This window comes from Trematomus bernacchii, unplaced genomic scaffold (genome assembly GCF_902827165.1).
Source record: "Trematomus bernacchii unplaced genomic scaffold, fTreBer1.1, whole genome shotgun sequence".
In the NCBI taxonomy this organism is placed as follows: Eukaryota; Metazoa; Chordata; class Actinopteri; order Perciformes; family Nototheniidae; genus Trematomus; species Trematomus bernacchii.
The window spans coordinates 17950485-18014453 of record NW_022988043.1 but is presented as its reverse complement, the minus strand read 5'-3'; the positions used below and the strand labels follow the sequence as shown (position 1 = coordinate 18014453).

The 63969-nt window shown below is 39.5% G+C and overlaps 3 protein-coding genes and 1 long non-coding RNA gene across 6 annotated transcripts in view; 2 read left to right on the top strand and 2 right to left on the bottom strand.

Annotated features, from left to right (window-relative positions):
• Positions 1 to 413: 413 nt before the first annotated feature.
• LOC117473197 lies at positions 414 to 892 on the bottom strand. Its single transcript, XR_004554994.1, has 3 exons — positions 832 to 892; positions 554 to 727; positions 414 to 461 (listed from the first exon to the last, which is right to left on the bottom strand). It is a non-coding gene; the product is annotated as an uncharacterized LOC117473197 (long non-coding RNA).
• An 8227-nt stretch (positions 893 to 9119) lies between these two features.
• On the bottom strand, positions 9120 to 43925 carry LOC117472428 (protein FAM102A-like). Its single transcript, XM_034117595.1, has 12 exons — positions 43824 to 43925; positions 43427 to 43729; positions 20774 to 20894; positions 19972 to 20001; positions 17254 to 17370; positions 15240 to 15286; positions 14374 to 14525; positions 13745 to 13849; positions 11245 to 11440; positions 10954 to 11075; positions 10414 to 10483; positions 9120 to 9472 (listed from the first exon to the last, which is right to left on the bottom strand). Exons 2-12 carry the CDS (start codon positions 43567 to 43569, stop codon positions 9427 to 9429), a joined length of 1149 nt encoding a protein of 382 aa, XP_033973486.1. The 5' UTR covers positions 43570 to 43729; positions 43824 to 43925; the 3' UTR covers positions 9120 to 9426.
• Positions 43926 to 55522: 11597 nt separating this feature from the next.
• On the top strand, positions 55523 to 62644 carry slc25a25a (solute carrier family 25 member 25a). Of its 2 annotated transcripts, none has more exons than XM_034118069.1 (10): positions 55523 to 55816; positions 57349 to 57475; positions 57600 to 57687; positions 57768 to 57879; positions 59159 to 59317; positions 60041 to 60193; positions 60289 to 60396; positions 60509 to 60676; positions 60840 to 60990; positions 61289 to 62644. In XM_034118069.1, the coding sequence occupies exons 1-10, from the start codon at positions 55655 to 55657 to the stop codon at positions 61468 to 61470; spliced, it is 1410 nt and encodes a 469-aa protein (XP_033973960.1). In that variant the 5' UTR covers positions 55523 to 55654; the 3' UTR covers positions 61471 to 62644. The 2 variants fall into 2 exon arrangements, with proteins under 2 accessions (XP_033973960.1, XP_033973959.1); XM_034118068.1 differs by having other exon boundaries at positions 61286 to 62644.
• A 393-nt stretch (positions 62645 to 63037) lies between these two features.
• The window catches only part of LOC117472713 (probable palmitoyltransferase ZDHHC12), a 5488-nt gene continuing 4556 nt past the window's right edge, over positions 63038 to 63969 (top strand). For both annotated transcript variants that reach the window (XM_034118066.1, XM_034118065.1), the window contains exon 1: positions 63038 to 63373. In XM_034118066.1, the coding sequence (XP_033973957.1) occupies positions 63277 to 63373 (97 nt within the window). In that variant the 5' untranslated portion in view covers positions 63038 to 63276. The remainder of the gene's footprint in view (positions 63374 to 63969) is intronic.

Below are 63969 nucleotides of genomic sequence, written 5' to 3'. Positions count from 1 at the left end.
TAATAATAATAATAATATGTTATAATATAATAATAATAATAATAATATAATTGCTAATAAAATAATAAAAGTACATGCATGCATACTTACCTGTCTGTAACTTCTGCCAGCTTTCCGTGAACTCTGAAGTTGTACAGACAGGTGTAGTCGGGGTGACCCCAGTTGCTCTCAACTTGTAGTTTCACGTATTTGAAGACACCTTTTCCATGATCCTAGGAGATGTGAGAAAAGAGCAGAAACAGCTTGTTGAGTAAAAACTGACAGTATGGGAAACAAATTATTTAATGACAAAACTGTTACTCCTTTAATATTTCAGCTTGTGTGTGAAAAAGAAGAATGTACATGTGTTTATTGCATAGTGTAATACTCACAGGTAGCTCAAAAGTTTGTGTTGCGTCCCCGTCCTGATCATACAGAGAGGTTCCTAGATAGGTTCCTTTGTCATCTAAAGTATTCATGCCCTGCAAGAGAGGAATATAGAGACACAGTTGAACACCTTGTTGTTCCCACTTAAACTGAACATCTGTAATGTAACAATGATACTGTGACTTACATAGACAGAAAACGTCTTTGGGGCGCTAGGAATGATGCCAGTTGGGGACAAGTTCTTTGAAATGTGACCTAGTGTCACATGGCTGATGTAGACTGGGTGTGACAGGGTGATGAATAAATGCCCCCGCCCACCTTCAAAGGGCCAGCACCGTCCTACAGCCGGGGGTGAGCCTCCCTGAGTGAAGAAAGAGTATAAAAATAGAGTTGAGATGGTAGGTTGCTTAAAAATCCCAAACCTTTCTATAATTTGCCATTTGTTTTGGTGTTTGTAGATCCTACCTGAAGGACTGTCCTTGGGTGTACAGGTCGTTTACAAAACATTCCAAAAAGATAGGCGCAGCTTCTCGTTTGGAGTACGTTTGTGAAGACTGATCAAGTAAAACTCTTGCCTCTGCACAGAAAAAACACACGCACAAAGTGAGTGAGATACAATCGTTCTCAAAGTTAAAAATATTTTGGATATTACAATCTAACAGATGAAAATGATACATATGATTTAAATGTCTTACGTTGACTCTCCAGAGCGAAGTTGGGCATAGTGTCCGCCACCGGTTGCAGGGAGTTCAGGACTTTGTTTAATCTGAGAATCTCTTCACTTAATGTGTTTACTAAAGGATGGAGGGAAACAAAGCATAAAAGAAACCGTTTTTTTCACGATTTTCAAAAGATAGACAATATGAAAGTGTTTAAGAAGCTGTCAATGTTTCTGTTGCTAATTGTGTTGCTGTCACTGTCACTAGTTTGTTTGCTAATGAAAATGATACATATGATTTTAATGTCTTACCTTGACTCTCCAGAGCGAAGTTGGGCATAGTGTCCGCCACCGGTTGCAGGGAGTTCAGGACTTTGTTTAATGTGAGAATCTCTTCACTCAATGTGTTTACTAAAGGATGGAGGGAAACAAAGCATAAAAGAAACCGTTTTTTTCACGATTTTCAAAAGATAGACAATATGAAAGTGTTTAAGAAGCTGTCAACGTTTCTGTTGCTAATTGTGTTGCTGTCACTGTCACTAGTTTGTTTGCTGATGAAAATGATAAATATGATTTTAATGTCTTACCTTGACCCTTGAAGTTGGTCATTGTGTCTTTGTTTAATCTGAGAAACTCTTCTCTGCATGCAAATCCTGGTAGATGGAGAGACACAAAGAATAGAAGAAACAGGTCAGAGACATTTGTTCTTCAAAAGACAGAAAATATAAAAGTAAAAAGCTGAGGAACTAAAGTTGATAGAGTTGTTTGTTACACTTACCAAAACACAGGACGAGTATGAAGAAGAGAAAGCCAAACATATTTTGGTTGAATATAGTGGAGAACCTGTTGTTTCTGTGTCTGTTACTACTTGTGTTGTTGACATCGTTTCTGTAGGAGTCGCTCATTTCGTTGCTGTCATAGTCACTAATTTGCTTGCTGTCTTTGTAACTCTTTCTGTTCTTGTCCATGTTTGTTATTATGTTATTATTTATGTTTCTGGTGCTGGTTTTGTGTCTTTCTAGGTAGCTTGTGGACTCTGCTCTACTACTGCATGAAGAGGTCCTCAAACATCTGCTGTTAAACCCTGAATGTAATTTAAATAAAATAAAAAGTTAAAGGTCTGAAGATCTATAATGAAAATTGTAGACACACACACACGCGCGCGACACACACACACACACACACACACACACACACACACACACACACACACACACACACACACACACACACACACACAACACCTTAGCTTACCTGTTCAGGTGTTCCTTGTAGCAAATGATTGGTAGTCCATCATTGTTGTAGTATCCTTGGGAGTCTAATCGTGAGCTTCTCCGTGACATGACTGTAAACCAAACAAAAGAGCTTTTACTACTGTAAACAACTTCTCCAAATATTGTAGTTGCCCTTGGTTTAAGTTAACACCACTGTTAAACTACTATTAGCTGTAAATGTGCTTTTTCAAAGGTTCCAATGATAGAAAATAACACAATATCTAAACAGGATGAAAAGCTGCTTCTACGGAAAAGCTATCATATATTAATTTACTTATTTTGACCCTTTAAACTATTTAGTATAGTAAAATGTTGACCACTCAGGGGAAGCCACATAAATATGGTCTGGCCTTTGTGCTAATAAGCAATGATAATAATGATAATAAGTAATACTGTTTGATGAAGAAGTCTGGCTGTAAATGTAGTCGGAGATAAATGAATATCTATCTATATATCTAGGATTAATATAACTTTCTGTCCTGTCTGCTGCCTGTTGAGGGTTCAGAAGATGAAATGGAACTTCACTTTCCTTCCAGAACCCTAGAATTACCTTTGGTGTTTTCGAATTCTAAATACGTCACAATTAACTAGAACTATACGTCATTCGCACACGTGACTGCATGTGCTTGCCAGTGTAATTTACGCACACACATTCCATTATGAATCACGTGATTTGTTAAGGCAAATTCAAAGAGCTTTAAATAAAGGCATATGAAAACATTGAAACACCCACTATCTACACCATGAATGACTAAATAAAATCAAGTAGATTCTTTAAAACTATGGAAACAATAAATGAATATGAATTTAATAACGAAATTACACGTGTAGTAGCTCACTCCTGTCAGTGGAGCGCTGCTGCCCCCATGTGTTTAATGGGAGGTGTTGCACCCAGAAGGCTGTCTGAAGGCATTGGTACAAAAATACTCATGATCACATAACAGTGTGTGAAGAAAGACCATTACTTTTTATTTGCACATCTTAATAATGTGATAAACTAACTTTCGTGTGAGGTTATTTGTGATCATGTGTTTTTAGTGACATCACCATGAACAATTGTCTTGAAAAAAGTATTCTGATCTTTTTGGCTGATAAGCACATACAGCTTGCACTACCCCTCTTAACAAGAAGTGAGAGTTTATTTTTGTTGTGAGAAATCACTTTGCAATTGTGTAAGTGCTATATAAATAGTTATACTAATATTATTGTTGTTACCATCATTACTATTATTAATAATGTTTTCTTTGTTTTCTTTATTTATCGCTGCAGAAAGGATCATGCCAGCCCACATCAAACACCTAATCAAGAACTTGTGAATCTTCAGGCAGAACAGATGAAAACACCTGTTCAAAGTTCCAGTTTCCTGTACATCGAACCATGCATGTACTCTGTTCCACATGTCTTCAGTCAGTCCTGGACCCCATGACTCGGACACTTGTTCTACCAAGGCTCATTAGAGGTAAGCAGTGGTAGTTTTGTATTTAGGCTGCAAGTCGACAAGAATAGATTACAAATCACTTAAAAAATGATTCAGACAAGAGGCGCCATGTGTTACGCAGGTGTGGCGCTGATATAGTCTATATAATATGCGGTTGAACTTTAAAATTAAATTATTTCCGGTACATACTCAGAGACAAACACTCGAGGTGGATGTATAAAGTACATACTGGTGTTAATAAAATATAGCGTATATCCCTCAATTTATCGACAATAAGAATGACAATACATACTTCCGGGTGTAAAGTAATATATCTATCATACTGTAGATCCTACACATCCACTGGAGGTAGATTCTGAAAGTAAAATATACACTATCCTACAATTTAGGATTTTCCACAAAAAAAGTGTTGGATTCAAGATTCAAAGGTTTTATTCTCATATGCTCAGCAGCTACAGTGTAGAAATGTCAATGAAATTCTTCTGACCTGAGCTCCTCCAACAATGCAACATATATAACAAAATAAAAAATACAAAATAAAAAGTAGTGCAAAAAGTTTATATACAATATAATAGAATATGATATTTACAAGAACAGAATATGAAATTAAATAATGTAAATTAAGAAAAAATTAAATACGGTGTATTGCGTGGACAATAGACCCAATCACAGTGAATGTTCAAAACTAAATTTGATACATTTTTCTTTTTCATCTCACAGTGCACATATTTAAGTAATCATAACACAAAGCTAAAAGTTAATCTGTTTTTCCTTCTCTTTTCAAGAGTGCTTCAGAGGATGGCTGAATTCACAAAACGTGGAAGAAGACCGAGAGGGAGAAGTTGGCCGGTTACTACATTTCACAAAAAATACAGGACCCTTGTGAAAAGCGGAAAGAAACAGTTGAAGGAAACTGCTTAAAAATATGAAGTAATGGGTGTTTTCAAATTTGTGTTATGTTCATTGTGTGTTATAAATTATTTTCCTGCTTCTAATCATTTGATGTATGAGTATTTATTATTACAGACAATACATTCTGGTACCTTTCTGGTAAGGTAGGTGCTCTGATCTGAAATGATAGATGTTCATTGAGCTACTGCAATTGGGTGAGAGTGTTTCGTCATCATATATGACCAGCTTAACCATCAAGTAATCCCAGCTAAAGTTCTACTCAAGATCATACAAGTCTGACCAGCTAATGGTGACCAGCTAGAACACTGTGACCACCAGCTTTTACCAGCTATCCTGACCAGCTAATTAGGTGACCAGCTACTAGACCACTGTGACCACCAGCTTTTACCAGCTAAACCAGCTATCCCGACCAGCTAATGGTGACCAGCTAGACCACTGTGACCAAACCAGCTATCCTGACCAGCTAAAGTGTCCAAAACCCCTCTAAACCAGAAAACTAATCCAGCCTAATATTGACTGGTTGTTGGCGATGTTGGTCTAAGCTGTTTTTTTCAGCAGGGTGGTGGTCCCGCCGATACCTGTTCCAGCGGGGGTCCTGTTTGGCCTTCGTGCCCGTCCTCCGGAGCTGTCCCATCACCGCCTTCGTGCCCGCCCTCCGGAGCTGTCCCGTCGCCGCCTTCTTGCCCAACCTTGTGCCCGGCCTCCTGAGTTCCCCAGCGGCTTTCGCCCTCGAGCCCGGCCGCCTGACTTTTGCCGCTGCGGCTTTCGCCCTCATGCCCGGCCCCCTGAGTTTGCCCGCTGTGGCCTTCGCCCCTACTCGAACTCTGCCTTGCCCCCGGGCCGTCCGCCCGAGACCCCCTCCATGAGCTCTGCCTTGCCCCCGGGCCGTCCGCCCGAGACCCCTTCCTGGTCCTCTGCCGTGCCCCCGGGCTGTCAGCCCAAACCCGTCCTCCAGACCCCCTCCACCCACCCTTTTGGCCCTAGTTATCCCATTTTTGGATCTTGGCTCGCTCCTATTTTGACTGTCCTTTGTCATAAGTGTCTCTCAAGTCCACTGCTGGAAATGTTATCACACAGGGAGCATCATTTTATGCCTCTGATAAATATTTGTGAGATTAAGTCTTCAAGAAACTAAAGCTCAAAAGGTTCTACCTACATTTCCTCTAGTTTTCAGTATATTTAAATGATTTCATTTCAAGGGTTTCCTGCACTGAATTAATAATGTTGAGCAGAGCGCCCTCTTCTGGGGAAACAAAAATGATTTAATAATGTGTGGGAATTCTATCAATATTATCAGAATTTGGCCTCACAGATTTGTTATTGTCATCTAAATTATAATGTAAAAGAAAAGTAGTTTAGGTTCTTAGTGTTTGACAACAATATAATAAAGTTACTTAAATAACTTTCATTGCCCAAGGAAGCAAAGAAAGAAAACACTTTATCCAAGAAATTAAAGCTTTGTTTTCTCTTCTTTTAATAATACTATGACCTCACAGATTTATCTTTTGACCTTTGGAGGGGCCCGAACCCTTAATTGACCCCTTAAACCTGGACTAAACTAACTGTTCATAAAGAAGTTTAAACTAATATTTATAGGTATCAGTTGTGTTTGAAAAAATGGCTTTCAATACAATGCTTATAGTACATTTAGCTGCTCTAATTATAAAACATAAATGAAGAAGTATTTCCCATAGCAGGATATTGAACTTGTAATTGGAGTATTTTTGTAATGCTTTATTGTTACTTAATATATGGAAACAAATTCCTGAGGAACATTGTGTATTTTTGTAGAAAGCTCATCTTCATGTCATTGTGGAAACGCATGATGCCGTCAGTTACTGTGATACAGGAGCTAGAACAACACTGATGATTAAAAACACAACACAGAAACAAACTCTAATTAGCTTTTTATTGTTTAAAAGTCATTTCAGCAGAAATAACAAAAAGATTCTCTATAAAATAAGGTTATACTAGCTTTGTAGGAATAGAATAATTTGTTAGAATTACTAATTGTAAAAATCAAAGACTCAGGGAGGTGAGTTGTGTGCATAGCTTGTTAACAACCTCCAGACAATGAGAAATAAAAAGATTAAAAAGGGGAAAGAATATATAAATAAATGCTTTAAAAAGAATACTAAAGGCTGTGGTGATGTAAACCCAATTTCAGACTACAGTCAGTGACTCATCCCGAAAATGGTGAGAAATCACGTGATTAATAACCAACAGATGCAAAAATACAAACAGGTAGTGTAAGAAAAGTGATTCAACTTTTATATAATGAGCTGGATTCAACCAGTTGTAGTGTGAAGAAGATGTGGAAGGTGGAAAACTAAAAGCTTCACCGTAAAATATATTGTCCTTAAGTATGTTTTCAGATGAAGAACAGAGTCTTAAAAGCCGATTTTCTTTGTAAACAAGGCCAAAATTATTATTTTATTTGTTTCGGATGCAATTAAGCAATGTTTCGATTTGTTGTTTGAAAGGAAACAAGTTGACAATAAAAGTTTTTGTTTTTTTTAAAGCTTAATAGACAATCATTTGCTGGTTTGAAAATGTGCTGATTATCCCTCTTTATGATTGTAGAATATCCTTAGTTGGGAGCCAAATCTTGGCAAATAACATCTGTGTCATTCAACTAAACTCAAGTGGACTTAACCTGCATTTGAAAATAAAGACTTATTCCTTTTTTATCTTTTTACAAAAGAAAACATTTGACTTTAAGACTCTTGACAAAAATAAATGTTGTTCTTACTTTATGTGGAAAAGTATCTGGAGTAAAAACCCAAATGGAAAAACTGATAAAAATAACCCATCAACCAGCCAGCTGGGTGTGTGTGTGTGTGTGTGTGTGTGTGTGTGTGTGTGTGTTGTGTGTGTGTGTGTGTGTGTGTGTGTGTGTGTGTGTGTGTGTGTGTGTGTTCTCCACAACTTTAGTGTTTGTTCATCCGAAGACAGCTGTAAACAAACTAACTAAACATCCATGTGAACACCAAATGAGCACAGACTCGTTGCTCCACCAGGGGGCAACAAAGACTTTTAGAGTCTGCAGAAATCCCTCTTCATGGATTAAACTCTGTCTTTCAAAATAAAACCAGAAACAGTTTGTACCACAGAACTGTGTTTCTCAGATCGACCTCACATTCAGTTTGAACTTCGGATGGAGAGGAGAACTAAATGATAAACAAGTCATCCTTCATGGAGATGGAGCAGCAACATGCAGTGAGTATAGGATGGGATTCCCCTGCACGTTACACAACATAGAACAAGAAAACAATATTTCTCCTCCTCTCCATCACTAGCACTCACAGATTTCCTGGTGCTTCCGGATCATTCAAGAGAAACTTTACAGGCACAAAGTGGTTCCACTGCTTTTTCCCCGATCAACAGGGAACAGCAACAACTAAAAAAAGACAAAAAAACTAAAGCGGTTCAGAGTTTTTGCATCTTTGTAGTGGTTTTCTAAACTTTTACTTTAAGCTTTAACAAAAATGACTTCTGATGAACATATCATCCTGCAAGTGTTGAGGGAAGAACACAGTTTATGACAGAAGAATAAATCAAGTAGTCAATTGGCCAGGTTTCTACCGTTGGTGAACATGAAACATAATCATCCATATGTCGCCAGCAAATCAGGAAGTCACTCAGGGCTAGCCGGCAATGACTTCCTGTCTCTTTCAGCTCTAATGTAATGTCATTACTGTCACTTCTCACACACATGTTCTCCACAGATGGTCCTCTGGCAGTCAGTCTTAAAATATCCTTTTGATATTAAATGTACCATGACCACCTAGACGTGGAAAGGTTAAAGTGGATCGAGCTAAGTACGATGTAGAACGTGTCAAAAGAAATCTGTTAAAAAAAATGGAATTGAGTAATGAATTTATAATGAAAGTGGCTTGAATTTGACTGAAGTTGGACACCATGTGGATTTAACTCTAGTCTGTCCTATTCAATCATTTGTTTTTGAGCAGTGACATAATATTCTTGACAGTAACTGAAAAGGAAACGACTTTATAAACTTTTTACCTAAATTAACGCAGGCCCTAACAAGACACCAATATTTTTTTATCTAACAATATCAGCTTGAAAGCATGCTCCATTTTAAACAGATAAGATACTAAAACTGAGCAGATTTTTGGTCTGTAGTGACTTTACATTGTTTAATTGACTAAATGATTCATACTCAAAGAATGAAATGCAATAGAGGAGCGGCTCAAAGTAAGCACAAATATTTCAGAGTCTTACATTTTTAGAAATAAAAAAAAAGTGTTTTTCGTTTTGTTAATTTGTATACTAACTGCAAAAAAAGTATACGACAAGTAAGTATACTGTACTTCAAGCGGTTGGTATTAAAAAGGGGACTTAAACACAGAAAATATCAGTCATCTCAGACGTAATGTTTAACCGTTTCCCTCCTTTTATGCTACAGTTAGCATAGAGCAATCAGTCAGAAAAATAAACCAGAGACAAATGTATGATGTTACTGTCTGTATCTGTTATCATCTTACAGGTAAAACATATTTACCATCAAGTGTTATCTCTTTAAATCTCCAGACTTCTTTGGATCTAAATCCCATCCAAAATCTAGTTAGGTAAACACACCACAAGGCAGTACGAGAGAAACATTTGTGCAGAGAAACAGCTGAACGGAGTGCAGACAAACTTCACATAAAGTGCAAACTGACGAGGTTTCTCCCCCTCGCGGCATCAGACCGGCTGAAGCTCCGGGGAAACCAGTGAGACAGAAGACGACACGATCCACTGCTCCTGCTCCAGGTCTAATGGCTCTCTATCACCACAGGCTCGTACCCGCCGGCAGACACCCTGCAGACACCGAACACACAGGAACCAGAGTCAGAGTGTGTGTGTGGAACAAGTTCATTAGTGTGTTTGATGTGCTGGAGGGTTATCGCAGTTACATCACTTTAATCCTTACTTTAATTGGTACCATGGACATTTATTAACAGTTTATTGTGTAGTGGCAAACAGATGACAGTCATAAGAAAAGGGGGTAGGCTTTCAAATTAAGTCTTTTTTAAAGCTTTGAAACATTTCGTTTATTGCAAGTTTTATTTATTTTTCCAAACTAATGCTTGAAAGTGAATATAGTTTGTTAAAGTCTGTTGATGTGGTCAATTTGTTTCCGTAAACCAGGAAGTTTATGTACTGCATTTCTTTGCAATTTGTTTGGATTGTACCCACCAAGGATAAGAGTGCCGGCTAAATAAATGTTATGTAAAAGTCAAGTCAAGTAAAATCTATAAATCATGAATTTGCCTCCAAAGGACTTCCGAATCGTCCCTAACCATCTATGACAGCCAATCATTAAATGTATCACACTGTATTTGAGTCTAAAGCAAAGAGCTGCGCCAAGAACTGCAAACATTTAATCCAATCTTAGATCAACAAAAAGTATTTAATCAGGAACAACCCAATTAAATTGAAAAGGATTATTATGCTCATTTTCAGGTTCAGATCAATTACATGCACAAACAGCTATAAAAACACACAACAGGGAAGGGAAAAGCACAATAGGGCCCCTTTAAACTAAATCCGACCAGATATGTGTTTCTAAACTTCAACACTTTTTAAAAACGTTATGGGGTTTTGCTCAAATTCTTGACAAGGAAACTGTATAGCGCCACAAACAGACAACGATAGAAAATGTCTCTATAGCTACAACTCCAATCTGGAAGGAAGAAACAAAGAGCGGAGGAAGTGTTTAAAAAAACCTCAATAATAGAAAGTCATAACCGAGCTCTCACCTGTTCCCGAGCCTGATGCCGCTGAGCGCAGTGGTTCCGTCTCTGCTGACAAACAGTCGCAGGTTGCTGTCTGAAAGCCAGAGACACAGAAACACAGTGAGCTGCTGCTGAAGGAACCAGGAGGCATCGACACGCAGACAAAACACAGAGCTGAGTGTGTGGGGAACGAAACTCCATCCCACTCAGGGATTTTAAGCCTTTGCAGACCATTTACATGCACAAAAACCTACTTTATATAAACACACTACAGGGAAGGGAAAACCCCAAAAAGCATAATAAGGCCCCTTTAAATCTAGTTCTCTTTAGTGTGCACGGGCTGTAATTAACCCCTTTTAGCAGTATACAGTATAGCGACTGCTTTTATTTACTTTTAACCTGTAAAAGCAATCACTACTGAGATACAAATGTGCAGCTGTTGTTTTAAGTACTGTTTTTTGTCCTTTTGAAACTCACAATAAAGGGAAAACATACAGAAAAGGATGACACAGAGCTGCACTATTGATGTTGGATTACTCTGAATCTTATCGTGCTCCACTGTACCTTCAGTGTTGTTGACATCTGCAAAGTTTTGGCTTTGAACAATTTTCTCCACAATATCATCTGCGTCCATGCGGGTGTCGTTTACCCAAGAGGGGTGACTCTCCACCGAGTCCTGCTTCCTCCTGAATCAATACAGTAAATGAAAAATACATGTGTAGTTAGATTGTAAGTCGCTCACTTATTGCAAGTCGCTTTGGATAAAAGCGTCAGCTAAATGCAATGTAATGTAAGAGGCCAAACCACAGTGCTCTCCTGAGCAGAGGACTTATGCACTGTACTTTGTGTTCGTACCTGGAGGGCCTGTTGGGGAGTAAGATGGGCCGCGGAGGTCGAGGGGGTCTCTCTGGACGTCCGGCGTCCTTGTCGCCCTCTGCAGGGGTGTCAGCAGGGGAGGCCACGCACCCAGAGGCGCTGCTTCCTGTCGAGGTGTTCCTGCGGTGTGTGAGGTCCGACAGGCTGGAGGAGCAGGAGTGCTCAGTGCTGTAACCTGCAGGGACACAGGCTTTTAACACAACACTTGTCTCCTCTTTACAGTGGCTTCGAGTCAGTTTAGAATTGATTTCATGGTTCTTTTGATTATTAACAGATAAATACCAACTATGTGCAATATTTGCAATATGTGCAATATATGCCGTTAAAAACTGTGCAAGATATACCTGGCTGCTAAATCCGCAGAACTGTTACAGGGTGTGTATTATGTAAAATGTGTAACTTTAAAAATATATATAATTTCTTTTTTTAATCTTTACTTTTGTTATGCATGCTTTAGGTAACATTAAGCTGTATTTGGCTCTTGTCTGCTGTAACAATGTAAATGTATCCCCTGGGGAACTAATAAAGGTATTCTGATTCTGATTCTGATCGCAAAAACCAAGCCAATACTATGCTGCGTTCATGGAGCTACGTGGAGGTGGGGAAGGACAACGCTTGATTGCGGATACGTAATTTCACATTCTAGCACAGTTTATTGCGCTTATACCTTGATTGTTGCCAACTACGATGCTCAACAGCTCGCTTAACGGAACTTTGACGCTGGTATCAGTTTTGTTTATCACCAATCACGGGAGTATTGTGTATAGAAAGTGTTGAGTTATATTTCTCGCGCTATAGTTGGTGTAGTTGGTGTAGCTCCGATCTTGTATCTCAGTATTTCCCTGCTGGCACTTTGATATGGTCAGGCAGAGGCCTTCAGTCTATTCCAGTCAGGACAGCTCTCGAGATAACAGGCTCTGGAACACCATGCCCAGGCTTATACTAGATTAGATATCCTTTATTATTCCAAAATGGAGAAACTGTTTTGCTACAGCAGCATGTTAACAAGGAAAAGCAATACAAAAATATTTTAATATAATATATTTCTTTTTTAGGTAGAATACAAAATAGCAGGCCAACCTACCACTAACAAATATAAACATAGAATATTGTATTGCATACGTTATTGCAAAGGGAAAACTGAGCGTAGTCCAATTAAGAAATAAAATAAAAACATAAGAAACTACAAAGCTTTGAGCGATTTATTTATTTTAAAGAGGACATATAATGCTCATCTTCAGGTTCATAAATGTATTCTGTGCCTCTACTGCGACATGTTTATATGATTTAATACAAGCTACATGTGACTACTACATAGAAAACCTAGGGACATGAGTACTCAAAACAATTGATATAGTTTGTAGTAACTACTCCTTTAAATGACACTTATTACACCATGGACACTATTAGTTACATTTATTCTCTTTTCATAAAAAAAGAACATGATTGAGTATACATTTTGATTGTAATTCTGGCCACTTTCTATTTTATATACAGTATCTTATCTTGACTCTTTTCGTTATGCACCAAGACAAATTCCCATATAGGATATATATATAGTGCACTTAACACTGTAATGTATGCTTTCAGTAGCCTTAAGGGTTCCCCACGTGACAGAAATATAATCATCTGTCAACAGGTTCGCCAAATAGACATGTGTGGACCATGTGACCATACATTAACACCCAGTGGGATAAGCGCAAATGAAGGGTTCCAGAAATTGTGTGTAGGACACAAAGTAACAGTGACAGCTAGAGGACCTTAGGCGATTGTCATCACTCTTCCTCTACCAATGTACCTGTATCTCTACATTTAAAAGTGCCACAACAGAAAATGCCATGACAATGTTAGATTTTGTAAAGATTTAAAGAGGACATATTTTGCCCTTTTTCAGGTTCATATATGAATTGTGTGCCTCTACTGAGAATGTTTACATGCTTTAGTGTCCCACCCTTAAGCCTGTAATGTAAACGTGTTGGAGCGCTAGCCAATAGAAGTGAAGTCAAATAGAAGGGATGTCACTGTGTTATGGAAGTAAACAAAGAGTCCAACGGAGGCATTTCAGGCAGGGGGGAGTGTGTGTGAGAGAAACTCCCTCTGGAGGGAACTTTGGGATTTTAGCCTTTGCAGACCATTTACATGCACACAAACCTATATAACACACTACAGGAAAGGGAAAACCCCCAAAAGCATAACAAGGCCTCTTTAAATCTAAGCTCAAAAATGCTTTTATTGCATTGCCTGCCTACCCTAGTTTGACTTGATTATGGGTTATGTGCTATTAAAAGTATAATTAAGTATAATATTATTATTAAAAAGAAATCAGATGAGACCTTAAAAATATTACAGATTATCAACGCGATACTTTGGCGAGGTTACTTCCTACAGGAGTATTGGAAAACTACAGGTCTTGTATAATAAAGAGTTTAATGACCCACAAAAAAGGGCTACATGAGACATTTGTTAGTGAGTCTTGTACCTGAGATTTTGCTGTGCTGGCTGGCATAGCTGGAGTTACGAGAGTGACCAGAGAGAAAACCTTCTGCAGGGCCGGAGTGGCTGGCTTCTGATTCATCAAGGAGACCTGAAGGCACCAAAACAAGAAACAACTAAATGGTTACCACCTCACATATATTTATTTCATGTCAAAATGTTTATTTAGTTGCTTCCTCTGCAGGATCAGACATCAAGCAGTCTTTGTTTACTTCTGTTTCTGTAAATGCAAACTGTTTTTTAGCAACTGCCTTTGTAAACTACCTTTTTGTTGAAATAAAACCTGTTGTTTTTTTAAGTATTTTGTTTCAAAATGAAGAATTCCTAAACATTGCCAGCAAGGACAATGATTCTTTTTTTGTTTTACTTCTTCCAGGAAGTTATGTCTCTGATTGAAAAACTCTTATCGCTGAGGGGCTTAGCCAATATCTAAGACTCAAGACTGTATCAGATGTTTTCGTACTACTTCTTAACCTCATGTCTTTTTGACACCGTTTAAGATAAATGTGTAGTCTTCCAGATTTGGACCAGATTCAAAATGTAACCTAGTCTCGGAGTACAATACAGACTAAAAAGAATCCTCTTTAAATGCTTCAGCTGAGACCTGAGCTGTACCTGAGCTGATGATGGAGGGTCGAGGCTTGGAAGCTCGGCCCAGAGAGACCCCCCCAGCAGGCCCGGGCTCGGCCGTTCCCTCCCCCTTACAGTCCAGCTGCAGGGTGTGCTCTTGTCCCGGGATGGAGATGGATTTGGCTGCGCAGGGAGGCCTGCAGGAAAAAAGTAAACACAAGTTATCAGTCTGGAAAATATGAAATGAGCACAGAGCTGCTTAGCTTGGCAGCCTCTTCACATTCATTGGATTGCCTGCGGGGGAACTGAGTCATTGCAGCAATAAAGGACGGACGAGTGGAAATATGATGTTCAACAATCTGGTTAAAAGGTTACAAATGTCCTTAAAACACAAGGAAACCAATTATAATGTATGCAGAACTCCATCAACAGAAAAACAATGTAACTTTACAGATTCACTATTAAAAATATCTGCAGTTAATCAAGTGGAGAATGTATGGCTTGGTTTATATTGATCAGCTTTAAATCCAGAAATTCAGTGTTACTAACTTTTCCATTGTTAATGTTTCCAACAACAACAGAGGAAAAAGAACCCACACAACTTTGGCGTATAAAGTTTAACAAAGTTACAATAAAGTACCCTGAAATTAGTGGGTATAGAAAGAACTGTAATTAAGATACAACTGCATATTAATGTATATAAACACACAATACTTCTACACACTTCTACTACTGCAGTTCCAGTCTGATCTCCATCAGATAACAATGTTAAAATGGTAAGCAAACTAATATTGAGAGCAACAGGCTGATGTGATAGACGCTCTGTGATGAACTTTGTGTACTATACATTGAGAACTGACTGAGACATGAATAAAGCACATCGTATATCTCACACTCTTTCAAATACTCACGTCTTAAAACACGGATCTCCAGACAGGAGGGTCATCCCAATTATCACCTTTAAAAAGACATACAAATACATTTTACCACACAATTTAACAAACATGTTTTTTTCAGTTCCTATTGATTAACCTATATTTGTGCTATTAAGAAGAGTCAAAGTGCATGTTTTGACCCAAATGTCTGTTAAGGAACTGGAAAAGCGTGGAGTGCTTTCCCAGTAAGCTCACTGACGTACGAGTTAACAGTATGTCTTCCAGAGGAATGAGATGACAGAGTTACTCGTGACTGTCTTGGCTCTTTGTTTTTACAGCGCAGTGTATCCTGACGGCCTCTGGGTGGCGCTGCAGAGAGAATGATCCAGAAGCTCCTTTACCCACAGAGACATTAAACTGTTCAGCTGTGTGTGAAGATGACTGCTTTTCGTTTGGTGTTGATGTTGACTTTTGGGTTTAGATGTCTTCAAAGTGCTTTTATTTTGTTTAGCCAAGAGTCTAAAACCACTAAATCATTTAGGAAACATGGGGCCCTATTTTCCCATTTGTAAGGAGGATTACCCAACAACCCGAGATTAAGGTTTTGCCTCCTTTAGATCGGTAAGGACATTGGGCTTATTGTGGTGAGGAGAAAGTGCAGTAGCTTTATTATTCCTTATTTATTTATTTAATCTTTTCTGTGTTTGTTTTTTTTTCTTACCCAGGTGTTGAGCAATACTTAGAATATTGTCTTGGGCGTTAAATATTTGACTCCCTACTTGTAAATGCTCTGATGTGCCTACCGTATGTTATAGCAAAGCTATTTAAAGTTTAAAAAAAGATAAATAAGTTAATAATCATTTTATTCCAAGGTTATCTTTACGAAAAATACATCCCAATAGTTGCATCCCAAGTGGATCTTCCCAATATTCTAAAATGTTAACTTTAGAATATATATAAAATCCTAAATTTATATCTTTTAAATAGTATATTGGTCTATTAAAGAACCTTTTTACTTATAGAGTGGTGCAGGGATGACGTATTTACCCGGAAGTAAGCTGCGCTCGGGTTCCCTCGACAAAAAAGCAATGAGATTTCTCCATAGGATTTTGGAAAATAGCTGGAAATAAGGTCTGTGGAAAAAAACGAACCTGTTAGATAAATGCACGTTTTGTTCAGCCGGATAATCTCCACATGTTTACCCTACTTTTATAATTTTCTAATCATAAATCTAATCGCCAGAAGCAAAATGCTAACGTTATGCTATAAACTAACTTCAGCAGCTGCTTCAACGTCACGCCAACTTAAGATCCATATTCAAAAATACAGATTCAAAATGTTACAAGTTGAAGCGTTTGTTTTTAACAGTTTGCAAGAGCGCAGATACTTGCTTTCAAGCAGAACAGGGCAAACAAACTTAGCAGGAGTGTTTACGTGTTCGGTGTAATGATGTACAACGTCCTCAACTTCTGTAGTCCTATTCAGCCACTTGTTAACAACCATCGTTTTTCAGACACGTAAACTCTTCAGAAATCACCAGTGGGGGTCACTGCTGATGTATTTAATGTCATAGAACAAAACGTGATCCGTCTCTTAAATTTGTCTCAACCACAGACCTTATTTCCAGCTCTTTTCCAAAATCCTAGGGAGAAATCCCATTGGCTCTGAGACGAGGGAACCGGTAGTGGTAAAATGCTAACTCACTTCCGGGTTTTAGGACTCGTCACTGCACCACTCTATTCTGTGCATTTTAGAGTGTGCATCATTTAGACACCCACTGTTTGTTTGTCCTTTGGACAGAAACACCAAAGCACTTAAACAGAAGTCACCAGGTTGACATGACAAAGAGCCTATTGATCCTCTACCTTTCCAATCAGGTCTCTTCTGATTAAACTCGTGGAGTGGAAGCAATCAATGAAAAGGTCAAAGTGTCAGAGTTAATGATTTAGCTTGCGTCAGGCATCACATTTACGACACAATAAAATTCCTGTTTCTACAGTGAGGGAACAGACTTTTTGTCTTTTTTTGTCCCGAACACCCTTCTCCTTGCCTTCAGTATAGAGTTGTCCTGCCGTGTGTTCTTGGTGTCGTATCCTTCCAGCAGACAGCAGCGCACAGTGGAGCCAGAACCCGCAAACTCCGCCATGTTGAGGTCTGTGAAGCCCAGCTGAGTGAAAAAGAAGAAAACAAGTTAATTCTAGATTCACTAATGGACGGGTTCATTGGCATTTTATTTTTGGCATGAGAGATCTCTGTGACACCCATCATTTACTAAATTACCGTCGTTAAAAAAAGTCACAAGCTTCTGAAGTCTTTATATATGACAGGGTTTAGAAACCACATGTCACTCTTAACAGACATCAAACCTATATTTTTGTTGAATTGATGAAGAGAATTACATGTTACATTTTTTTAAAAGGTAGATGGTTATATTCTCTGGATATACAGCCAGTGAGAAAATCATGAAAGGAAGGCCAGAGCAACACTGATTATAGTATCACATTTGGGAACAAATCCTTGGAATCTATGGCACACCTACACAGTGTGCACTCTGGAAAGGTATTAGGACGGCCTGTCCCTGCATGATGCAGTCTGTTTGTAATCTTTTTCTCCCTTTACCCTCCCAAAAATCAAAAGATTCAGAACCTTGTTTGAAAAATAAATGGGAAAATAGTCACAGAGAAAGGGGGAGTTAGGACGAGCTGTAACGGCACAAAAAGCTGAACAAAAACAACTTTACATGGTCTATAATTGTGGTTTCTTACTACATAAATAAAACAATTCAGTAAAGAGGCTCTATTATTCTAATTTCCTGGATGTGTGTAAATTGTAAATTGTGTTAACCAGTTAAGCCCCAAGCCTGTTTTTAAGGTCTCAGGCTCGAAAATGACATTCCCAGAACAAATGACTATAACTTCACTTCTAAAAGGGGAAAATTAATAATCTTTTCTCTCAAAGTAATGATAAACCTGTGAGTTGGATGTAGAAAAGTCAGAATCAATATAGATGTTTTTTATTTTAAAGTAAATTCAGATTGAACATAGTAAAAACAAAAAACAAATTTAAATTATAGTGTCCGTCCAAAAAATAAACCATTACTTATAGTAAAAAGTAAACTACCCTTGAATGATGGGATAGTAGACTAAAAGCTTTAGGAATCCAAAGTACAACATATAATAAGTACCCTGTATCAAGATTGATGCAAAACAAGTGACATTTGACCTTTTTAGAGAGATTTGGAGAAAAAAAACCACTTCTGGGGTCATTTGGGTGGATTTTCCATATCTCTGGCCCCCCTTGGTCGATTTTGATGATTGACACCTCTTTTTAACCGTTAGAGCCAATAGAATCGAAGGGAAGTTCCTCAAATCCATCTACACATTACCCATTGGTGAATGAGTGCTGCACAGCCAGAATGCCCAAAACCGGAAGCTGTCATACACTCTCGTAGCTATCATAGCAGCTATATATGAAAACTCAGTTTTTTGCCATAAATATTTTTGATGGATTATCAGTAATCATTTAAAAGTGACACAGACACATTGGATTAACCTTCAGCAGCGTTTTATGCGTTTTAATGCCATTGAACACAACTTTTGATCAGAAAACAACTTATTTTCCGTTTTGGTCCCGTTAAGCTGTGTTGTCTGGGTTTGCTTCCCCTGCCGCAAGTTTTGGTCTCTCAGTGATGATACTAATACCTATATAATCTGTGGAATTCAGCTTGCTAGCTGATATCTTGTTTGTGCAGATCCGATAAGTAATAAAGTATTTCTACCGTGAGTTCTGTATTTCTACAGTTTCGCTCAGGGCTAATTCAGAGGCTTGTTATTACCCTTCTGTTTTGTTTAGCTAAAAATGGTTAATATTGTCTGATAGCTGAGTTTCTTCCCGTTAAGTGGGTATGAGACATTCATAGTTTGTTAAATGTTAAGAAGCCCTTAGACACTGTTTCTTGCTAGATGTTGCATGGGGCTTAACTGGTAAATTCTACTTTTATTTTGAATATGCTTCTTAATAATATTAAGCTATCTTTGGCTCTTTACTTGGTGTAACAATGAAACTTTCCCCTGTGGGACGAATAAAGGTATTCTGATCCTGATTCTGAAACCAGCATTAGAGATCCAGATTTAGAAGGTAACACTGAAATGGACCCTACATGCCTACATGACTTTACCTTTAAAAATAACCTCACAGCTTCTTGCCGTGTGGAAACTGCCTTTGTCTGAAGCTCATTTGGGATGTTATTTTAAATGAACTACAATTTACAGCTCCTCTCAATCTAAATGTTCCCATGCTTCATTCTCCAGGTTTCCCTTTTCTTGAGGAGCTTCTGTTTTCACAGGTGTGTATTTAAAAAGGAAGCCAACTTCTAAAGAGGGAAGCTGGGTATATATTTAGCAAAAGGAAACCTAAATGGAGAATAGGGAAAACAGAGGAAACGGTTCCTGTCCGGCAACAACGTCCACGGATCAACAAAAGTTTATCGACTTGAGGGGTTTGACCTTGTAATTTCATTGCACGAGACGTGACTCATTGGTAGGAGCTCTTACAGTTACGGTTAGAGAAGTGTTGGCAGGATGTTCTGCAGATTCCGGGCAAAAGTGAACGTAGGGAGGACGCATTTTTGATTTATTGTCAAGCCCTGCTAGTGCAGAGCTTGACAAAGTGCAGCGAGAAATGCTAATATTTACACAATGTGGCATTAAGGTTTACACGGAGCTCATCGGCAACTTCATGAACATGATAGGGAGACACAAGCTCTTACCTTCGTATATGCTTTTCCTCCTTTGAGTTCCTGCAGGGAAAACAGGAAGACAGTAATGAACCTGGTGATCCAACTGATCCAACTTCATATTACAGTGGCCTCCAATTACAGGGCTCCCAAAGAGAGAGTTAAAATTACAGGCTGAGACCACACTCAGGGTGCCTCAGAGCATGGCATCGAGGCGCCGTTCACATGGGAGATTTCAGCATCACTGAAATATCCTGGATCCTGGATATACCTCTGACTCAAAAAGTCTGTACATTTATTTTGGTTGTATCTGGTTTGTTGGTGGATGCAGTTCTTCAGGGCTGGGTATTGGTACAAGAGTTGGTTCTATACTGGTCAAGGGTCATTTATGCCTTTACAGTATTCCCACGTGCCACGCAACAAGTTTGAATAATTTGATTCTTCTTTTGGGGCAAAAGCCATTTCAATAGGGAAGAACAGCTGATTCAAAATGTTTGAACAGTAGTGTGAATCAGTACGGCTCCAGCATAGCTCCAGACAACCTTTTAACTACTTCTAGATCAGTGATCAATTATATTTGCAGTTAAGAGCATGGCAGTACTGGGGATTCCTGCAACTGTACCTGATGTCAAATGACTCAAACTCAACATAAACATGGTGGTTCATAAAAATAGCTTATTTGTTGCTTAATCTCTTTTGTAGTTCAGTACTGCTCCATGTCAAATCTTGTTAATGAATGGCTCAGATGATTATCACCTGACTACCTTTAAGTCAAAACTAATTAAAATCATAGTTTTTTATAGACACTGATTGACCTGTTGTATAAAAGTCGTACCTTCCTGACTGACAACCTGCAGACAGAGGGATCCAGGACTCCGGTGTGGGGGTTTGCGCTCATTTTGGACACAAAGGTGAACCTCTTCCTCCAGCGAACACAGTTCTCTCGAACCTCCTGTCTGTGAAGAAAGAACACACAGCAGGGGCACATAAATCTCTGCGATTTACAATTTATGACCTGTACATTTCCATGAATGACTTATTTCGAAAAGCCTTTCCATTTCTGCTTACTCCTCGCTTCTAGAGTTACAGACTTCATTCAATAAAAGTATGATTCATTGTTTTATTTGCTGAGGCAATAAAACTGAAAATGACACTGATGTCAAAGCAACCATAAAGTGTGTATTTATGCATAGACCAGGACTTACTTCCTGACATGAAACCCATAATTCTGATTTGTTATACTCTGACTTCAGAACAGCACATTCTTCACAGTTATGTTATCCCAGTCTCATAGCCTCATGACCAGTGTGTCCAACGAGGATCAGATTTATCAGAGCAACACTGAGAAAACATGTTGTGAGCAAGTTTTTCCAAAACGACTGAATAACAGAGCGGATTCCCATGGCTAATGACACTGGGTACATTTTCTCATTTCAGGAACTTAACTGATTATTTCATTGATTCTGTGGATAGCGTTTCGCAGTGAACTGGTGACATTGTCAACAAGACTGTCCTGATGGAACGACATTACACACATTTTAAAGTGGTAGAGTTTTCAGGATTTTCTCTCCTCCTTTACTGATAAGAAAGCTGTCAAGGAAACCATGTACGATGGTCAAAAGATTTCTGTGAAAACACAGAAAATGCCAGTGGAAAACCTTCCAAAAGTATCCATACATCCTGGTTAAAGGCTGGGAACACAGCCGTAGGAGTAAAAACAGACCTGGTCACCGATCTTTTTGTTTCTGAAAACAAAGGCTGAAGAAAAGTCATAGAAACACCAAAACATGCAGCAAGAGGGCAATGAATGTTGACTTGTTTATTATATCACTTGTGACATGTGTTGTGTTGCCAGAACAAGATTTCTGTGAAAATGCCAAGATTCTGCAGCCCCACATTGTAATCTGTAAATTAGGCTTGGAGTTGAAAACAAATGTACAATAAATAGAGGACGGGATCAACAAAAAACATATCCTTTAACTATTTTTGATAACTCCAGATTTTCTTAGTCTAACATTTATGAATTAAAATGAAAACAAAGTGCAGCTGAGGCTAAAGGGAATGTCAACGCAATTGCTTGATCATAAATCAAGCACTAAATGAGAAGCTTAGTTTTATTAGAACCGTTCAATATTTGTTGGTATGGTTGATATTTCACTCAAAATCATAAAAACTTCAAAGTCAGCAAAGACGTGTTTAAAAGCGTTTTCGCTGTAAGCTAAAGTTATTCTACTGTGTAATTTGTAGTTAATTATGAGCATCGCTGCTTCTAAAACTGGAAGACGTCTGAAAAAAGACTGGACTTTTGAAGTTGTACTCTAAAATACTATATACTAATTATGGGGTGGAAAAGAATTCATGTACATGTAGGTCTTTATTATTTCTAAGTTACGAGAATCGACACTGTTCTGTGATCGACCATCATTTTGTCAACCTAACATTTCAGTTGAAGACCATCCTGTTTCTGAGCATAGTCATTTGTGTGAATGTTCGGACGATCACCAGTAAGAGGAAAAGTTGACAACAATGTTGTTGTTGAAAAAGGAAAACGTCTAATTTTGGAACAAACATTGGATAATGTCAACATGCTGAGAAGAAGCGGATCAACTTAACAGCCCACTGTTTACCGAGTCATTTCAACTGCATGACGCCTTTTCATTCCCACACATGTAAATCAGTCCATTGATGTGGGGTGTGGCTGTATTTTGAGCTAAAGTCAGCCTCTTATGGCGCGTTTCCACTACACGGCCTCGCTCGGCCTCGCTCGGCCCCGCTCGGTATGGCTGGGCCTCGTTAGGACTGGCTCACTTTATGGCGCATTTCCATTACAGTTTAGGAACTGGGGTAGTATCTATAGTAATGCAGTGTAGGCGGAGCCGTGACGTCATCTTCAATGAGAACCCCAGAAAAACAACACAGCCGTTAGCTGTTAGCACTCAGAGCTCACAGCTCCTCATATATGTTCAGAAACTAGACAAAAGTTAAACAAGTACAAACCACAGACTGCCTGTGTCATGGCGAATACAGTCGCTGCTTTATTTATGTCTGTATAGGCCGTTGTTGTGAGTGTGGACGGTCGGAGCATATACTGCGTTAGCTTAGCCAATCTCCATTTAGAACACACGCATTTTAAAAGGTTTTTCGCCTGCCGTCTGTCTGCAGACTTGTCAAAGCATTAATTCATGGTTTTTACTAACCAGTATCAGTATGTTGTTACTTCGGCATCATTTTGAAACGTGTATTACAATTAAATCACGGTCAAATATGTCCATCTTGTTGTAGTTGTAGCCCCCTTGCCAGCGATGCTCTCTCTAGTTTAGCATACTCAGCCCGACTCAGCCTCGTTGTCTCTGGCCCTAGACCCGCAATTTTATGAGGCCAGAAAAACTGTGAATTAGGACCCGCCGGCCGGTACTAGGCCAAGTGGAAACGTAACCAAAGACGGGCCGCTGACGTCACAGCCCTCTTAAACCGTGCTCCGCGCTGTAGTGGAAACGCGCCATTAGAGATGTCCCACCCCTTAGCCTATCACATACAATGTGTTGGGGCGCTAGCCAATAGAAGCGCGAGTGTTTCAGTGATGTCATTGTGTTACGGAAGTAAACAAAAGATTCCAATGGAGGTGTTTCAGGCTTATGCAGACCATTTACAGACACAAAAAACAATATAACACTCTACAGGAAAGGGAAAAACACAAAAAGCATAATAGGGCCCCCAAATGATACTAAGTACTGAATATAAAGTTGCATAAGAGTGTTCTTCTGTTGGAACTCTTAAAACCTAACTATATGTACATGCTACAATCTATATATGATTTACTCGATGGTAAGAAGTACGCAGAGGGAGAAAGAGATCTCTTGGCTGTATAGCTAATGTCACATTTTTAAACCCCGAAATATTAACAGTGTGCCGTGGATCAAAGTGAAATACCATCCATAAACCTTGGACCAGATCAGGGAACAAAAACATGCATTTTTTAAAGTTTAATTAATGAGTACATTTGCTCGTTCATTACTGGTTCATCGTCTGGATTTCCTGACACTCTACCCATTAGATTGAAGTATTTCCTGTTTACTCATTTCAGCCTGATGATAGTGCTTGAAGCAAAGTAATCAGAAAAATAATTAGGATGTATCCTCTGGGGAAACATTAATGTACACGCAGCAAATGTAATGGCAATCTGGCCAAAGGTTACGGAGAGGTCTTCTGAAACAAAGTGTTAAAGAGATTGACTCGGGAAAAACGGATCTTTAAAGTCCTATTGCCAAGAGAACAGAAACAATTGCGTTGACACAACTAATGGGTTCATAGACAAATTGATTTCCACTCATTTTGATTGATTTAAAAAAAAGCAGTTATCATGTGGCAGAAGGTGCTAATGTACAACTGACACGCATAACAAACAGCAGCTGCTCCTCACACTCCCCTCCCCCCATCACCGTATTCACCATTATCCACCATCTCTCCACAATGTGCGTGGGGTTTCTAACATGCATCTGCTCTCTCTTACTTTAACCACTTTTAATTATTTTCACAGTTTTCTGAGCAACATTTTGCTTGAGCTATGCATACACTTTTGCTTTGCTTGTACAATAAACTGCTGGCATCAATAGTAAAATTACCAATAAAATCCTCTATATGGATCATTTCAAAATGTTCCATGAGGACATCTTTTGTTATTGCCATTGCAGAATCAGTGACATGTTATCAGTGACATGTTATCAGTGACATGTTATCAGTGACATGTTATCAATGCTAGCACTGCTAAAATGTCCTCCATTTTATTTGTTTGGGTTGATTTGATTTGTCTGTGTACAGACCCTGTATGGCATGCAGGGTCTTTTCAATTTACATTTTTTTATTTGATTTATAATTCATCAACTTATGGCTCACTTAAAAGCAGGTATATTTGCTGATTGAAACATCTCATATGAAGTTTTGTTTTAATGCATGTCTCGATTTAATATCATGATAATAGATATAGATAGCAATAGCATATGAATATAGCATAGGTTTGTTATGATGTGTTGTGTAAATCAGATATTAACCATAAAGCCCTAGATTACTTTAACAGGACACTATCTTGCTATTCCACAAATGGTGACGGTAAAATGTCAAAGATTGAAAAACGCCAGAAAAGCTAACAAAGAAGACTGTGAGCTATTTAACATAGATGAAAACCATGCTGGATTAAAAACACTTCAAGCTTTTCAAATGTTTAGTAAAGAGGGAAATGAACTATTCAAGGATACACATGATGCGTGTTGTTGAAGAACACTGAATGTTAACATAACTTTTGTTTGTTTACAAGACAACTCCGCAAGGCCTCTTTAGGCTTTGTCTGCTAATGTTCATCCATCCAAACAACATGAATTCAAGGCCTATGAAGGCATAACCCAAAATATAGCCCATGTAAGGGTGGATTCACAACTAAGAGATTTAAAAACAGACACACACAAAATACAAAACGTGTATTAAATCCTGTTTAAGTTCTAATCCTACATTAACTATTAGTGTAGAGAGGTGGAAATGAGGCTTGGAAACAAGAGAGGTGGTCAGAAGAGTAAGAACACAAAAGCACACGCACACTCTTTCTCTCAGCTCTTATCAGGACCCTCACACCATTGGTTGTCCAGTGTGTAACGGGGAGCGTTCCTAAACCACATTCCTCAGTCCAGATGGCTTTGTTCTGACTCCATGGAAACCTCACACTTCAAATCCAGCGACACTCTGCCAGCAGCCCAGAGGAGGAGACGCTCACATCGACACTCTTGTCTTTGAGCCTCTGGACGTTTTTATAAGCCCTCCGCCGTTTGTTTGTGATCTCACCTACAACCTTTGTGTCTTTTCTGTGACACTTTTTATTCGCATATGTGAAAGGGAGACTGTGGTGTAACATTTAACAGAAATGCGTCAGCGGAGGCCTTAACAGAGAGCTTTCTGGCTGAGTATCAAAACTCTGACTTTTGCCTTTCACATGAGACTAAGATGTTTTGTAATCAACAACAGAACCTTCCATAGAGTCATACTGTTTTCTTTCTGTTTAATACAAGATTAATATCCACCCTAACTTGCCCTACATATGACTTTAAATGTAGCTAACCATTTGTCTGGTAACACCTAACATCATACAAAAACTTTCATCTGAAGTGTAACTGACCACATGTGATCGGATCTCGCTTTAGCAGAGCCCCTGCAGAACAAATAAGGGAAACAGTGTATCATCGTCTTACAAGCTGGTCACACACACACACACACACACACACACACACACACACACACACACACACACACACACACACACAACACACACACACACACACACACAACACACCACACAACACACACACACACACACACACACACACACACACACACACACACACACACACACACACACACACACACACACACACACACACACACACACACACACACACACACACACACACACACACACACACACACACACACACACACACACACACACACACACACACACACACACACACACACACACACACACACACACACACACACACACACACACACACACACACACACACACACACACACTGATTTCTGTCCAGCACTCATTAGTGTACACACTAGTGAAAGAACATGGCCATATGCGTCCCAGAGCCCGTCCAAATGTGGTCTGAGAGATCAGATCTTAATGCTTTCTCTATGTTTCTGCTGTGCTTTTACCGTCTGCACGAAGAGCTGTCCACCTGTGATTGGATCACAGAAAACGCATGTTTACACTAGGCCTGAACAGGGCCTGGGTTAAAGCAGGCCACAGTAACAGCAGACAGACACTGGAGCTGCTCTCACTCCAGCTGAACAGAGCTCACATAAACAGAGGACTGAGGGCGGCATCATTACGCCTGCAAAGAAAAACTAATACAAAGGCCGTCCTTGTGCGTGTACTCTTCCATGCATTTGTCCTGCGGGCACTACTTTGATCATGTTGAACCAAATCAGTGTTTCTGAGAAAAACTGCCTCAACCAAACATAATTTCCAACAGCTGAAAATAGAGTAAAACCTGATGTTTCCCACACACGTCATCCTGAAGATTGAGCAGAGACTACTAGATGTTTACAGAAAAAAAAGAGACGCCGTCCTGTGTTGAAAAGACACAGCATCTCAAAAATGACCATGCGTTTATAACTTTTAACCAAAAACAGAGATTAAAACAATAGCAAAGTCAGATGGCAGAATGATTCCCCCTCTCTTTGACAAGTAATGTATTGTAATGTAGAACAGGCTCCTTCATTATCAACAATTAAACACAGATTAAAGTAAGGAGGCCAAGAGTCAAAGACAAGAGATAGAACATAATATTCCTGTGATTATATAACATCCAGACTAGATTAGGAAGTAGTCGGGAAGCAAATAAGAGCCAGGGAGCGGATTTTTCATCTCTAAAAAACCTCAAAGGAGCGATAGATGAGGGTTTAATTGGGACCTGATAAAAGCTCAAATTATGTATTCGTATTTGTTAGTGTCTTAATGTATAAAAAAAATGTAAACTTCAGTCACTTGATAAATCAATTAAATGTGAAACAAAGAAAATTGTTTGGAGGATTGCAAGTGAACTCCTACTTCTATTAATCTATTAATCAGCTGTTTCTGCTAATGGAAGTCAGATGACAGGTTATTTAAAAGTTGTCCCATAATAGAACTGTTTCTGAGTCAATGTAACTTAGGTTTAAAAGTCTTGTTTGGCTTGTTATGTAGCAAAGACTGCAGCTAAATAAAGCAAGGAAAGAAAAAGAAGACTTCTCCAGGATGAATCAGACTGAAGAAGATGAACTAAAGTTCTGATTGTGAAGTCATCAGAAAGCCTGAAATGTAAACATGAAGTCCCTGATTTGAGTTGCCCCCCACAGGACCCCAGCTTGTGATGAGTCATCATGTCAGCAACGCAGCAGTATGGGATCCTTATCTCCCCATCCTGGCTGCGTGGCTCCTGGGGGCCCCACAGCTCGCTTGCAAAAACACAAACAGCAGCCGGGTCGGGTCAGGCTCAGATAAACAGCGCAGAGAGACAGAGAGTGCTGAGGAAGCAGACAGATCCTGCAGGGGACGCTGACGTAAGGACGCACCAGCAGGGGGGGCGAGGTGTCACAGAGGGGGTTACCCACAAGGTCCCAGGATCCATCAGAGCTGACGACCTTCAAACAACCATGTGTCCAGATAAAGAGAACCCAGGATAGAACAACCATACCAAAGCCCTAATGACTAGGGCTGCACAAATAATTGAAATGTTATCAGAATAGCAATAGAGTGGTGCAGGAATGAGTCCTCAAACCCTGAAATGAGTTAGCATTTAACCACTTCTGGTTCCCCCGTCTCAAAGTCAAGGGTTTTTATTCATAGGCCTTAAATAAGATTTGTGACCAACACAATCTTAAGAGATTTTAACGTTTTGTTCTATGACATGAAATACTTCAGTTAGGACCCCACTCGTGAATATACAAAGCCTCTATGTGTCATAAAACAACAGTTGCTAAAAGGTGACTGAATGAGACAACTAAACGTCATCACCCTGAACATTAGCCACCTTTAGAGACCGTGGTGTAGTTCCTTTAGTCAAAGTCAACTTTATTGTCAATCTCAAAATATGTTTTTACACACAGAAAGATCTAAATACTGTTTCCCACAGTCCCGAGGTATACAAAAACACATTAAACACTAAAATACAAGAACACTCAATAATTACAAAAAACCACAAAATAACCGTTTACTTCAAGTAAGCAGGATATATATATATAAAAAAGATGATGTACATAGTGCAAATGAGTGCAAAAATGTCCATAGCAGCGCAAAAGTGACTGGTGCTGGATTTTTTGTGTCTGTGTGTGTGGGGGGGGGTGTTAAAGTCCCGGTCCAGTGGGGGCAGGGTGGAGAGGTGAGATAGAGGGGAGAGAAGGGAGAGAGGTGAGATAGAAGGGAGAGAGGGGAGAGAGGGGAGAGGTGGGAGGGGGGGGAGAGAGTTCAGCCTCCTGACAGCCTGGTGGACGAAGCTGTTTTTCAGTCTGGTTGTGCTCGACCTCAGGCTGCAGAACCTTCTCCCTGAGGGCAGGAGGGTGAAGAGGCAGTTGGAGGGATGGAAGGGGTCACCCACAATGCTGAGTGCTCTGCGGGTGAGGCGGGTGTTATAAATGTCCAGGAGTGATGGGAGTGAGGCACCGATGATCCTCTCAGCAGTGTTTACGATGCGCTGCAGTGTCTTGCGGTTAGCATAACATTAGCTTTTTACTTCTGTCAACGCATTTAGGCTTTATAAATCACAAAGTTGTGTTAATATGTGGAGATTTTCCTGCTGAGCAAAACGTGTAAGCATAAATGTGTGTTTGCCACAGATCTTATTCTCTGCAATACTCCAAAAGCCAATGGAAAAATCCCATTGCATAGTTATCATCACATTCACACTTCACATTTTTTATTGTCTAAGGAACATATTCAGAAGAAATCCATCCAATATAAAAACGGGAATATCATATTGTGATTCCTATACTGACGTTACAACTTCAAAAAGACATGTTTATAATATATTACCTTTATAAGATTATTGCTGAGATGCATTGTGGGCCCTCCGAAGTACTGGAACCGTTACAGCACAAATTATAATGATTGGTTATGAGTTGTTTTTTACACTGTGAGAAAATGGACATGTTGCGTTAGAGCGTGTGAAAAGTGTCACTTAAATTCTCACAGTCAATGTGCAAGAGTTAGCAGTCCTATCACAACATTTTTTAGGTGAAACCGTGCATGTAGAGCTGAGAATAACATGCACAGCTCAAATCTTGCAAGGACAAGAGGCCATGGAATATCTGGTTATGTTTACTTAATAACTGACAAGCAATTCATCAATTAATGAAAAACTTAATAAAAACGATAAGAAAGGTCGATCTTGAGAGAGAAGCTTGAAAAATCAATTTCACAGGAATTCCTCTGTTTGGAGAAAGAGACATTTTGATTACCTGGGAATAATGTGCAAACAGCCCCCGCACCATATCCATACACACTGCTCCCCTCACATCCCACCAAAACGCTAACGGCTGGAAAAGTGAGAAGAAAACAGGAAACAGCTGTCGAGAAGCTGCTCGTCCCAGTCGATTTCTAACTCTCCTCACAAACTCCTTCCTTCCTTTCACTCACCTCCTCCCTTCTCTCACAAGCCAAATGTCAGGTCAGGTGGCAGAAATGGCACTTTCTCTGACAGGAACACGAAAGGACTGCAGGTACATTTGGTTGAAAAGGCCCTTCTTGAAGCAGAGGTAGTTCCAGGGAGGGTTTCCTGTTTCCAATAGCCCTAGCAGATTCACTCATAGAGCCTGATTGTATTGTGTGTTCCTAAAAACGTTCAATCCTGAAGCAAACCAAATGATCAATAATTGGAGGATTCTTAGTAGATCAAAAGGGGTGTTGGGTGGAGAAGATGTTTTTTTTTTCTTTGTGTGGTTTGCAACCACAGTCATCAGTACTGTACTGCCAATATCAGTGGTACAATGCAACTAATAACTCTTACCGTACTAAAGTAGACATTTTAATTTACATATTATGGTTTTGAACGCAGGACTTTTACTTGGGTTTTTGTACTTTTACGTAAGTAAATTATGTTAATACTGCTAACACCAATGGTTGTTTGTTTTTTTTGTCTGACCAAGTCCTATGAAAGCCTACAACAAGGTATTTCTCTCATTTTGTATGCTTGATGAAAGATTAACTGAACTGTTGATTTACTAACTGATTACATTATTTATTCTCTCAGTAAGGTGGAAAGAGTTGTGAAATGTGTTGGTATATTTAAAAACCTTACTTTTGTAACGCTTGTTTGGTGTTTGCCATAATCACAGCCCATTATAGAGAGACACTGTTGAGGGAAATGAGGCTCTCACACATCATCATTAATACCCAAGCTGCACTATGGTTGACCAGTCTACAGCCATATGAGATTAAGACTACTGTTCTCCTGGGCCACCAACACCACCACAGGGGACCAATGAGTCTTCCACACAGCTGAGAAGAATCAGTGGGGACATAGTAGATCCCATGAGAACATGGCAGCTAGGCCATCAACATGTGAGACACTACAAAACACCTGTGTTGTTTTTTAACTCTTTATTAGCTCAAATACTGTGTGAATCCAAACTGCTGAGCCATCACATAGTATCCCATGTTCTAATTCCTAGCACTGACAAGCAGCCTCTCCAGAAACGCAGCAGTAGCATCACATATATCACTCGTATACTAAATGTACCTTCACTACTACTTCTGTTTGTGTTGATAAGGATGTTATAGGAATGCTTTACGCAACAACAGTGTAAGTTCTAAATGCTACTCCCCGCCCAAGAGTCACTTAAAACGACAAATGAGTCCAACGAAAGAAAGCAAAGGAGTCTAATTTTATAATTTGAGTCACATGTATTCTTTTTTCATAAAACAACAAATAGTTCACAGGACTAAGAATACATTTTTAATGTAATGCTAGCCACTTTTTATATATCTTATCTTGACTATTTTCGTTATGCACCAAAACACTAAGACAAATTCCTGTTTAGGATATATATATATATATATATATATATATATATATATATATATATATATATATATATATATATATATATATATATATATATATATATAGATAGATAGATAGATAGATAGATATATATAGTGCACTTAACACTGGAATGTATACCTTCAGTAGCCTTAAGGGTTCCCCACGTGACAGAAATATAATCATCTGTCAACAGGTTCGCCAAGCAGACATGTGTGGACCATGTGACAATGCATTAACACCAGGGACGTGCACAGGTACGGGCTAATGTTGCCCGGGCAACGGCCCGTTTGCCCTTTTTCGCTGACCTGCCCCTCTGGAGAGAGCGAGAGTTTTTTATTTGTTCTGCTGTGGCAGAATAAACATGATAAGCCCACAATTAGTATTGTAGCGTCTCGCTGCGATAAAAAACACCTTGTCAGCGCTGTCATCTGCCCCCAGTCACGTGACTTTGTTTACAATCTGACAGCTGAAAGCAAAGGACAGCCCTCCGAGTCCGGCCTCATATGGTTATGGTGATCATACCAAATGCCTGCCTGGCTTTGGTGGCCAATCCCCGCCTCAATCTGTCCCCGGAAATGTCCCCGTTTTTAAATATGCTTTAAAAACACATAGCAAGGTGAAATAAAATTGTAACAAAGTTGATGTTTCAAAGGCGTGGTGCTTGTTCGCAGCAATACAATTATTGTAACCTTAGCGTTAGCATTTAGCGTTAGCAGCTTCATTCTTCTTCTACTACTTATTTTACGTCTTCTTCTCCTTCTTATATGCAATTGCCCGCGAAATTTTGAATGAAGAACTCGTTTCAGTGTGAACCACAAAAGTGTTTTTAAACCAAGTACGTTTTTATTATTTATGTTCTATATTGCTAAGTGTGTGATTACACATTTCACGTATTATATACTGTATTGGTGCCGGTGCGTTAAGACCACCTCTAGTGTCGGATTTGGGGAAATTAATTTTGAGTTTCCTCATGGCAGTTAGAGTATAGGGGACAAACCAGGGGACTTTACTTCCTCTTGAAACCGTCGGTTATTTACAAAAAAAACACCTAAATATACTTGTTATTGTGCTTCTGTCTTTCTGTGTCTTTTCATCTGTAAACTCCCTCAACGCTCTCTTTCTTCTCTTGATCGCCCTCTCACGGGAGAACACTTTACTTTCCGCTTCATTGTAGGATTTGTGCCATGTCACTACCATTTTAAATTTGACCATCTCTGTTATTAAGTTATGGAATACTAAATAAATAAGTAATTAGATACCTTACCGTTACTGCGCTCATAAAGAATGATAAGAATAAGGCGTATATAATTGTCCCCATTTTTTCTTTAATAGTTACTAACATTAGATATTTTAATGAGATATGGACCGCAACACTAAAAATGTCCCTGGTTTTCATTTTAAAAATCAAGTCACTGAATACAAGTAGTCGCCTTAGCTTATTTTGTTATGAGATGATGATGTTCAAATTAGCGGGAGAAGATGGATGGATGGATGGTGTTTCAGGCAGGGGGGGGGGGGGGATGTGTGGGACAGAAACTATATCAGAGAACTATTTAACACTATTCGGGAAAAGGAGAAACCCCAAAAAGCATAATCGGGCCACTTTAAGAATGCTAGGGACATATTCAGATAAACAACAAATCCATGAAAGCACCAAGAGGAATCTCTTTAAAACTTAAAAACAACAATGCCATTTACAACAATTCAAACCTGCCAAGTGCTGCGTGGCGCCTGACAACAGACAGTCAGGAAGCTCTGCCAACTCCACCCAAAGGTTTCTGGTACTTTTGAGGCTCCTAAGAACTACATCCTGAATGCTGACACAACCGACAACATGACACGATACCGGAGTACAGTGTCCACAACAGATTTTGCCAGTAAATTCTGACTTACTGTAAAACGTTTGGGAAACGAACACATCATCTGTCCCTGTAATACCCATGGCACTGTGTATTTGTGAAACTGTTGGCTCTTACTGAATGTGGTGTGTGTGTTCCTGCACTTTTGTGGTTAAATATCTGAACAGGAAACAAACATAATCTGTCCACGTTGCCACAAGACTCACGTTTTTACTTCCTCTTCTCTAGATGAACAATCTCTGAACCCCATCCTCTCAGGTGTCTATAGCCTCTTAAATTCTGCAACATTCCTCTATTATATTCAACTTTAAGAAAGTAAAATCCCCTCGACCTTCTTGGCACTTAAATTGTAATACTAAAATCAAGACATAGCTGACAAAGCCTGCTCTGGAGCACCACTGAAAACCTTGTTTTTTTGCCAAATCAAAATGGAGACCATATGGTTACTAAAGCTGCACAGAATGATAATGGAGCATTATCCATTATCAAATCTGACTGGCTGCATGAACTCTAAAGCTGGCTTGATGTAGTGGATGCCTGAAAGCACTGGAAATTCAACACCAGTCTGCATAGTATTCCTTTGTTATCTAATGAGGATTTAACTTATAGCAAAGTGCAATCACAAACAAGAGAAATACATTTTAAATATGATCTCAAAGCTTTAACCAAAAACTATTTGCATGCATTCTTTTCATTACAGAATGTTGAAGGCGCTTTGAAGGGTGTGGTTTCTGGAGACTCGGAGCACATAATACATGTTTGGGATTTTGTTCAATAACATGATTGTGATTTTTACATTAAATGGCAGAAATGTTTGCAGTGAGTAGATGTAGGTAGAATATTCAGATTAAGTCAGTAGTCGTTTGCAGTTCTGTCCCATATACATGCTATTCAGGTCCTGAGAGGAAAACTGAATATGCACAAAGAGTTTTATGTAACTTCTCTTTTGCCTCTGGCTCTTCTGTTTGCTGCGTCCAATAGATATGAATGCACCACATTGTTTTATGTAATATCACTAAATCTGTATAACCACAAGCCGGAGAAATCACAAAAGGCCCTCTGTCTGCTCATTTAAAAGGTTAAATAATCGGAAACAAGACATCTTTTTTTAGACTGGAGATCAGTCGCCAATCTTATCAACTTTAGTGGTAAAATCCTTTGTCAGGGTATTATAAACAACTTTGCCGTCTGATTAGCCTTTAAATTCACAGAGCTGTAACTTGGAAAAATAAGACTTATTGTATTTCATTTCTTTAAATCATTGTTTAAACTACATTCTACTAAAAATGTACCATTTAGCCCATTGTTTTACACATGGCTTAATGGTCTGAACGTCCACTAAAACTGACGACATGTGTCTTCTTTCTACAGCTAAAATTATTCTGACAATAAATTCATTGTTAAAATCAATTATCAAAACAAAAGAGAAACATGTGGGTTTTTTCATCTCAAATTTGACAATTTGCCGCTCTCTCTTTTCCCCTGCTCTGACATAAACACAGAAACAGAACCCTCCCAGCACTTCTGAATTTGCAACTTGTAAAATCTAAACGAGAGGTTGGGGTATGTTGATATAAAACAGAAAAAGATGCAGCCAGTATACTTGACATGAGCTCCTCTGGAAAATGTTACACTCTTATTGCCATTGGTCAGCTGCTGACCTTACTTCACATCCCAGTCTCCTCACTGTGCTTGCTGCAACTTGTGGTTAATTCTTCAGGACATGCACTTTTAAAAAGAATCCGTCAGGATGCCAAAACTGATGAGGAAACACATAAATATGTTTGTGTGCAGCAGCTGAAGCCTGAGTCATATTGAATTATATAACAAATATCAGGAAGGCCAAACTAAAACAGAAGTATTGGTCACTCAAGAGTGGAATGACTCGAATGAGCCCTAAAAACCTGGAAATGAGTTAGTATTTTACCGTTCCGGTTGCCTCAAACGTGTTTTTAACATGTGTTTTTGGTTAGATGGCTGATATAAAGTCTGAAAACGAGATTTCATGTTTGGTTCTACGACATAAAATACATCAATAAATACCTCACTTGTGGAATGTATTAAGTTTCTATATGTCATAAAAACAGCGATTGCTACCAAGTGATTAAATGAGACTACTCATGTCATCACCCCCAACATTAGCCGCTTTTAGCTTAGTGGTGGTGATGCACAGCCATGCAATTGTGATGAAGTTCGTTAATAGCCAGGGTTAGCTTTGAACATCTGGCGACTGCATTTACGCGTCAAACATCATATGTGGAAATGATTGTGCTGAACAAAATGTTTAAGTATCATAAACATGTTTGGCACAGATCTTATTTTCTGCAATATTCCAAAGGTAAAGGAAAACTCCCATTACTTTTTGTCGAGTGAGCCCTTGTAATGCTTTCTTCCTGGTCACCCTAAAAATATGTGATCAGCGCACCACTCTGTGCGTAGCCATTGTTTATCTGTGCCAACAGTCAGACTTGGAGTAAACAGGGACTCAACATGGATGTTTTCCATGTGGTACCGCTCGGCCCGCTGCATAAGCTCGCTGTTAATTCCCCCGAGTGTTCCCGACCCACAACAAAGGGAGGCTAGGCCGAGCCCGGGTACAAAGGGCGGGTTTGTCTGATCTGTGACATAACGCTAATCTCTGTCCGCCGTGGAGGGAGCCTCCCTGCGCCGTCTCCTCGCCCTCTGAGAGGGCCTTGTTGTTTGTCACAGAGATGATAACTGAGATGGGAGGGAGGGAGGGGGTCTGGGCTGTTATATAACCTCCCGAGAGGAGAGTGACCTCTGACCGAACAGAGGCCTCGCATATCACAGGCCTCACTGCTGAGGACAGGGGCTTTCACTTTGTTATTTCTGAGCAAAGCCTTCTGTCTTATTATGTTAAAGTAAGTTATTCAGACTTTTGTAACATGCAGTTCAGCAGCTGTGACTAACAGGTAATTTTCCATGTTAACAGTTATAAGCAGATATTCATACCAACATTTATTGGAATTACTGGCTGTGTGTGTGTGTGTGTGTGTGTGTGTGTGTGTGTGTGTGTGTGTGTGTGTGTGTGTGTTTCTATTGAAAAAGAGTTAAAAGGGATAATGTATAGGTGAATCACAAGGCTTACACATGTATTTCACATAAATGTGTTCTTGACTCTGGCTGACGTAGTTTCACTCAACCAATAAGATTATCTTTGTTTATGAGACATAACTCACTGCTCTCCCCTCGCTGATGAAAGGTAAGAAAACGGGAACTTCCTCTGACAAGAAACCTGAGCAAGAGTGTTTACTTTCGCACACAAAATGATCTACTTTTACAGAAAAAAAACATTCTCCAACAAACGCTTCACTAAGTCAGCTCTGGGGATTTAGAAGTGTAACGGTCGTGTTTGAACAAAGGTACAAACCCTTTCGGAAAAGTCCTGATAAAAAGAATAAGTAATGGGCTTTTACCAGCACTATCCTCTTATCCAAAAATGGGTAAGCAGCAGTTCAGACATTCTCTGTCAATAAAAACCCTTGACAATATGCCGCCTCGTGTTCTTTTACAAGTTGAGGGTAGTTCAGTAGATCAGAGCCAGTAGGAGAGATCTGTCATGCAGACTTTGAGTACCGAAACCACCTAAAACACAAAAAACCTATAAAAATCCCTATATTAAGATCAACAAAAGAACCATATAGAATAATATAAACTCTAAGTGCAAATAAAGTTAATACATTTGCTATATAGCTCCGACAAGACATGGTTAAAGTTCCTGTAAGTTTAAAGGGTCCCTATAAGGCTCTTTGGGGTTCTCCCTTTCCTGTAGTGTGTTATATAGGTTTTTGTGCATGTAAATGGTCTGCAAGGGTTAAGGAAACACCTCGATTGCACTCCGTTGTTTACTTCTGCAGCATAGTGACATCACCACGTTACACTCGCGCTTCTATTTGCTAGCGCTCAAAGACATTGTTAGTGATAGGCTAAAGAGCGGAACATCTCTAAATGGTTGTCCAATCGCAACAGAGCCGGCCAGCTAACTAATCAGAGCAGACTTGGCTCTGGTTTCAGACAGAGGGTGAAAAGAGGTGCTGCAGCACAGGCAGTATGAGAAAAATAAAGAGCTTTTTGAACATTAAAGCATGGAGACATCATGTCACAGTAGAGACACTAAATACAAATATGAACCTGAAAATGAGTATAATAGAGCCCCTTCAAAATGTGACTTTAAAAAGCCTTAGCCGCGTTCACACCGGAGTACTTTTCACCGTACCTTTCGCGTTTAGTTCCGTTAGTACCCCTTATGTCGCGTTCACACCAAAAATCGTACTTAATCTCGGGAACTTTTACCCCCATTTTTAGAGCCCGCTGAGAGATCGTACTTTCCTGTGGGTGAAAAGTGCCCCAGTGCTGATTGGCTGGGCGAATTGCAAACCACGCCCCGTACAACTGTGAAAATGTTTTGTAGAGCCGCCATTGTTTTTCCTCGCTACAAAAACCCAGCGCACCGTTGTTCGAAGAAGTTGCTTGAGATGGGAATCTTGCACAGCGCCATGGCATGCCGGCTAAAAATAAAGAAACTCCGGCAGGACTACAAAAAAAGACTGGAATAATAAAAGTGGTAACGACCGGAAGACCAGTAAATGGTACGACTTTGCTAAGCCACAGACCTTCATTCTCCGGTACAGCATCGAGCCTTGATTCGGGCAGTATGGTATTGGAGGCCGCTCCAACGGCGGATTTAGAGGGCGACCACGACGAAGGTAAAAGCAACTAAATGCACTGGGGTTTTAATCTGCACAATAATGGTCTCGGATGTACTTTTATTTGCTCAGTAGATCAAGCTAGCCATGCTAGGCTGAACTAGCTAACACTGGCCCCGAGCTGGCTAATAACATCTAGCCAGCTAGATATTCTCGGCCGCTATGAAAACGTTTTGACTTGTGAATAACTGTGCAGTGTTTCTGTAATTTGCTTCACTAACTCATGGCACTAATCTTGTGTTTCAGGCGAGGAAAATCATCAACTCTCGGGATTGGAAACAAGCGAGCTTTGCCTTGAAGATCAAAGCGCTTGCTCGTCTCCCTTACCAGTAACTAAACGCAAAGGTACACACACTGTAACTTTGTCTTGAAAGAACGTTACGCATGGCACTGATGTTCACAATCATGTTTATTTCCTTCTTGGTACAATTATGAAACAGCGTGAAAACGTATTCGCCTATACCGGCATTTACAAATGTTCGCGCCTTTTTACTCTCACAAACATTGTAAACATCCGGGTTAGAGGTCACATGACTTCCGGTAAGAAATCGCTTCCACTTGGAGCATATATCGCCACCTACTGTTGATTTATTAAATGTTTTTATTAAATCCTTGTCCTCAGACCAGTGCTTTTGAAGAATTTGAAGATCAGCTTGTTTGCTTCATTTCTTGATTTACTTTCATATATTGACTTGAAATCCATGTCCTTGATGTTGAGTTGTTCCAGTGCAGTTTTCAGAATGAGTCTTTGTCTGTTATAATCCGGGCAGCTAAAAAATACATGATGTATTGTCTCTGGTTGTTGATCTTGTATCTTGCTTATTTTCCCCTCTTAGGAAAGCGGACACAGGATGCACTTTTCTTTGAGACCGTCCAGGCGTTGGAGGACCGGCGTGCCGTGGTGAATGAGTCGCTGCGTGGAGATCAGATGGTGCAGTTCACCAAGGCCCAGGAAACGGAGGACAAGATGCTCACCTCGATGGAGCGCCAGGCAGAAGTGTTCAAGCAGCAGATGGAGCGCCAGCAGCACCAGGATGAAGTGTGGGCGCTGCGCCATGAGGAAGCGTCAGCGCAGCGCGAGCGGCGCCAGGAACTGCGGCAGGATGAGCGACAAACTGCATTTAATAATGGGTTTCTGGAAGTGCTTTCCCAGCTAGTGAAAGCCAACAGGTCTTCCTCCCTTTAGTTGCCACTGTTAATGTCTGCTGCTGAGCCTATGCCTACACCTGGGACAGTTTATTTGGTATAGTTTTTGTAAATACTGACACACGACACACAACTTTGCACTAAGGTGTGTATGCTGCTGAGACTATCCCTACACCTGGGACAGTTTATTTTATATTGTTATTACTGTTATCACTTTATTTTATATATAATGTTTACTGACATGTACAACTGACACTTTATTTACATTTAAAATTGTTCTATTTAATGTTATGTCTTGAGAGTGCAATAAAGAAAACCGACATGGCGATTAAACAGATCCTGTATATTGCTTATTTCTCCTGACACTTTATCTTTTGTGACCTGTGTAGCATCCTATACATCACATGTAAGTGATTATTCTGATACCATCATGTTTCATCGGTTATAAACTGGCAAAGCTGTATTTGTCATTTATTTATCATCAATGTTGCAACCTTGTGGGGGAATGGCAGCGGCACATACACAAATATGATAATTTATATAATTTTAAATATTATTTGACCTAAACTTTTAATTCCCCCCCATTTTACACAACACAACATGGAGTCCACTATGGGCCAAAACTAACATGTATGTTTCCATAGTGTTTATGGCAGACGGATGCAGTGGGTCTCAGGAAGATATATATATATAAGATATATATATATATATATATATATATATATATATATATATATATATATATATATATATATATATATATATATATCATTAAGGTGGGTTTGCTGCTGAGACTATCCCTACACCTGGGACAGTTTATTCTATATTGTTATTACTGTTATTATATAGTACAACTGACACTTTATTTTATATTGACAATGTTTACTGACATGTACAACTGACACTTTAGTTACATTTAAAATATTTCTATTTAATGTTATGTCTTGAGAGTGCAATAAAGAAAACCGACATGGCGATTAAACAGATCCTGTATCTTGCTTATCGTCATCAGCCATCCTACGGTGAAACATGGCAATCATGTGTGCTTTCCGTCGGCCAATCCTTTTCCTAAGGCTTTTGAACTGCCTTTGATGCTGAAGAAACTTTGCGATTATAGCATTCGACGTGTGGCGGCTCCGGATTTGTGTCGGACGCCTAATAGGCTCAGGCTCTGGCTCAGGCCGCATTAACGAAGTTACAAAGCTGTATAACATGAGCACAAACAGCACAACTTCAGTCGACTCCATCTCCATCATGTCTGAGGTCGGAAGGTAAACAACAGACAATATACGCGGGAAGTTTTTCTTCTTCTTCTTCTCTTGTTTTGTAGCGGATTGCAAACAACTTTAAGGTGCATACCGCCACCTACTGTACTCGCCGTGAAGTGGTTTGTGGCCTGCCAGTAAAGCCAAAGCAGAAGAAGAAGAAGTGACGTCAGCGGCTCATTTGCGTAATCTTCCCTCAGGGAAAAGTACTCCGGTGTGAACCCGATCTGTACTAAGTGCCCTGGGGTTAAAAGCGCCGGGGCTCTTAGTGCCGGAACTAAGTACAGGAAAGTACTTGGTGTGAACACGGCTCTTGAGGACATTTGTATGTAGGAATTGATACTGTTTAAAGGTAGGGTAGGTAAGAATGGAGAAACCAGCTCGAGTAAGCTAGAATTTGAAAGTACAAAACCGAAAAAAATCTGCCCCTTCCTTCAGACTTCCTTACAGAGCCCCTCCTCCAACACACGAACGCGCACATGACCAATAGCCGCGTTCACACCGGAGTACTTTTCCCCGTACTTTTCGCGTTTAGTTCCGTTAGTACCCCTTATGTCGCGTTCACACCAAAAAAAGTACTTAGTGCCGGGAACTTTTACCCCCATTTTTAGTGCCTGCTGAGAGATGGTACTTTCCTGGGGGAAAAAAGTGCCCCAGTTCTGATTGGCTGGGCGAATTGCAAACCACGCCCCGTACTAGGGATGCCAGAAACTGACCATGATCAAAATCGAAAATCGGACAGCCCTGGCGAATATTAATCGATTATTCGACCCCGGTTGAAACCAAACCAGGAAAAAAAAAAAAAACATAAATATTAATAAAAAAATATATAAATAAAATCGAATTTTAAAAATAATCTTCGATTATGGAGACTGTAACGAATATTCGAATAATCGCTGGCATCCCTACCCCGTACAACTCTGAAATGTTTTGTAGAGCCGCCATTTTATTATCCTCGCATTAGCATTCGCCCAGCGCACAAACGCAGAGAGACTAACTTAATACACAAAATAAAAGATGGGAGCGGTGGAGATGAGGAGGTGTCGGCGTTCTGGCGATTTACTCGGAAGGCTTCAGTAGAAGCTGCTGGGAGTCCCAGCAGCTTCTACTGAAGCCAGTCCCCAACTCCGGGGACTTCCGGCCGGGGACTTCGGGTGGCAGTATACACCGTGAAGTGGTTTGCGGCCTGCCAGTAAACCCAAAGCTGAATAAGACGAAGTGACGTCAGCGGCTCATTTGCATCTTCCCTCAGGGAACTTATTCCGGTGTGAACGCGATCTGTACTAAGTGCCCTGGGGTAATAAGTGCCGGGGCACTAAGTGCCGGCACTAAGTACGGCAAATTACTTGGTGTGAACGCGGCTAATGAGGGCACGAGATAAGTTAGGGCAGGTAGGCCATCCAATTATCTGCCGTGGGCCGAGGCAGATAATTGGACTTGCTTTTTACAACGCCACGGCTTCCACAGATGAAATATTTGTATATATTTATTGTCAAAGCATTTCATTTATTCATTGCTATCGGGATGTTAAGAGCATTCCATGGAATATAACAAAAAGTGTTTCTGAAGTGAATTACCTACCCCACCTTTAAGTGTCCTGATTAGTTATCTGTGAAGTTTGCTCACTCATTTAGCTCATGTAGGACACGGTGAGGCCAGTGTAATACTTGAAGTGTAAAAAACAGTCCTACAATGAAGTCACAAAAGGTCAACCCGTCTCCAGACATGCACTGTGTCCCATCTTTAATCTTAAACAAAAAAAACTGGAACAGACATCTGACGAGACTTTCAAGGCCCTCTAATCTCATCTAGTGAATGAAAGACAAGGGAGGGAAAGGGGGAAAAGTTGTTGATGTTTTCAAAGTCGAGGGAGGGAATCTTGAGTTCTGTGACGTGATGAGGAAAAAGACAATCTCACTATCAAGTTCACCACATCCTAGTGCCATGGTCCTACAGGGCATTTGGCCCGTGCAAACTGGTTTGAGAGGTGTTCTTATGTTTAGTCTGGTAGCCTATGTAGATACACAGAGGTCACTTAACAGGCTACACCCTGCGTTTAAATGTGATTCTGAGGAAAGTAGTCTTACATCAACCTGCCTGAGCTGAGCTGGTGAAATGTGCATCTGAAGTTGTGCAACAAAGAAATAACACCAATTGTTTGGGTACAGAAATGCAACAACAACGACATCTGTTACATCAAAGAAGTATGTTACAATAATAAAGGGGAACAAACTAGAAGTTACAATATCCTATAATATGATCACTGCAACAATCACCATATTTTCCATATAGCACACCAAAAACAAGTTAAGGAACCCTATGGAATATAACACCATGTTGGAAAAACATATAGGCCTATACTGTAAGGATATAAAATGTCACTAGAAAGTTCCATAAATGCACTTTAACCTCTTGTAAGAGTGTTTAAGTGACTTGGACAGGGTAAAATGAGTCCTAAATTGTATTAAAATGTAAATCCTTTTTAAATGCATTTTAAATAATGTTTGCATGAATTAAAGGGTGTTTAGCGGTGGTATGATGTGAAAACAGCAACTAATTGAGTAATTTGTGATTCTAAAAAACTAAAACAAACCAACCAGCAAAAATATAATAATAATAATACATTCGAAATCACTATTTTTCCTATAGTTAACACATCGCAAAGAAAGTTTAGAAAACATTAAGAATACTATAGAAAAATATAAAATGACCAACTGGACAATTTTAATTAACATGCAAATGATGTCACTTAACAGAGCCATATGTGCACTTTAAGCTTCTATAGGCTAAGTGTATTAAAGTGACTTTAAAAGAGGATAATCTTTTTGAAAAGCTATTACATATGTACCACAACTTTTGCATCATTGACGGGATGTTTCAGGGTGTTTTAGTATGATTTGGGGTTTTTTTTTTACCTGGAAGAAGTAGCGACAAAGTCTCCATCCAGCAGCCTCATCTTGCAGAACAAAACTCCGTTGACAAAAGGCACAGCGGTCAGCTCCTCCAGCGTCAGTTGGGTCTGGAACTTGAATTTCTTCTTTTTCACGAAGAACGCCATTGTTTCAGTGTCTTCACTCGCATAAAACACAGCTACAGCCACCAGAAAATAGTCAAAGCTAACGCTAAATGAAATTTCCCTGATGAGAACTACTTTTAGTGATTTTATTCTGTGTTTTCATGCGAGCTTCTCTTCTTCAGAGATGATTCGGCGCAGAAATCTAAAAAAAACAAATGCGAATATTTCCGTTAATAACATGTCTAAACGTGGAGAACATATTAACGTCTCTGTTTAAGAAGTGACAAAAGACTTACCGGGAGACATTTCGGTTGCTTTAGTAGCCGCACAACAACATACAATGACACAAAAAGAGGTTTCTCATCCGTTTTCTTTCGGGACCGAGAGGAGGAACTTTGCGCAAGTAACATCAAGCTAGCTGAGAGCGCGCCTCCTGACTACCGGTTACTACTTTTCAGAATAAAATCTCATATCTAAATACATTCTTAAAACATCAACAACAACAATGTTAAAAATGTGAAAATATGTATCTTGTTCCTATGTTGGAAAGGTGCTGAAGACTTTTGCATAGCTGTGCCCAGGGGCCCATTGTCTCATAATGCACACAGTGGTCGTGCAAGAAGTCGTGATTGTGTGAAATGTAAAGTATGCCTAAGGTTTATTCATTTATTTAAAATATTTAGAGTTACATGATTAAACATAAAGAGAATGCATAAATAAAAACAATTGGTTAATACTTGAAAAAAGCAGAGACCACCCAAAAAAGTCAAAGTAACATGTGTTGGTAAAGCACTCAGATCATGTATTTGATACAGAAGACAATTTGCCTTGACTTGACATGATCCAAGAATATTGGAAAATTGGTCCTAGGTATACGTTTTATTTTTTTAACTTTCTTTACATAAATTATACATAACTATATATACAAACAACAAATATAAAATAAAATAAAAATACATCAAGTTGTAAATTATATAATTTAATTGCATAGACATTTATTTTTTTAATAAATGTTTTTCCTACAGCTTGTAATGTCCAAATTCATCAAACCATGTTGTTTAAAAAGTTATTATTTAGTAGGCTACATCCCAATGTATTATGTATAATTAATTAAAACAAATGAAATCCATTAAATGTTTTTTGAAGAGTTAACGAGTGCAGATGTGTGCAGATCCCTTTTATATTTTATTGTTGAATGCAGGTCGCTCTCCAATCAGCTCACCCTCGTTAGCTTGACTCAGCTCCTGGGAGCCTCGTTCCCTGCCAGTCATTCTGCAGCCTCAGCGGAGAAACAGCGCCCCCGTGTGGCAAAGGTCTGTCAGTTTAATGTTTACTTCAAGAACTTTTTGTTAATTAATTACCTTCCCTGGACATTATGTTTGAGACTTTTGGCTGTATATTATGTACATATTATTTTTATTTTATTTCTTCCATTTTACATTGTAAAATGTAAACTTTATTTCAGGATTAAACAATTGAGCTGCTGTTTAGTTCATCAATGAATCAGTCTATGTATTAATTAATTAATTAATTAATTTCTATTAATATTCACTCACATAGGCTACTTAATAACACATCTATTCCCAATTTCGCATTCATTATTACTCAATTCTACAGTCCGTCTTAAATTCAGTAAATTAATAATAGTATATTATTTATAAAGACTACAGTACATTAAGATGTTTCATCCATATAACAGTAGGCCTATACTAGCTTTGTGTTATCATCTCTGTAATTTGTATTACATTTAGGCATATCCGTCTGAATAAATGTTTGTTTTTCATTCAAACAGTAGATTAGTAGTAAATGTCATACTTTTGTGTTGTCAACAGAGGGCAGCAGAGTACAGAAGAAAAGCAGAGCGAATATATCCAACACTTCGCAGCACATTTTACAAATTATGTGAGAGGTTGTGATTTATTTATTTTCTATGGTGTGTGTAATGCTAGTAAAAATAATACTAAAGATAGATTGTTTGTATATCATTATCAACTAAAATAAATACTAAAAATAAGGAAAGTGTGGTCAACTCATTATTAAGTAGTAGCTCAGTTTCAACTCTTCTACCAGTTTAGCTTAGATTGTTATGGTATTTTTATTTTACTTGGCACAACTATGGCTTGAATCCCTTAACAATTTCAGATACTAGCGCTCAAATATGATTCTGATTCTTCAGACATTTATATATTTTTTATTCAGGAACAGGCTCTCATCACCGATACCACATTACTGCTGCAAAACCCAGATGAAAAAACTGCTTCTTTCATAACCAGAAACATGAGCTGTAAAATACATTTAACTCAAAACGAACTTTAGAGAAAATGTGGGGGGCATTTAGATGATGATCACACTTCAGACCGGTGCTATCGTGCAGCATTTCTAGACGGATTTTTAAAGAAAAGGAAAAAGGGTACCGGGCTGATGGGATATACCTGACCAACCAAGAGTGGGACAACTTAAACTCTACTAACTGCAATTGTAAAACTTGAATGTAAATCAAAATGAAAAAACTAAAGAAGGACATCCTCCATTGTAACCATTGTGTCTATTGTGTCATGAAACAAAAAAAAACAATGAAGAAACCCTCTATAATAATGCTCTTTTCTCTGTGTATAATTAATCACTAGCGGATTGTTATAATAAAATATTTGTAATTGTTTCTCCTGCAGGTAACATCACATTGACGTTTGTATAATTATAACAGAGTATATGAAAATCTTGCTATTTACAGAATGGTAGCGACTGTTTCAAACTCTTTTCAAATAACTGGACAAATTCAATTAGGTTACTGTACTGTTTATAATTGAAACCCACTATAATTCAGTACTGTTCTGCTCAGTCCGGAGGGACCAGGGATCTTGGGAACTGGAGGGTCGCCGGCTCAAGTCCCTATCTGACAAAATACAAAGTGAGGACTGGTAGCTGGAGAGATGCCAGTTACCTCCTGGGCAATGCCGAGGTGTCCTTGAGCAAGGCACCGCCAACCACTGCAGGGCCCCAGAACACTGGCAGCCCCTTTCGCTCTAACACCTCTCCGCTAAAGCATGCATGTCCTGTTAGTGCATGTGCTCATGTGTGTATTTGATCCTATGTGTGTGATGTAAATAACACCAGAGTGAAGAACTGAGTTTCCGCTCAGGCATGGATAATTTGATGTCTTGTAATATAAAATAAATATATTTCATTATTTGTTGTCATGTATGCACAGACCCAAAATGGGTCCAAAATATCAAAGTATAAATATAAGGATATCTGATCAAAGAAGAAGAAGAGTTTGACTCAGTTTGAGATATGGATGCTATGGACACATTTAGGTTGGTACCAAAATAGTATTGTGGTCCATTTTCCCATTTAGATCATTATTATTATTATAATTATATATTGTTTATCCCTGTTTTAAGTGCACCGATTGGTTGACAGGCCTCTGCACAGCTGTTTCCATGCTTTAATGTTCAAAAAGCTCTTTATTTTTCTCATACTGCCTGTGCTGCAGCACCTCTTTTCACCCTCTGTTTGAAACCAGAGCCCAGTCTGCTCTGATTGGTTAGCTGGCCGGCTGTTTTGTATGGGCTCAGAACAGTCTCATAATACACACATGCACACAGAAGGATTCACACTTGTATTTCATGATCCGCAAAAGGATTCACACTTGTATTTCCGGATCCACACTTGTGTTTTTCAATGCACACACAAATGTGTTCCGTTTCATATACATGTAAATAAAATCCAAATACAGAAAAAAGTTTTACATATGTATTTTTGATCCTCACATATTTGTTTTCCGTTTAAATCCCCTGAACCTGCAAACACAAACTGCTTTCTGCATGGATCGCTGTGCATTCGTGTGTGGGTTTTTTGAGACTCCCCTGGTCACCCGATTCGTACTTGTAATTTTTTCTATCTATAGCCAATCAGATGTCTCCTTCATTCTAAGCCAATCACATGAGCGCGTCCCCACAAGGGTATGATTTATTGCGTTCATGACACTTCATATACGCATTTTGCGCTGTCCGGAGCAGGGTTTCCACGGACAGAATTTATTTTACCGGACAAATTTGAAACTTACCGGTCATGTTTCAATAATAAGAAGAAGAAGAAGAAGAAGAAGAATTGTGTAGCAGAGTTTCCGTTAGCAGGTAATTACCGGACTATGACCGGATATGGCTAATAACACGGGAGTAACGGATCCTATATTTTCCTCTCTCATCCCTCTCTCCTCCTGACAGCCCGTCAGTTTCTCATGCAGCTCGCTAAAACTTCACTCGCGTTTATGTCCATATCGATCAGATCCAGCTCTCCTGAACGGCCTTTATAGAGAGCACCGATCAAACTATTAAGAGTGAATATCGGCCGATAATGACCGGTGGGGCTCCCCCCGTTGACAGTTCACTGTCTAGCACTGGCTTCGTAGTGCACTGATCGATTAGGCTAAGCTAACCTGTAGCTGCCCCACCTAGTGTCAGCAGAAAGTATTACAAATAATGATTACAAAAAATGCAAAAACAAAATAAAAATAAATATAAAATATATTTTAAGATCATGTTTAATCATCTGATTCGTCTGTACATTGCTGTTTTAGTCTGTGTTCTAATTAGTGTGTCTACAGTCACAGTGTGTGCCTATTGAGCTGTTTAGAGCCATGTGGGACAAAACCTGATCATGCCCCTCCCTCTCGCTGTGAAGTGAACGGTGACTGTAAAAACTACACTGCGCATGCTCAGAGTATTTTCCTATTTAATGTGTGTGGCAAAAAAATAATGACCATAGGGGCACTGAGCTGCCATCCCCACCATACGTCATCTCACATCATTCAGAGCTGATTGGCTGTAAGTATGTGTGCCGCGAAAAGTGTGGTGTGTGAAGAGACGAGAGAGCTGCAGTGACGCGTCCTAAAACCAGGAAGTAAGCTGCGCATGGCTTCCCTCGACAAAAAAGCAATGAGGTTTCTCCATAGGATTTTAGAAAATAGCTCGAAATAAGATCTGTGGGAAACGTACCTGTTAGATAAATGCACGTTTTGTTCAGCCGGATAACATCCACATGTCTACCCTACTTTTATATTTTTTTTATCATAAATCTATCGATTAGATTTATGATAGACTTTTGAAACTACAAGAAGATAAGGAGGACTTTTACAAAAAAGTTATAGACATTTTTGTCCAAATGGACTTCATCTTCAAGTCAAGGTAAGACCGCAATTTTATTGAAAATGGGATCTTACTAAGAGAGAACAATTCAATATTTAAATGATAAAATTACATTTTTTGGGTATCCTTTTGTTGAACTGTCTGTTTAAAATTAATCGAAGCATCAGACAAAAAAAGCTTTTGAAAATAATATTATATTTTGGTTTTGGTCAAAATATAATATTTGTAAACCTGAAGAGTCAGTGCCAGTGCCTCACCAGCCATGAACCTCACTGCACGTCACTGCAGAAGCTTATATATAGACATCTAAGTTTTTTGTGCCCCACCACTCTTGTACATATAAAAACGCCACTGTGTACACAAGCATTCATTAATGGTTCGGAAAGTGGCACTGTACCTTAATAATATAAAGGCTTGTATTTGCGTGCATTTCCTGTTCGGAAAGTGGCAATGTACTGAGAGTGGAGGTGTCCTGAGATTAGCGCCTGCAGGCAGGCTCCATGGACCTGTCAGCTCCAGACAGCGCAAAATGCGTACATGAAGCGCTACGTCATAAACGCAAGAAATCTACCCTCGTGGGGGCGCGCTCATGTGATTGGCTTAGAGTTGAGGAGACATCTGATTGGCTATTGATAGAAAAAATTACAAGTACGAATCGGGTCACGGTCAGGGGAGTCTCAAAAAACCCACACACGAATGCACAGCGATCCATGCACAGAAAGCGGTTTGTGTTTGCAGGTGCAGCGATTTTAAACGGAAAACAAATATGTGAGGATCAAAAATACATATGTAAAACTTTTTTCTGTATTTGGATTTTATTTACATGTATATGAAACGGAACACATTTGTGTGTGCATTGAAAAACACAAGTGTGGATCCGGAAATACAAGTGTGAATCCTTTTGCGGATCATGAAATACAAGTGTGAATCCTTCTGTGTGCATGTGTGTATTATGAGACTGTTCTGAGCCCATAGTTTTGTGATTGGTCAACCACTTAGAGATGTCCCGACTCCCGACCCTCACGTACAATGCACCACCCGACTAAAAAACAGTTTTTTCCACCAGGCTGTCAGGAGGCTGAACTCTCTCCCCCTCTCCCCCCTGCCCCCACTGGACTTTAACACCACACACACTCAGACACTCAAATCCAGCAGCAGACACTTTTTACGCTGCTATGGACAATCTTGCACTAATGCACATTTCTCAAAGTTATTGAAGTGACTGTTATTTTGTATATATTGATTGTTGTGCTTTTATATATGTCTTAATGTGTGCATATGTATAAATGTGTCTTTTGATTGTGTATATATAGGATATACATATTTGTATACATATTTTTATATATTTGTATTTATGTATTCGGGATTGTGAAACAGCATTTCTATCTCTCTTTCTGTACACACAAACTGGAAGATCGACCATAAAGTTGACTTTGACTTGACTTTGACTACAATGTGTTGGAGCACTGGCAGGCCCGCCCCTCCCTACACGCAGATCACGCAGACTGCGTGGGGCCTCACCTCGTGAAGGGAGCCTCATCTGATGCGCAAATGCGGCGCAATTAAGCGAGCCACAGTTTTGTCGCGCTTGCTCCACTAGCCCCCCTAACCCCCCCTCGTCGACACTCGCGACAGAGGGCCTCATCTCATAACTTTGCGTGGGGCCACAAGTTTGCCAGGGGCAGCACTGGCCAATAAAAACATGTGTTACATGGTGATGTCATTATGTGACATCCCTGTGGAGGTAACTTTGGGATTGTAACCTTTGCAGACCATTTACATGCACAAAAACCTATAACAGACTACAGGAAAGGGTTAATCCAAAAAAGCAGAATAGGGCACCTTTAAGTACAACATGCTTCCTTTTTCTTTATACTAAGGTTGTTGTGACTCAAAGACCAAGTGAACCTTTGGTGATAATGAACATCCTGTTCCAGTCCCAACAACAACCTCCATAACAATCATAAAAAGAGAATGATCAATCGGTGACTCAGGAGCTATAGACAACAGATCATTGTGTTGTAGCGCTGCTGTTGATAACACTGCGCCCCCTCACCTCTCCCCTGTGTTATTCCTGCAGATATGGACTGTTTGTCTGATCCTGCCGGTTAAAGTGTCTCTGTCCCTGCACTTTATCGGTTACCTCCAGCTGAGTGACGCAGGTTATTCAACAACAGCAGCCGCACCAACATGTTTTCACTCTCACTCAACTGCGCTTGCAAGCTGCTGAAAACATTGTAAACATTTCTTTAAAGCCATTGCTGGAAAAATACCATAAATACAATTAGTATAGTATAGTATTAGTAAAGTTCAGTTTTCAGGAGCAGGGTATTAAGTGTTCTATTTTTTTAACTTCACTCCACAACTGCATTTCAGCATTAATATTCTAAAACACCATTGTGTATATTGTAATATTCATGTTGTAGTGATGTGCACATTTTATTTTATCTTTTATTTGACATCTAACTTCTTGCGTTATAAAATACAGTATATAAATAATTTAATTATAATAATTTATATATAACAATTTAATTTTCTATTGTACATTTTTGACTTTAACTTCCTATTATTATTATTATTATTATTATTATTATTATTATTATTATTATTATTATTATTATTATTATTATTATGAGATCTTTTTTTTACCATTATGTTCATATCAATATATTATTATAGTGTTTTTGTTGTTTTGTTTTTTTTAAATCTTTTTTTTTTACATTTTTACTCTAACTTCTTATTCATATACAAATTATAAAATGTAGCAACTGTCCCAAAACCTTATTTCCCTCAGGTTAAATAAAGTATTCTGATTTTGACTTATTCTGATGACAACACCTTGGAGGTAAATAATGAGTGGAAGACCAACTCAGATCATTTACAAAAGTATTTATAGAAATAGCACAGTCTTAATATAAGTCCGGCATTCAAAATGTTGCCAGAGCAAGTAAAGTCGTTTTGGATCGAGTTGTGGTCAGCAGGGCTCTGTGCAGGGTTTCTGAGTCGAGTGTGTCAACCATAGACTGTATATATAAAGGTGTCAATACAAAACTGTGAAAACAACATTGTCATGGGTGTCATGCAGAGACAGAAAGGGGCTTAATTGTCTAAAATATATATGTATGCTGCAGCAAGAATTGCATGTTTTGTGTATTCTGCCGGCGTTCCTTCAGATCCATGTTTGGCTTTTGGTGCTCATCCTTTTCCCAGTTCATTTCCCCAGCCTTCATCCCCTGTTCCTTTCTACCTATAAGGAACATGTCATACGTTTGCAGTCTCAAATGTTCCTATAAAGAGTCAACTGAAACTAGCAGGAAACAATTATGATAAATCTATATTTGGCTGCAAATAAATACAAATATCTAAGAGAATTAGGAACCTGCTTAGTAATACTGCCATATTCAATATTTCCTTTTAAATCTTTATAAAAAAGTGTTTTTTCCATGCAAAACCCACAAATAAAATTCGATATTTTTTTCGAAAATCCTTTACTTATGTGAAAGTAATATGTTGTCCTAAAACCAGGACTGGATTGCAAACCAAGCCCCCAGGAAGTGCGCCGGACTCAGATGAAAATATTCGTGCTGGCCAAACGGCGGTACTACACTTCCTTTTGGTTGCCAGGCCCGGAAACACTTTTTCCCATTGACTTACATGGGGAAAGAGTGGTCTGTAAATCATTGGATAATTTTTTTTAAACTAAATAAACTACCCAGTATGAACACTTGTATAGCCCTTATTAGAAACATTCGTTCCTCAAGTTGTAAAAATGTGCTAATAACGTTATTCTGTGAGTTATTTCCCTCTGCATTATGAACGCGCATCTAACCCACGGGACCGCGCCGCCCGGCACGTTCATGTTACGTGTTCAGCACGACATGCGTTTATCTTTACCCATGGATGCACAATAAGAACGGACCCATATCGCCTTACTGCCAGCCCACGGAGCTGTAATAATGGATATATTGCACATGTTTGCTGTAATTCATCATTTGTAAAATATTATACTACATGGGCTGTATGATTAAATCTTGTACCGTAATTGTATTAAATAAAGTTAATATTACCGACGTAGATTAACGTCCCTGTAGCTTCTTATTGCACTAAGAAGCTTATTGCACTGTATATATATATATACATATATATATATATATATATATATATATATATATATATATACAGTGCAATAATTCTTTCATGCTAAATGAAGCTCTGTTGCTTGGATATCACTAGATCCTGTTACAGCGTAATATAAAAGTACATAACGATTGATGTGTAAATTAGCATAATTACTAGCTAACCGCTAGCTGCTAACTGCCGCCTCGTTAATATCAAATCTATCATAATAACAAACCATTACCATGCTGTCATGAACGTGCGGTGCTGTTACGTGTACGCAAATTGACGTGCTTGATGTGAACGAGCATTTTGGGGGTTATGGTTAAAGTTGCGCATGCGCTATGAGCGCACATACGGGTACTTCTCAGGCATGCCGGGTAATCTGTGACGTTTCACTCTCTCAAAAGTTGGGCCATTTTATCATCATGCGCGAATGAGCAACTCTCATAGGAATGAATGAGGCCCCGCCTCCCACGCTGTATCCAGTTCTTATTATACATCCATGATTGCAAACTGCCCAGGTTATTTGTGTATTAATTGGTGGATAGGACTTTACTTAATTGTACATTGTTTGCAATACTAAAACACATACTAAAGAAAGGTTGGCCCTCCATTACTAACTTATGTTGTGGCCCTGTCTTGTAAATGTAGTGTGTAATCAAACGTATTCTTACATTCTGAATATTTATTATTTCAACAGTAGTTGGGAGCAGTGGCGGCCGGTCCATAGGGGCGCTAGGGGCGCCGCCCCACCTCTTCCCATATTGAAAAAAAAAAATAATAATAATAATTAAAATTAAAATTAAAAAAAATATATATGTTTAAAAAAATATATATATTTTTATTTTTATTTTTAATGAACAAGGTAAATATTATATAATTGGTATCAGTAAAATGTATAATCTACAATAAAATCTCGTTTAAAATTGTGTTACGATGTCTAAAGTTACTGATAAGTCACATGTTTCCTGCCTGGCCTTGCCCATGCACCTTCTCTCGTCTGGGCGCTAAGAGAGGAGCCTTCAACCAGTGCAGCAGCAGCCACCAGCAGCTGACTGTTGCTATCTGTAACGTGTAAACTATGCCGCGAAAATATAATTTCAGCCAATCAGCGTCGTCAAAGATGACGGTCACCGGGCGCCAATGTCAGCGCCCAGTGCAGTCTGTGAGTAGTTTGGACAGTGACTCGTATCCGGTTGACGCAGTAGTTGATGAGGATGGCTTCGTGTGCAGGTGGAGTCTCCGGACCTCGGTCCCCGCCTAATTTTGTTCAAGAGCTAATCTCCAATCCTTTCGAAAGGAGAAGTTTGGCAGATAAATTGTTGCTTAAAGACCTTGGACCGGATCAACCCGATTTGAATATATCGCAGCAATCTCGTGAAAAAGACAAAATGTATACACGAGGCTTCACAAGTAGCTGGTACACAAGAAAGGCTTGGCTAGCTGGATGCAAACAGGTAAATGCTGTCTTTTGTTTCCCATGCTTGGATATCACTTTATATGTAGAGAGGAGGTTTCCCATGGTTGTTAGAAGTTTATTAATAAGTGGGCATTTATCACAGAAGTGATTGTTCTGTCTCCACGTTTGTTGCATTGTCTGTGATGTATTTTCCAACGGTTATAGCTCCTGTTCTGTCCCAGCAACACTACACGGTTTGCAGCTCCACCACATTTTTGGTTTATCTTCGGTGTCGCTTAAAATCTGCTTCCCATCGGACTAAAACCTCCACGTAATCTGAAGACAGATACTTGAAGTTATTTAAACCTTTTGCAAACTTTATGTTCTTTCTTGCTCTAGCCTTGCCAGTTACATTGTACATAACACATATATTATCATTATGCTAACTGGTTGTTCGTGTTAGACGATGTAGCTTTTTCATTTCTGAGTTATTGCTATATGTAAATAAGCCTGTTTGTAAATAATCCTCAGAGAAACAAAGAAAAAACACAATTTATGACATTTTGTGCTGTGGTTATTTTTTTTAAATTGCATTTATTCACAGTTCAGTTTGAAATGCTGTAGTGACTTGTATTGAACCACTTAAATATTTATAATTAATGCTACTGAAAAGATGCTATTAATTTTATATCTCACATGCAGTTCACTGTAAAGCTACTTGGTGAAGGTGTTGGTTCATAAAACATGAACAGTTTTAAGAAAGAAAAAAACAGACCAGTTCTGAGAACACAAATTCCTGGTAAAGTAGTAGATGTTCAGGTTGATAAATAATATTTTCCACACTGAAGATTATGGAGGTATTGATCAGTCTTCTCATATTTTTAAGCCTCGATTTCTCCTTTCCCCCCCCCTCTAACATCACCAGAAGTCATCATTTAAGGGGTCATTTCTCGAAAAAAAATGTCGGGGGGGAAACCCCACGGACCCCCCGGGTAGGTCACTTACGGTACGTCAAGAGCCCCACCAAAAAAAAAGACCACCGGCTGCCACTGGTTGGGAGATCATGGCAAATATACCGCCAATTTGCCCAACTGGCCGCTTCTGCAGCTGTGTGAATGAAACTAAGGACTGGATTGGACAATTGTTCACGATGGATGAAAGAAGAGACAGGATTGGTTGTTCATTGTTCATTGGCTCTGCACAAGAATAAGGCGGGACCGAGCCGATCCCCATCAATGGGCGGGCTCAGCGATTGGTCAGTAGTAAAATTACGTTTTAAGACGCAGGACAGCCAATGACGAAGAGCTATTCCGGGAAGAGGCGTGGCATTGATGATATTCTTCAGAAGCCGGTGCTTCCTCCTTACCGGCATTCCAGTATTACCCCGTGGAGGAGTGAAACTGACAGAGCTGCGCTATTTATTTATTTATTGTAGTGTATTTTAAGATTTACGGAACCCAAGATGCTCGGCCTGTGCCTTTACGTCCCCGTCTCCAACTCAGACCCAGTTGAGGTGGAATATTTTGAGTCAAATGGACTGCCGTCGGAGCTGAAGTCTCTGTTCAACAAACTGAGCGTGTTCCTGCCTTCACAGGAATTTTCATCCTACAAAAGATGGCGAAAGGTGAGGAAAATGTCCCTGTTATCGTTTCATATCTCAACACACAGTCTGTGTAACTCTACAATCAACAAGTTATTAAGATATTATTACTATGACCGTGACTAGACCTTTATTTCCGGCCGCCGGAAGAATTAGCGTGGTTTTGTGAAAAGCCTTACGACTAGGCCGCAATAGATGACCGGCTTCAAAAAGAGCTGCGATCGAGCATTTCAAATGTAAAACTTGTCGAAAAACAATGCAACAGCTATTTATATAATGCTAAACGTAGATATGTGTTATGGTAATTTGCTTTTCGTCTATCCAATGTAATTCCCATTCATATGTTTTTAATACTGAACCGGCGCGGGCTAAACATTTTCAGTGAAATTCCACCCTAAAAAATGAATGTATGCTAATGCTATGCTATGACAGAGTAGGGTAAGGAAAGTCAGTATTTGCTGCCATTGCCATGTCTGCAATGCAAGTCAAACTATTCAGGTTTTGCACTTCTGAACTCAATATTTGTAAAATGCAAAAAAATGTGTATTTCTAATATTGTATTGAAAATATAAATATATATGTAATCCAAACATCCACCCTGAGACCAAAAAGGACATTGGTAGTATATATTTATTAAATAGGTGGTTACAACTTTCCCCTACATACTTGTTTAAACTGTGTTCTGCTGTACTTTTTAGGGTTAAGAAACTCTTGTTCCTTGCACATGAAATACAAATCTTTGATTTTGTGATGAAAGGTTGCACTGAGCTTTGACTAAATTGTTAGAAGTTTTAGTTATTGGGCTCAGCTGAAGTTCACATTTTTGTGCAGCTTGCAATACAGAAATAATCCGTAAACACATTATTTGGTCTGGCAACACCATTTAGCACCATTTGCCTCCAGCAAACTCAACTGCAATCTTTGTGTTTGACTGAATTAGACTTTTTAGGGGAAAAGGCCCCACATGGAGCAGAGGAATGGCAATACATTTTAACTGTATGCATGTGTACAGGTAGTAAAATGTCATCTGCAGGAAAGAGCAGGATGTCCTGCAGAGTGTGGTTACAGTGTGACAGTCGTATGCCTGCACTGTGTGTTAGAAGCAGTGTCAGATATCAGCACTTGACTGCTGGTGTCCTCATCTTGTTTTAGCAGGTTAGCGCTGGATTACAACAGTTGTCTGCCTGCCGTTGAGGTCAAACATAGACCAGATCTTACTATCTAATTACCCCCCCACCCCACCTGGTCCTGGGAAACGGACGTCATTTGTCATTCCAGAACACTTTGCAGCTTAGTGAAAGGCCATAGCGCTGTCCAACATGGTCATAAGCCACAAGCCAGACACCTTGTCGTAAGGACTGGCAGTCAGACAGTACATTCCAGAACATGTGACCTATGTGAAAATATTGTACTACCACACTTAGTTTGTGCCTTTGCCTTTAAAACATGCAATTCTTATCCCCCCCCCCCCCAACAAGCCTCATTATTCAAACTGCACACTTTTATTTGAAGTTAAGTACCATGTCTCACTGTTGTGCACATATTTTTCCTTACAGAAAACCTTAAAAAGAGAAGAAAGTAACTCAGGTGGACAGCTGGACTTTGAAGAGTTTGTTCACTATCTACAGGACTACGAGAAAGACCTAAAGCTGCTGGTGAAAAGCCTCACCAGCAAGAATACAGGTATGAGTCGCCTGACATTGCAGATGTGTCAGTGCTAGCTTGGTGTCACCTTTCACCTTGATAGTAGTTCACCTACATTGTGCAAGACCTTTTTCTTACAACTTGTCTGTGTTCCCTTTTTTAGGCCACGTTGATCCTCAGGAATTCATGCAGTCCCTCCAGGACATTGGTGTGCATATTTCCCCGCAGCACGCGGAGAAAGCCCTTAAAAGGTAATTTCATTCATCCATTTCATCCACTGCAATTGTTCATTGTTGGATAAAGGGACTAAATATATATATTTTTTTTAAAGCATGGATAAGAACGGAATGATAACTATCGGCAGTAAAGACTGGAGCAACTACCCCGTGGAGGAGAAGACCGAGAACATCCCTGAAATCATCCTCTACTGGAAGCACTCTACGGTAAGTTCAACCAGTTACACATTTAGCCTCCAAAATACCACAGGTAGAGACAGTTGTGCTGTGACAGGGAATATCTGAAGGAACCAGACGTTTCTGCTCTCTGTATCTGTCGTGGGTGATGCATACATCTTCTGATGACTTATTTTCACAAATCCTTCTCCGGTAAGGCTATCAGGGCGTCCGATAATGGTATCTGGAACTAATCAAAGGGCAGTGCATTACACCTTCCGTCTGGAAAAAAAGTCAACTGAAGAGCTAATTCTCTTAAAGCTCTATCACCACAAACCGTGCGTCAGCAATAAAGCCATATTAAGCTTTGAGAGGCATTGGTTACATTCCTAATGGATTATGTCCAAAGGATTTGTCTGCAGTTATGTAACGCAGAGCAGCGGTCAGTTGGAGCAGGTTGAGATTAAAGTGCTATAGCAGCGCTCCTGCTAAAGGGCAGCGTGATTTGAGTGTTATTTCAAGGCAGGTCTGTCTAATGAGTCCAGCTGCCTCAACTCTGCACAGAGGAGACACTGACAGGCTGAACTAGGGCCAGGAATAGAGCGGGAGTCACCCCTCCTGGGGGCCAAGCAGTAACTCGTGATTTACAGATGAAACATGAGCTGCTAGGGTCATTTCCCTCGAAAGAAAGCTGATATTAAATTGGTTTACGAGACACCCGTTTAATCCCCACAGCAAAACCAGTGTGACCCTGTGTGACAGTGAGACTCCCCATCAGCTGAGTATGGGGAGGCTGTTGATGCCCTCTAATTTGAGATGTGCAATATATAGTTACAAATCTAATTTAAGTCAGATTGATAAATCAAAGATACAATTTACCAAATGTATGTGTATTTGTTGAAGAGGACCAGATATCTAAAGCTGCAGGTTTAATCCGAACCAATTGTACCTTATGGACTTTACTCCTTTGCCTATGGAGCCTCATTAACATTATAGCTCAGTACAGTACATCAAAAGCAGTACAGCAGGTTCCTTATTACCCACTGCAAGCTATACTATTTTGACCTCCACCTGCAGTGTCTCAATGACAGCCAAACAGTTTGAACATTACTGTGGAATGAGGATCTGTTGAATGGTGTGGTGCCAACAAAGATTGAAACTGTGTGGTTACACTGTTTTGTGTTTTGTTTTGCACAGTAAATGTGCAGCTTTCAGTGTGATCTGTAAAGATGAAGCAGCTACAAATGTCCTGTGGCCTGCAGTCAGTGGGGGATTAATGGCGCCATTCATCTTCTCTGTACCTAATACTTCATGTATGTTCTGTTGACAGATATTCGACGTGGGGGATAACCTGATGGTGCCCGATGAGTTCACTGTGGAGGAGAAGCAGACCGGGATATGGTGGAGGCACCTGGTCGCCGGCGGAGGAGCTGGTGCTGTTTCAAGGACCTTCACCGCTCCACTGGATCGACTCAAAGTCATGATGCAGGTAAGACTAAACTTAATCCCAGGTTAAATCTCATTCTAGGAATGTTGACAATCAGAAAACTGAAGTTGGCGAAGGTGTTCTTCAATTTTACAGGCCTTGAGAACTAGACAGTTTGTGGGGACGCTTATGTAAATCTTACCGTGAGAATTATCAGCAGCTTGTTGGTAATTTAGCTGGCAGGTGCATCACGCTACAACCCTCAGGCCAAATGTAAAGACTTGGAAATCACTTAATAAATGAAATCAAGGCCTTGAGCCCATAATTAAGCTTACTTCATAAGTGTCACAATTGATAAGAAACCCAATTGCGAAAGACTGAGTTACCTAAGCGCAATAAACCAGTTAATGGTTGACACACAGTTTGTAAGAGTAGGGTTCCACAGTCCACTGATTAACCTGATGACAGAACACACCAGCGACCAATGGCTGGGCACATTCGGTCATCACACACTCGGCCGCGTACACCTTGCCGTCAGCAATGGGATAAAGGTCTACTTCTGATTCAGGATCTGTGTCAACGGCCCCGATGTGTGTCACTAATGGAAGATTGACTTTGAGCCCCTGTTGATTAGGATTGATTTGCTTTGGCCTTCTCCCAACGATTAATAGAACATACCTAGTTTTGGACCGATACATCCCAAATATCAATTGTCATTTTATAAGTTCCAGTTAAATCACATCAGATCTTTTAAGACTATAACAACTATAATTTCTTCCCCTTCAGGTTTATGGATCCCGAACCAACAACATGTGTATCATGACCGGGATGATGCAGATGATCAGAGAGGGTGGTATGAAGTCATTGTGGCGAGGAAATGGTGTGAACATCATCAAAATCGCCCCGGAGACGGCCCTAAAGTTCATGGCGTATGAGCAGGTATGATGAGTGGCTTTTGCTTTGCCTAAAATGAATAAATGATGATGCTTATGTTCCTGTATTAATGAGTTTTCTTTCTCTATCGGCTTGTGCAGATAAAAAAATTGATCTGTAACGATAAGCAGACTCTGGGGATCTTGGATCGATTTGTTGCAGGATCTCTGGCCGGAGTGCTCGCACAGAGCACAATCTACCCAATGGAGGTGATTACCAGCTTAATTACATCTACTCTAAAATAAAAAGCCAACTGGAAACTGTATATAGGAGTTCTCAAGACTTTATCATTAAACAGAACTGACTTTTTCTGTCCCCCAGGTCCTGAAAACCCGCCTTGCTCTGAGGAAGACCGGGCAGTACTCGAGTATCTCAGACTGTGCGAAGCAGATTTTCAGGAGAGAAGGACTCAGTGCTTTTTATAAAGGCTATATCCCCAACATGTTGGGCATCATCCCCTACGCAGGCATCGACCTGGCAGTGTACGAGGTGAGCAGTACTATAGGCACTGTTGCAGTGTTAAACCTGTGGGTCTACTTCTATCCCTAAGAATGTTCATATCGTATCGGTAACCTCCTTAACACATACCAAAGGACATTGTACTAAGGAAATGCTAGTGTCTTTTCCTCATCTCTTTCTACTCCATCCTCAGACGCTGAAGAACAGATACCTGCAGCAGTACGGCACCAACAGCAGCGACCCCGGCGTGCTGGTCCTGCTGGCCTGCGGCACCGTGTCAAGCACCTGCGGTCAGCTCGCCAGTTACCCTCTGGCTCTGGTCCGCACCCGCATGCAAGCACAAGGTGAGGCTCCTGAAAGACTGCACCTTTGTCATAGCTTTGCTCATACCAAAAAGTATTGCGTTGATAAGAATGTGGAATAGGTTCCTTTTTTAAATGCGTAAACAATTATCTTAAGGAAGTATCAGCTTCTTAAAGGACTACACTTACTTTTATGTTTCTCAGGCAATGAAGATGGTTCAGATAATGTCCTCATTTCAAGATCTAAAATTATCACTATCTCCCATTTATTTATTCCTCACCATTTTGTTTCTTGCATTGTGTGTAACTCTTTTCTTTCTTTTTTTTATCTTTACAGCAGCAGTGGAGGGCAGCCAGCAGATGACCATGTCCGGTCTCTTCAGGCAGATCTTGCAGACCGAGGGCCCGACGGGGCTGTACAGGGGCCTCGCCCCCAACTTCCTCAAAGTCATCCCTGCCGTTAGCATTAGCTACGTGGTGTACGAGCATTTGAAGACACAGCTTGGGGTGAAATCGCGCTGAAGCTCACCCTCTCATTGTCAGGACACTTCTGAAGATTCATGTGACAAGTGACCCTCACCCACTCTCCGTCTCCCTCCCATATCGCTCCTGCTAGGGAAACCCAGGGGCCTTTTGGTTCCTGTGGCGATCTCATTCTGTGAATGTCCGCCTGAATATGAAAGATGAGAAAGGACACTTAAGTTGAAAAGGTGGAGGATATGGACTCTGTGAGCTCACGTTGTCGGGATTGTAAACTGCTGCTATTTTTTATTTTTAAAAGAAGTTGTGTTGAGAGTTGAAATGAGAAAAAAGATGGATGTGGGTGATCAGCTATTGGAGGACCAAATGCTTATATTGTCCCTGCTGTTTGGTGCCTGTTACAGTTTTTTTTTCATAGTAGTGTGATTGCAGGCTCTGGGCAGTTCACCAGCATTTGTGTTATGCAACTCTGGGGGGAAAAACTCCAATTACGAGTAACTTTAGATGGCAGATAGCATTAATAAGCAGTTTCATTATTCAACCATTCTACCTATAGGAAGAAATGTGTTCTTAACAGAGAACTTTGCACACGTGAGTTTGATCTCTCCATCCCTCTCCCGAATGAATCAATGAATGGATGAGCGGATTTCCTGAATTCCAGTCTGCAGTATTTATTGTTTTGAATGTCTAGGAGAGGAAGGAGGTACAATGCTGCGTGATCCTGGAGAGCCACATGTGCGATCTTTATAAATGCAGTGATTGTATTCAGGGTGAAAACTAACACAAGAGACAGCCTTAACATGTGCCTTTGAAACGCTAAATATAGTTGTCTGGTGAAATGTGGTTTGTCTACTCATGAGTCACTGTAGCTGATGTTAGACCTGGAAAATAACTTTTTTGTTGTGTGTGTGTGTAAACTGTTTCAGATTATGTCTGTTAACTTGTGTAGATATTCTTGCCCATTTTCTAGGTATAAAGGTCTTAATGTTCACCTCAGGTTACGGGCAGATTATTGTTTAATTCACAGAAAAGCACACAAAGCCAATGTTTTTTGTTTCACTACATGTTCACTAAGAAAAACCAGGGCTTTAAAAAAAGATGGGTGACATAAAGCACTTTAATCAATGCTGGAAGGGCCTCTGAATTAATGTCATATCAATCCAGGTATTAAGGTTTAATGGACCACTTTGATGCAAATAAATGCAAATTCTTGTAATACTGAGTTTGATGTCTTGATTTTGTTTTGGTGCAGAATGATGTAGATTTAGGATTTGTATCAAATCACATACATTACAATTACAGTTTCACCTCGGCAACAAGCTACATTATGCCTGCATTCAGCAGCCACTCGTAGAAGTTTAATATATTCATTTGAACACAATTTAAAACATTCTTTTAGGGATATAATACAAACATAATTTAATAAACCATATACTGTAGTAACTAGTCTAAAGATATAAACTCGGAGAGGTTCCTTAATGTTCCTAATATCCATAGCTAGACGTATAACTATAATTATTTTGCAGATGTATGTGTATCCGTAGAAAACACGTTTGACTTCCTCCTTTGCGCACGGTTCGCTTATTATGTCCCACGCAGGCTACCGTACCTAAACAAGCAAGAGGCAACAACAGGATGGATAACATAGAACCAGAGATAAAATATATAAAATGCTCGTATATTACCTTTACTAGATACATTATAACTCTATGGACTGCATAGTTATTTGTCTAACATGGTTAAAATGGGATTTATGATATATGTATTGGTCTTATTATAAAATAACTGTTGTTGCTAACCAGGCTAGCTAGTTAGCAGCAGCAGCGGTGCTAATGAAAGATATTTAAAATGGGGCAGAACATGTTTCGGACCGGGTTTCTGGTCCGGGCCACACACACCCTGCTCACCTGGGTCATTACCCTCATACTGTTCCTGCACAACACCGGTAAGCTCATTTAGACTAATACAACTTATCTGAAACTACTAGCATCGCGACGGACCACCAGGGCTTTTAACAAGCACACCTGGCTTCAAAAGGATGATAGTAACAGTAGTATTAGTACAATAGTTAAGTAGTTAAAGAATGGCTTGTCCCAGGTCGCCCTGTCCGGTTCCAGGTTCACTAATGGCCCAAATAAAATAGTATTTGGATAGTCGTAAAACCTTTAAATACCCTCTCAATGCATTGGGTATTATTTATGCTCCTTATTTTGTATTATATTCATACTCCTGCATTGTAAATGTTACTTAGGTAAAAGTATAATACAGTTAAAATAAGTGTATAATCAGGAAAATGTACTTTAAGTATTAAAAGTTTAAAAATGCGATGTTACAAAGAACCTCCACATTATTTAAAATAGGTTGATATCAAACTCTCTTCTTACATGTTGCATCGTAATATGCCACACAGTCTTTTTCTGATGTTAAAGGCTCCATAATACTAAAGGGGTGTCCTTTTTCTTGGCTTACTAGACTGTTCTATCTGCCCTACTGTTTGCCTTTAGCCATTTGTTTAATAAAAAAAAAGTGAAGCCCTATTTA

Coding starts and splice junctions, on each gene's coding strand:
- LOC117472428 (XM_034117595.1), bottom strand. CDS start 43,569: ATGGCGTTCTTCGTGAAAAAGAAGAAATTCAAGTTCCAGACCCAACTG. Junction 20,895..43,426: donor TTTGTCGCTACTTCTTCCAG/GTAAAAAAAAAA, acceptor CTTTCTTCACAG/ACAGGAGGTTCGAGAGAACT. Junction 9,473..10,413: donor GGCATCAGGCTCGGGAACAG/GTGAGAGCTCGG, acceptor CGGTGTCTGCAG/GGTGTCTGCCGGCGGGTACG.
- slc25a25a (XM_034118068.1), top strand. CDS start 55,655: ATGCTCGGCCTGTGCCTTTACGTCCCCGTCTCCAACTCAGACCCAGTT. Junction 57,688..57,767: donor GCGGAGAAAGCCCTTAAAAG/GTAATTTCATTC, acceptor TTTTTTTTAAAG/CATGGATAAGAACGGAATGA. Junction 60,677..60,839: donor TCGACCTGGCAGTGTACGAG/GTGAGCAGTACT, acceptor CTCCATCCTCAG/ACGCTGAAGAACAGATACCT.